Here is a 72,089-nt window from a genome sequence, read left to right as displayed (position 1 = left end):
GTATGAATTCACTTTTATGTAGATATTAGCTCTTAAGCCTTCAATAAACAAGCTGCAATCCATATAACCACAGAGGTTATGTATTGAGTAAGGAGATGAGGAAGCGGGATGGATCTTCCAATGGGAAATGGAACAGATGGATGGAGGTGGCAGGGAATTGTAACAGGAGGATCAAACAAGGAGGAAGAAGGGGAAGGGAAGATGAGGCAAGTAAATTAGGACAGAAAAGGACATCTAAAACTAAGGGTCATTTGAGGGTTGATTGAAACACTAATACAGTAGAAGTTTTCTAAAATATTACATGATGAAAGTAATCCAAATGAAATTGCCAATTACAGGGAGGTGGAGCCCAATATAAATATCTCTTGTCACCAAATGACCCTTCCAATTCTGAAAATGGTTTACATCAGATTGAGTTGTTAGCTAAAGGGGCCTCATTGGAACCCCAAAACAACCCATGGTATTGCTAAGTCTACTGGCCACTCTTCACAAACTGATAGTAATGCCAAGTCATTGAACAAAATACCTACACAACTCATTGAACACACAGAAATTGAATGAGTGCTTATATAGTGTCTTCACTCCTAGGAACTAGTTAGTGTTCGTGCTACTTGAAGTTACTCCGCATGCTACCAAAGGACCCAGCTACAAAGTCTTTGATCAACAATGGCTACTGCCTGCAAGATGCCCTACTGAAACAGTGGCACAAAGCTTGTGAGAGTAACCAACCAATATCTAATTGGATTTATGGCCCACTTTATTAAATGGACTCAATCTCTAACACTGTTCAGGTGTCCAAGAAGTAGTGATTAAATAGGCTAAAGATATAGTGGAAAACCAAATACCACTGTTCTGCTAAAGAAACATAGCCAAGAAAACAAATGAAACAACCCCCAAAGACATTCTGCTATACTCACATGTGGCAGAATATTTAATCCCAGTGTGGTCCCTGAGATTGTGAACTGTAAAAATCTGCCTTTGGTCCTATTGTGATCCTGAAGATTGTGACCTGTTATAGCCTGTCTTCTGTTTGCCATGGTTGAGTTCAAACATACACCTTTAATTCAAGGGCTATCTGTACACAGGATTTAATAAATCTAACCCTAGGTGAAGAAGCAGAGCAGGAACTCAGCTAACAGAGATCAAAGAGTAGGAGGGACTTTGAGTTGAGGGGTATTTAAGACAGGGTGTAGAAGTAGAAGGGCTCTTTGGCTGTCTTTAACTCTCTTTACCTTTTAACTCTTTGGCTCTTAGCTCTCTGACTCTTGAACTCCTCATCTCCTTGGCCTTTGGCTTCTGAGGCTTTGAGTTGTTAGCAAGCTTTGACTTTAAGTTGTTTTTTTGTTTTGTTTTGTTTTGTTTTGTTTTGTTTTGTTTGCCTTTTATTCCTGGGAAGTCAGGTGAACTAGTAAGGCTTTTGGGCCTTTTCCATCAGGATGTGAGCTGAGTAGGAAGGTTGTCTGGGTGCTTTCTCTGCCTTTCTGAGCTAGGAGGGTTTTCACCATAGCATCTGGGATTTTCAATTAAGACAACATTTTGGGGCTCCAATGAGAGGAACAATTAGAGAGATCACTCCAGATAAGGATAAATTGAGAAGCCATCAGATTTTGTAAGTCATCTTGGAAATCCTCAGGGAGAGTTAAGGATGAGAAGTAGCTGGAACTTAATAAAAGGCTTTAGAATCCTGTTTAGTGCTACTCCAGATGGTTTAAAAATAGAAGCATCAAATGAAAAGCTAAATAACTTAAATAAAATTGGCTCAATACTAATTATGATTATTATCATTTTGTTATTTTATGCTTTATTCTTAATAGTCATAACAGCTTTCTGTAGGCACACTAAGAAAAACTTTGTAGGGATACAGGAAAAAGAAAAATATAAAAAGTGGATACAAGCCTTAGAAAAATTAGAGAGACTTATAAATGGGAATAAAAATATGTAGATACAGACATGGGTATTTAGACAGGCCTTAGAAAGATTTATAAATGAGAATAAGAAAAATTCTCAGACATAGACAGAAGATTTTAAACAAGAGCCTACCATGCCGCCATGTAAAGAAACTAAAAAAGGGCGGTCTAAGGTTGCTAGAAACCCAGCTTTGGTATATCCAATTACTATACAAGACATACCAGGACATGATAGTCACATCCAAGGTTATAATAAATTTGAATGACATCCTATAGTCATATTATATTTGAGGAGATTTAAGGAAGTGATCATCTCCTACGGTATGCATTTATCCTATATTAAGCAGATGTTAAATTCATGGTCAATTCAGAACAGAATTATTCCCCAAGACTAAAAAGAGTTGATAACAGCAATATTGGAACCTATTCTTCCGTTACAATGACAGTCACGGTGGAAAGATGAAGCAAGGGCCATAGAGCAATGAGATCAAGCCAGAGGTATTGATATTTCCCAGAATCATTTGCTAGGTAAAGGTCAATATACTGGTTTACAAAGGTAGTTAGAGTTTGGTGACCATACCTTGGCATTATGTTGTCACACCTTGGCACTGTGTCATCTGGCAGCTTTAAGTGCTTGGAATAAGTTTGAAGAATCAGGAAAGAGACCTGGGTCATTTACTAAAATTATGCAAGGCTCAAAAGAAGCCTTTACTGGATTTCTACAAAGATTGACTTCAGCTATAGAGTAGTATCAAACAGTAGTCAAAAAGTACTAATTGAAACTTTGGCTTTTGAAAATACTAATTCAGAATGCAAAAAAGTAATCAGACCTTTAAAGGCAAGATCAGCACCAATGGAGGAATGGATTAGACATACAGCTGATACTGGATCTTAGGGTTATGATGCTAATCTGATAGAAGTAATTTCTAAAACATTTAGGAAAAATCAAACTGGCAAATGTTTTAATTGTGGTAAGCAAGGCTATTTGAAAAAGGGTTGCAGGCAAGACTTTCCTAGAAACAATGTTTTTTCTGGAGATAATCCAAAAAGAAGGCCCCTGCAGTATGCAGAAGGTGTGGCAAAGGCGAAGAGTGCAGATCAACAAGAGACAGGCAAGGTAACTCTGTGCCTTTGGGAAATGTCCAAGGGGGCCTCCTTCAGACACCAACAACCATTTTGATTCAATCATTTCCTGCCAGCATAGGAGAAACTCATCCACATAGCAATTAAAGGATTCAGTGCTGGTGTTAAGAAGAAAAACAAAACAACAAACAAACAAAAACCACTGCTCTGGATGTAATCAGGGACAGAACAGCTTCAATATATAAAACTAAAAACCCAAGAAAGACCACAAAACAAATATATTGGCAACCTACTATAAGTGATCAGAGATCTAAGCTAAAAATAAAGATAAATAGTATTGGAATTGAAGGTTTAGAAGACACAAGAGCAGAAGTAACAATTATTTCACTAAAATCTTGGCATCCGGATTGGTCTCTTCAGGAAGTAAATATCCATCTACGAGTTGGAATGTTATCTCAGGTAAAACAAAGTGCAAGATGGGTAGAGTGTGTTAGGCCAGAAGGATAAATAGAAAAAGTAAAGCCCTATGTGGCTGATATAGCCATGAATTTATGGGGACATGCTTGCTGCAGCAATAGAAAACACAGATTAACATTCCTCCAATCTCAGAAACAACCTATAAAATAAAAAAGGCTTCTGAGAAAAATATTAAAATTTAAAAATATTAAAATATTATCTAGAACAGTCACAGACTGTCCAGGTTGTCCATAAGCAGGACATGCCAGGTGTTAGTCTTTCAAAGGTACCAACTGCCCTACCTTTAAAGTGGCTAACTGACAAGCCTATAATTTTAGAAATAAGCATCATCTACCTTTCTGGGTATGTTTCCAGGTTTAAGTCTGAAGCAAGTAACTTAAAACAGTTTGTGTACCTCAGATTTACTTAATAGATTAAGGTCCTCAAACTTTTCTGTGATCTGCTGAATATGGCATTTAAAATGCTTATGTTTTCTATTACTCCTCACAGTAACATTTTAAGTTTCCAAGATGATGAGGGCCCTTCAACATTGAATCCACCTAGATTGTCTAACAACACCCACTGGGGAGGAAAACTGTTCCATGTTTCTTCTGATGCCTAGTTCCACACAAATAGTGGATATCTTTGGGTTGACTGGTATGTTCTGGCCTGTCAAATTGCCATTAAACTGACAAACACCACCCAAAGATCAGCTTTGGATAGCAGACTACTTAGGACATTCAAATTTCTGGCTTTATATGATGAACATTTTACAGAACTTTGAACTCAAAAATACTTAATCCTAAGATTTCCAAATAGACCCAAGCTGGACATTGTGGAAAGCCTAACAAAAATTACTTCATTATTGCAAATAATTTTACAGTTTTAGAGTTAAAAGTGTTCCTTTTTATTTAGGCAAAAGGGAGGGCATATAGAAATATATAGGAACAATAGCAAAAGAAGGGTAGATTATTAAATCTACTCTTAAAGCTCTTTGTATGTTGATACAAAATTAAGGTTGTAATTGGTTACATTGGTATAGGTCCTTTGTATTTCAAAACAAAGATATTATATTTTTAAGGTATTGTACCTATGTAATTCTTAAAATGTAATGTGAAGTTCTAGTCCTTTTGAAAGCTACTATCACAAACTGTTTAGGATAATTAAGAAATGTAAATTAATAGTTAATCAAACTTATGACTTTGGTAGGTATTAGTTTTCTAAGTTAACCAGTCAGTATTTAGCTAGAAATTAGTTACTCAGATATAGCAGAGACAGATGTCCTTCAAAAACATCAGAAATCTGTAGAATATGGCATTTAAAGATGTATTATTATTTTGAGAAATTTTTGACAATGAGGCATGTCAGCTTCTGGAAGCACCCCCTTTCAACTTCAAAAAAGATGATGAGCACCAAAAACTTCTCCTTCAGGTGATGGCTTCATGTGGCACCTAGCCACAGGACAAGAACTGGCCTTGCTTCTACTGCAGACAGAATACTGGGAAAACTGGATACAGGGGTGTAGACTGCCAAAGGTTTAGTTCTCTAGCTCTTCAGCTCCTCAGCTCCTGGACTTTTGACTTTTTGGGCTTTGAGCTAGCAAGCCTTTGGCTTTGAGGTTTTTTTGCCTTTTCTTCCTGGGAAGTAAAGTGAACTGGTAAGGCTTTGGGGCCTTTTCTGTTGGGACAACAGCTGAATAGGAAAGTCAGCTTGTGCTTTTTCTGCCTCTCTGAGGTAGCAGGTTTTTTCACCACAGCAACTGGCTCCTGAGTCTTTATTGGTATAACAGAATGATCTTGGATTTTCAATTAAAACAACACTCATAGATCATTGTTGTTCAGCTATCATCAGATAAGCTTCCTCCTACAGTACATAAGAAAAAATATAGAGACCTACACTCAAACAATGTGCAAAGAGTAAGAGCCCTCAAAACACTAATACCTAAATGAAATGTCTCCATCAAATGCCTCCCCTTGGGGCTCAGGGAAACCAGTGGTAGATGAGAAAGGCAAAAGGAAAAGAAAACACAGCAGGATGGAGACACATAGGAATTCATAGAGACTGCAGCAGCATGTACAGGTCCTGCATGTGTCAGGTCTGCGTGACCCTACCAGAGAAGGTTCCAGTGCTATGGATATAAGCCCTCAATCTGAACACAGAAACATGTCTGCTTGATAGCCATTTGCAAGTAACAAATCATTTCTCTCCAACAGGGTCTCCTTGAGGATAAAAACCACTCTTAAGAACAGGTCCATGTCCAACAGTAGATGGCCAATACAAAATAAACCAGATGGCATCTTTGGAGGTTCTTTGTCTCATAAGGTTGATAGGATACGTTTTTCTTATTTCATAGGTCCTTTTTTTAAAAAAAAACCTTTTGTTTAGGTATTAAGGTTTATAATTATGTGGTTTAGGGAATTCCTGTATGTATGAACATGCATATCTCTGTGTCTGCATGAATATCTCAGGGTTTTTCTTTGGTCCTTTTCTTCTGTTTGTTTGTTTTGTTCTATTCCAGTTTGTTTGTTTTTATGTTATCTTATTATTGTTCTTTGCATTCCTATTTGTTTTCTAATTAAAAAGAGTACGGGTACAGGTTCTGATGGAAGGGAAGGTGCTGTGAATCTCAGAGAAGTTGGGTAAAAGGAAAATATAATCAGAATAGTATGAAAAGCATCTATTTTAATAAGAAAAGAGGTGTGTGTGTGTGTGTGTGCGTGCGCGCGCGCACGTGCACATGTACCCACACCACAATTATGTGAGTCAAGGCCTCAGATGGTACTAAAGTTAACTGTATAAATTTAAAGAAAATTTAGTTTTCCAAAATGACAAACATGTGAGGAACAGTATACATAAACAACAGAGTGAAGTTGAAATCCCAGCAGAATTGACATTAGAGGCATACCCAATCTCTAGGCTTGGAGTCAGAGAGGCACCAGAGCTGAGTTAACATTAGAGAAGGAAGCTGTGGGCCTCACTCTTCCTTCTGATTTTCTGAGAAGACCTTCACTGACACTGCACACATGAAGTCAGAAAAATGGTGAAGAATGTGCATTTTTCTTTTTGCTGGGGGAAATATCATCTCTCTTGTCCATTTTAGTCACTTCTGTGCCTTTGAACTCATTTCCCTAAAGTACTGGCATTCAAGTACTCACCAATTGCTAACTAGCTGTTGCCAATTGCAGCTTCACAGGGAATGGCTTTTTTATTTAATTCAAGGTATTTGAGGGAGAACATCTTAGAGTTCATTAAGTGTGAGAAGAGTAAAAATTTTAGTCTTTCTCAGAACTGACAGAAAACAATGCCACCCCTGCTAGTTATTCTGTTCTCAGTGTATCAGCATTACAATGTCAGAGCATCAGGTCCCAGGTCAGGAAAACAGGTATTTTCTAGACCCTATATCTCACATCCCTACCAACAGAGAAAGCTTGAGGCATGTACTCCAGACTCCTTAAAAATTCCTTAGAAATGTTTTGGTTGATTCAGCTTAGATAAACTGGCTCTCTCTGAGCTGATTTAAAGTGCTTGTGTATAGAATAATATAACAACATTCTCCCAAACAAAAATGGAGATAGATTCTAGGAAAGAGAACGTTATCTTGAACAGGTAAAAGAATTGATTTCAGTCATATCTCTGAAATAAACATAAAAATAAACTCACAAGGAAAACATCAGCATTTGAGCAGAAAAAAAAATCACTGGAGATGAGTTAAGAACTTACTTTCAGGGATCCAAGATGGTGGCACTGAGTGTGCACAGTATCTGAACATCAGGACAGCAGTGAGAACATAGTGGCTGAAAGGCCGTGCTATGGACCCTAAAACCCCAGTGTCTGTGTTTCCTAGGTGAGAGGGAAACCCACCATGAGGGAAACCCTGGATCCAATCTCAGGTCACAGGGCTAAACCATGGAAAAATTTCTGGGCTGCCATTCGTGCCGCCTCAGTCTCAGGCCACACACCTGCTGCTAACATTTGTGTATACATTCCAGGTACCACCTCCAACCTCTTCCCTCTCAGGACCCACAGAAACAACCCCGACCACTGCTCCAAAGCTGAACTGGTCCTCTAAGGCCACAGGTACTCTAAAATGGCTGCATGCAGCAAGCACAGTATCTTAGCACACTGTCTGGGTAGCAGGAACTCATTAAACTTGGAGCAAGAAAACCAGTAGTAGGGCATCTCTCTGGGACTTCCCTTGTTAAAAGGAGGATCATACATCTGAGGAGATCCACAGTCAAAGTCCAATATCATTCCAACCAATCTGATGAAGGCTCCTACAGAAACATTCTGCCTAGAGGTCTTCTTGCACTCCACTCACCTTAGAACCCCAGAAACAGATCTACCAGCCAATGCCATAGACAACCAGATGGCTAAAGGCCAGCATAAATGCACAAAGGAAAAATTTGAGGCCCCAATTCAAGAAAATTTTAAATTTAAAAGTTCCTGACACAAAACATCCCAAGAAATCAATGATACCCTGAAAAGATAAAACCTAGTAAGAGGAATAGAAGAAAGAGAAGATTCCTGGCTCCAAGACCCAGAAAACATTTTAAAGAAAATTATATGACACTCAGAGGAAGGATAGCAGGCTACCAAGAAGAGACTTGATACCCTATGAGCATATACAGGGGGAGGAGGTCCCCCTCAGTCACAGTCATAGGGGAAGGTAGTAGGGGGAAAGTGGGAGGAAGGGAGGAATGGGAGGATACAAGGGATGGGATAACAATTGAGATGTAATATGAATAGATTAATAAAAAATAAAAATTAACTTATAGAAGAAAATTCCCCCAGTTAAAAGAAAGAGATATCTATAAGCATACAATAGGCCTACAGAACACCAATTAGATTATACCAGAAAAAAATACACACACACACGCGCTCACACACACACACACACACACACACACACACACACACACACACACACACACACGAGGAAAAGGCCAAGTAACATATTAAGGGCAAACCTATCAGAATCACACCTGACTTTTCATCAGAGACCATAAAAGCCAGAAAGGTCTGGGCAGACATCTTGCAAACCCTAAGAAACCACAGATGCCAGTCCAGACTACTATACCCAGCAAAACTTTCAATCATCGTAGATGGAGGGGAAAAAAAGACATTCCATGACAGAACCAAATTTAAACAATATCTATGCATACAGCCTGCCCTACAAAAGGTACTAGAAGGAAAACTCCCACCCAAGGAGGTTAACTACACCCTCCCCAAGATATTATAGATAACTTCACTACAGAAAAGCGAAAAGTAGGCAAGCAAACATACTTCCACAATCACCATGAAAATAAAAGGTTCTAATAGTCACTGGTTCTTAATATCTCTTAACACACTCAACTCTCCAACAAAAAGATAAAGCCTAAGAGAATGAATGTGTAAATAAGACTCATCATTCTTGCTGCACAAAAGAAACACACCTCAGCCACAAAACAGACATTACCTGAGAGTAAAGGACTAGTCGAAGGCCTTCTGAGCAAATGGACACAAGAATGAAGTAGCATCTCACTTCTGCCATCAGGGAGTATCATCTATGAAGCTAACTTAAATTTGAACAGAATCACAGAACAATAGTTAGAATTCCCAACCAAAAAGGGTCCTGAAAGACTAGCTCAAAGAAAATTAAAAAGTAGTCCAAGGAAAATGGAAAACAGAAGCCAGAAGCCCACCATACAACTTCTCAAGATCTGCCCTCCTGAACAGCAAATGTTTGTTTACCTCTCACTTTTTTTAATTTAAAATTTTTTCATTAAATATATTATATTTTCACCTTCTCAGTTGCTGAACGATTCTCCACCACCCACCTACTCAACTTCATGCTTTTACTATGTCTTAGCACACACACACACACACATGCACACACACGTCCATTTCCCCTCAAGAACATTTTCAAAACACAATATATGATGCACATATGAACGCATAGACACTGTGACACCATGCAAAATGATCTGCTGAAATTCAAACCAGATAAAATCCAAGTACAGATAATGGTAAGTGAACACAAAGTTCTACTTCTAAACAAAAACTTATTTACAATTGATAGCTGCTGAGAGAAGAGAAATCAGGTTTCTTCATTGGAGTGACACTGAGTATATCAACCACATTCTGTGGTAGACCTCATACTCAGGAGTAGTTGGCAATACAAAACAGACTCACTCCCAGTTCTTCTTTTTTAATATTGAAAAATATTGTCACTGGGCGTGGTGGTGCATGCCTTTAATCCCAGCACTCAGGAGGCAGAGGCAGGTGGATTGCTGTGAGTTTGAGGCCAGCCTGGTCTACAAAGTGAGTCTAGGACAGCCAAGGCTACACAGAGAAACTCTGTCACAAAAAACTAAAAAAAATTGTTTTCATATACCAGATCTTTCTCGCCTTCCTACACATTCTTTCCTTCTCTCACCCAACTCTCAAAAACAAAAAGAAACACCAATCAACAAAAGAAGAAATAAAAGAAAATTAGAAGACCAACTAAAACCAAAGTAAGGTAACAAGATAAATCGGTTACAACAAGATGTTGAGAAACAGGGAAGGCAAAAAGTCACATGTGACATAAAAGTGTATAGCTCATGTTCCTCATCAAAGCAACTTCTTGTTGAAGTAATAAGAGACTACTACAGAATTACACAAAACAGACAGCAACTGATCTTGGGATACTCCCACCCCAACTGATATACATGCGATACTTACACCTAAGGCTTAGGAAACATCAAAAAAGTAAGAGCATAAAGATTTTAAGAGTCAGAGAAACAGAAAATCTGTTCAGAAACAAGTGTCTTCTATATGTGACAGTAAAGCTGCATTCATGAAATCTCAACAACAGGGTTGCCTAAACAAAACCTGAACAATGACAACAACGATTGGCAGCCCAATATAGATTAGGGAAATCTCACAAGGCTTCACCTCTAGATGAAGAGCTAATGCAGTTAATGACTGCTGAGAAAGAGGAAATCAGTCTTCTCCATGGACATCTCCTCTAAGAGGTTATCCAAAGCCAAGTGCTCAGCCCTAAACACATGTACATATGAGCAACGCTAAACAGATTCAACAGGATATACACATATAGATAGATAGATAGATAGATACATAGATACATAGATACATAGATACATAGATACATAGATACATAGATATGTAGATATAGGCAGATGTATGCAATAATAATAATAATTAAAGAAAAAGCCATACATTTAAAATAGAGTATGCGACTTAACATGGGAGGAGTTGAGAGAGATGACAGAGACTAAATGGTGTAAATATACTACTCATACGTGAAAATCTCAAAAAATGTTAAAAAGAAATGTGTTCATAGGGCTTATGAAGTCATCAGTGACAGTCTGTCTTTTTCACTAGTAGCTTTTTGTAAAAAAAAAAAATCTCTCTCATAAATGTTATCATCTTATATCATTCTGTGGCCCAGACATGATATAAAACAAGGACACTCTGTGTTTGTCAGACACCCATGAGAGAACTACACATGTAGACACATTTTTGAGCCACTTTGTCCAACCAAAAGACTTTACTGGAAAATTTTTCATCTATTCAGAAAGCTTAATAACAAGTATGACAGCTGTAGTCTTTATTTGTTCCCTAAAAATGAGTTTTAAATAGCCTTTGACATTCATCCTGTTTTCACATGACTTCTTTCTTAGTCTGAGTATTTTTATTTACTTTTTTTAAAAATCAGTGTTTGTTTTTTGTTACTTTTTCTGCAGCATTTTTAGTCTGTTTCTCCTCTAACCCTTCATGTTCTACTCTTTCTGTTGATTTTATGCTTCATATATTCTTTTACTATTCAAATATAAAGTGAGATCATACTTGTCTTCAGTTTTACCTTTAACATTTACACTTGAATAGATTTCCTTTCTCCCTCCAAGCATATGAACTATAGATTTTGTTCTTTCTTATAAATAATCCAATTTTGTTCTAATCCTGTTGCAGTACTGCCAATCTGTAGCCTGTAACCACAGCAGTTACAAACATACAGCTGTGTTTGAGGCACAGTAAAGCCTGGCTAAAAGATAATAGCTAAATTCGGTGCTGACTTCCCAGATCAGGAAAATGTACATCCTGGAAATTCTCAAAATACCCCCAAAATAGTCCAGTACCAAATGGCGCTCTCACACCACAAATACACACTTCCTACCTTTTATAAAACTGATTGTCTTGCATTATTTTTATATCATTCTGTTGGCCTAATTGGAGCCCCTAGATACTGTAATCTTCCCATTATCTGAAAGTTTCAGCTTTACACTTCTTTCAGGCTTCTTTGTTCCATGATTATTATTCATTTCTATAAAGAACCTAATTCCTCTGACTTCTAGCCTCAAAGACTATTGAGTTTACACTCAAACTTTAGAATGTCCCTCTATATTTCTTGCAAAATGACAACTTGAAAACTCTTGCTTAGACTCAGTTCTAATGTGCTTACAAGTTGAATCAGGTATGTTTATCAAGTGATATATATGTCTCACTTTCCGTGTGTGTGTGTGTGTGTGTGTGTGTGTGTGTGTGTGTGTGTGTGTGTGTGTAGATAGGGCCAGAAGTGTGAATTTTCTATATCTGTGTCTGAATCTGTGTGTGTGGGTATAAGTGCATAAATGTGTGCAAGCCGGAAGTCAGTATCAGATGTCTTCCTATCTCTGTTTTCCTAGTATATGGGAATATAGTTCAGACTACTACACTTGGCTTTTTACATGGTCTTGGGAACTGAACTTAGATCTTCATGCTTGCATAGTAAGCACTTTACCAACAGATCCAACTTTCCTTCCTCTGATCGCCCAGGGAGGTGAGCAGCTTTTGATACCAAATATCTAGATCCTTTCATTTACTTGGACTTTTTAAAAGATAATACTTTAATTCTATCATTTATTTTTATTAACTGAGATAATATTTGGAGCAGAAATTTTCATTCATCTATATAATTTGACCATCTAGGATAGAGGCTAAGCCCAATATATAGCATGAATAATTGATAGTCTCTCATTGTATATCCCATGTATATAGATGATGTATAAGACAGAAAGGTAGATAGACAGACAGACAATAGATTCATAGTCATTATGAACTCATGAATGTAAATATACTCAATAAGTTTTAAGACATTGTGTTTTTATTTCTATTAAATCTTTAGCTCTTATGCCATTATTCACTATAACTTTCTGGCTTATCTCTTGCGTCCTTTTCACACAGACCTAGCAGTCATCCACAGCTCTCTTGCTATCTGGCACATCAAAAATGTTCCCATCTCATGTTGAATATTTCTTCATCCCAAGCCAAAACTTCAAGAATTCCCATATTTAAATTTGTAAATTGTCTTTAACACTACACCGTTATCTACAAATGCTTAGGAATGCTGGGCTCATCATTGTCTCCTCTTTTAATGTGCAGTGCTAAAAATCGTATGTGTGATTATGTACCTGCACACCCACATATCTACATATGTATTCCCTTTATTTCTATATCTTTCCTCTATGGTTTCACTTTATGAGGAACTACATTACTATTCCTTATTTCCCCTCTTGTAGTATGAGTTTTATCACAACATCTCTCTGCTCTTGTTGATGTGAGCTTCATCGCGTCATCCTGAGGTAACAATGGTTACCTGGATTTACCAGCTTCTCTTTGCACTCACAGACATCCCTCTTCTTTTGTGTTCAAGTAATGTTTAAAAAAATAGTAGCTCAAATCTTCCTTGAGATTAATTTTTCTGTACCTGTGTTGTTCATTTTGTATCATTATGATGAAATCTCAGATAAATTATTTAAGAGAAGAAATATTTATCTTAGTTTATGCTATGAGCAGCTTCAGCCCATGGTAAGATTAAATAACAACAACATAGCCCAAAGTGCTATGCCTCTCTATGTCCTATCTCAGGGCTACAGTGTACTAAATAAAATAATTAGATTATTAATGTTATTGCAAATGACAAATCCATATTATTGAGTAACTCTCCTCCTTAAAATATCATTGTTTTTTCCACATATTAGAAAGACAAAGAATCTTAAAACTCACAGAATTACAAAATATACCCCCAAACCCAAAGCAACCATGAACATAAGGAACGAAGCTGTAGGCATAAGAACATCTGATCACAAGGCATACGACAGGGCCTTCCTAACCAAGACAGCATTGTTCTGGTTTAAAAGCCAACACAAAGGTATTAAACAGATTAGAGATTCCAGAAACAAATCCATACGTATACAGTAAGGTGATTTTAAGTGAACACTCCAAAAATATACATTAGAGAATGGACAGCCTCTTCAATAAGTAGTTCATGGAAAATAGAATATAAAATTACACATTAAAATAAATTTAGAATCCATCCTTTCACTGTACACTAGGATAAACACTCTAAAAACCTAAACTAAATAAAAAGCATGAAACTACTAAAAAAAAAAAAACAGAGAAAAACACTTAAAAACACGAGCATAGACATACTTTGCAAAGGAAATAATCAACAGAGTGAAGAGACACACACAAATTATCAATAAGTATATGACAAAATGTCCAGTGTTACCCAATATCAAGGAAATGGAAATTAAGACCATAATAAACTATCATCTCACTCCTCTCATAATAGATGTTATCAAAGCCTCAATAAACATGCTGTGGAGATTGTAATACAATAACAGATAACATGTTCAAAAAAACTAAAAATTGAACCTTGATATAATCAGCTATCCTACTACTATGCATATTTTTAAAAAATGAATTCAGCATATGAAAGAAGCAGTGTAACTCCCACGTTCATTGTAACACTGTTAAGAATGTTCAAGGTGTCCATTTGCAAATGAATAGATAAGCAATGGGTTATAAAAATACTATGGAGTATTGCTAAACCACAAAAACAAGAGAATTCTGTTATAATGAGCAGAAATAGAAGGCAGTATATTAAGCGAAATAACCAGGGACCAAAAGATAAATATGGTGTCTTTTTACTTTCATGTGGAAGCTTCAAAAAGTTGATTCCAAGAAAGAAACTAAAATTGAGATACATTAGACAAGTAGAGGGTAAAAGAAAAGGATACTGAGTAGCAATTTACAGTTAGATAGTAGGAGAGAGTTCTAGCACTCTCCAGAAATATAGGATAAATGCAGCTTTCTACAGAACATGAAGGCATTTTCTGAAGAATATAAAGAGATGAGCATGAATACTATCAACATTATAAGTAGTAAATGTATAAGAAGTTGTCAGTGCTAATTACCTCGATTTTATCATTACATAGCATAAACATGTATTGTGTTATCACATTGTACAATTTCTATGGATCAATTAAAAAGAAAAAAGTTAAAGAGACCAAAAAGTAGTTATAATATTACTAACTTTTTTTTTCTTCCTACAGATTTTACTTTCATAAACTCTCAAGAAACCATTTTAAGTACAGGTAATGCCTGGTTGGGATGCAGGCACAGGAGGATTGAGAGTTTGTGGCCAATCTGGACAAAATAATGATATCTAATCTTAAAAAGTGAATATAGACAGAGTACTTACCTGGTATGTATATGTAAAGCTGTGGATTTAATGCACAACAACATTTTAGAAATTCCCTCTCTTCTGTCACCAAAGACTACTGATAATTGAACCTATAAAGCTTAACTAAAGAATTCATCATATAAAAGAAAATATTCCTCAGGCAACTCAATATCACTATTATCCTGATAAATGGATTTCTGAGTGCTTTTACTTCCAGACATTAAGAATAGAAAGCATAAGAAAGTAGATGATCATTAAGTCAAATATCCAACCAACCCAAATGAGGTTAATTTAAATCCTGAATGCATGACCATCTCATGGGGTAAGGATAAGTAAACCAATACGCATAAAAAAAGATATAGGAGTGTAGGAACCAGGCCCGACTGGGCTGCCTGCCTGTCTTGCTGTTTCATGTCCTGTTTCTAGCAGCTTCCATGTCTGTGTTTATCTTGGTTAGCTAGTCATGTTTACTGCTCTGAGAACGCGCCCCTCCCTTCCTCGAGACTTGTCTTCCTGTGTGCAATCACCTCTTGAGGGATTTCACCTGGGAGGAGGATTCCTGTTTTGCTGCCTATAAGAAGGCTCTTTGGAACTCTGGAGAGAAGATAATAAACCACTGCCGCACCTGCTGCTCTCTTAGCATGAAGGCCCCGCTGTGTCATTATGTGTGTGTGTGTGTGTGTGTGTGTGTGTGTGTGTGTGTGTGTGTGTGTGTGTGTGCATGAGTTAAATCTGCAGTCCCTCACCCTCGACTCGGTACCGCGGTGGCGCGGGCGCCACATAGGAGATGGGGAAATAGAAGGACCCAGAGGGTCCTAGAAACCTACAAGAAGAACATAGTGATGGGCAGATCAGGGCCCAGGGGGTTCTGCTCAAACTATTGCACTAACCAAGAACAATACAAGTAGTAAACATCAACCCCTCTACTCTGATCTACCCAATGGATAGGACATTCTCCACAGTTATGTGGAGAGTTGGGACTGAATCTGACATGAACTCTAGTGCCTCTTGTTTGACCACCCCGCTTGGTGGGGAGGCCTGGTGGCACTCAAAGAAAGAATATGCAGGCTACCAAGATGAGACTTGATAGCCTATGACCATATAGTGGGGGAGGAAGTCCCCCTCGGTCTTCGGCCTAGGAGAGGGGAATAAGGTGAAAGCAGGAGGGAGGGAGGAAAGGGAGGGTGCAAATGATGAGATAACAATTGAGTTGTAATCTGAATAAATTAATTAAATAAAAATAAATAAATAAATAAATAATATTTTTGTTGTGTGCTATGGGTTGTCAAGATTGGTCTTTGCTTTTTTTTTTTAACTGAAATTGTTGTGCTCACCAAGAAATACCACTGCCAAGAATATCATGTGTAGTTGTATAAGACACCCCCAACTTTTCCAGTTATAATATAGCTTGGAATATACTCACCATATAAGACTACGCCTCCTCCAGTGCACACCCTGTGCAGCAGACTCAGGCATGTGTCTATTTGCAGGCTGGGCACAGACAGCCAGGTGATTTATTAAATGCCAGAAGACAACCAGTGTCAGCCCACACTGCCCCTTTAGGGCACACTCCACACTCAAACCAAAGACATGCAGCCCCCCCTAGCTGAATGGGTGGGTTCTGGTGGAGAGTCGATCCACACTCATGTTCTCCTCCTTGAGGTACAGGATGATGTGTGCAGCTTGTTCCTCCCTGCTTCATACTCACACCCCAGAGAGTGAGGAATCAGCCTCAGCACCCCCCACTATATGTGCTGGAAATATGAAGCAAGGGAAAGCAAGCTACAGGTGAGTGCCTGACATATAAGATGACCCTGACTTTGGCACAGATTTTTTGGGAGTTAAAATGTCATCTTATATGCCAGAAAATACAGTACTACCTCAAGACCCACCTACACCACTTCTGGGCATATACTCAAAAGATGCTCCACCATACCACAATGACATTTGCTCAACTATGTTCATAGTGGCTTGTAATGGAAGTTTTGCTTTCTTTATTAACTCAGTTGTGTTATATAAGCATGTTTTTGTTTTAATCCTAAGTATGGAATTTTAATTTTTCCGCAATTGATAATTGCCTCATGTAGAGGAGTGGCCCTTGCCAGCTAGAGTTTGTTGAATTCTGAGGATTCTGAGGGATAAAAAAAAGAGAGAGAGAGAGAGAGCCTAAAGGGAGAGCAGTGGTAGTTTGGAAGAGACTGTAGAAAGACTGGCTACTGCATTTGCTGCTGACACCTGAGATTGGCATTGCCCCTGAAAGAACCCCAATGACCCTACCCAGACAAAAGAAGTAAAGAGGTCTTCATCATGTTTTCCTCCTTCTAACCTTCTTTCTCTCTTACCTAGGGTTGGGGGATTGGAAAGCAGGTAAAGGCATTTAAGAATCATAAATAAAGTCGATTTGTAAAAAATCTAAGATGAAAAACATAAAAATTTGAAAAATTTGTGAAAAATCTAAGCTGAAAAGAACATAAGGTGGTGCCTTAGATTGTATGCCAAAATGATGTTTTTAAAGAATGAAAATCAAATAATTCAATTTTACTAATAAAGTCTTAGGAGCCAGATGCTGGGGTAAAAACCTGATTGTTCAAAGAGGCAGAGAAAGCATCCAGCTGACATTCCTACCCACTTTACATCCCAGAGAAAAAGCCAAAAATCTCACTACCTAGGCTGACAGCACAGAAGGAAAAGCCAAAAAACTAAAAGCTAAAGAGTTTGCTATCTCAAGGCTCAAAATCCCCGTCTTCTTATCCACGATGCCTTAAATACCCTTCAAGTCAAAGTCCCTCCTACTCTTTAATTCCTGTCACCTGGTTTTGTGCTCTGCCTCTTGACCTAGGCTTTACTAAATCCTGTGTACAGAAAGCTCTTGTGTTCAAGGTGTATGCTAGGGCCAGCAGAGCCACACCATAGTCACTTGTTTATAATAAGCATAAAGTTCTTGGATTAAAGGTATGTGTTAGTGCTGAACCACAACAAACAAAAAACAGGTTTTTACATTTCACAACCTCAGGGTTCGCAATGGGACCAAATATCCTGCAACAGCAGCATTATTCATATTAGCCAGAAACTGGAAGTAACCTAAATGTCCCTCAACCAAAGTATGGATAAAGAAAATACAGTACGTTTATACAATGGAATACTACTCAGCTATTAAAAATAAGAAAATATTTAAATTTGCAGTGTATAGAACTAGAAAGAATCATCCCAAGTAAAGTAACCCAGACCCGGAAAGGCACACATAGTGTGTACTTACTTATAAGCAGATACTGGCCTTATATTAGAGGATAACCATATTACAAATCACAAAGCCAAAGAAGCTAAGTAACAAGGAGGGCTGAAAGGCGGCCCTCCTTGCATCTCACTCAGGTGGAGAAATAGGAAAACAGTGGAAGAAGTAGAGATGGAACTGGATAGGAGAGGGTGATGGAAGAGAAACAAGGAGGGGGATCAGATGTGGAAAGAGTAGGGAGGGGAAGTTTTATGACCTGGAGAGAAAAGGCAAACTGAAGGTGGGTGCATCACTGAGACAAGCTGCAGAACTGTAACAGAGTAAGCTACAGGGAGGAGAAGGGAGTGACTCCAGCTGAGCCTCCTAACAGTGGGGTACATGGAGACTGATGAGCCAGGCAGGAGCTACAGAGGTGGGAGAGGAACACCAATCTACCTACAAAACCAAAATTTACTCGGCACACAAGACGTATAGAAATAAGATAGAGACTGAAGGGGCTTCAGAATTTAGCTCAATGGTGGAGTGCTTGCCTAGCATGGGCAAGGCCCTGGGTTTGGTCCTCAGCTCTGAAAGAGAGAACAAGCGCAAGAGCTAGAGCGAGAGCGAGAGAGCAAGAAAGAGTGAGAGCGAGAGAGAGAGAGGGAGGGAGGGAGGGAGGGAGGGAGGGAGGGAGGGAGGGAGAGAGACTGACGAAATGACCAACCAGTGCCTGGCCCAATTTGAGACCCACCTCATAGAAGAGAGCCAGCCTATGACACCATTAAGAGTACTCTGCTATGTTTATAGACAGCAGCCTAACAACCATTTTCTGAGAGGCGCCATCCAGCAGCTGATTGAACCAGATGCTGAGATTCACAGCCAAGCATTAGTCAGAGTTTGGGGAGTTCTGTGGAAGAGTTGGAGGGAAGGACATAACGACCTGGATGGGACAAGAATGCCTCAAGAAGACCAATAGAGTCAACTAACATAGACCCATAGGAGCTTACAAAGATGGATGCACCAAGCAAAGAGTGGACTGGACCTAGGCCCCCTACACATATGTAACGGACAGGCAGTTTGATTTTCAAGTGGGTCCCTTAGTAAGATGAGTAGGTTATGCCAATGACATGGACTCTGTTACTTGCTTTTGATCACTTTGCCCTAACCAGGCTGTCTCATCTGGACTCAGTGGATGAGGAGGAGCTAAGCCCTGATGTGACTTGATATGTTGGGGTACGTTAGCAGCAGTGGGTAGGAGGACAAGGAGGAGAGAAGGGAGGGGCTATGATCTGGATGTAAAGTGAATGTATAGATTAAAAATATTTGTTTTAAAGCACACCTCAGATATCTCAACTAAGATACTGTGGTGACCATATTTGTGGTGGAAATGGCTACTACTGTTTTTCATAAATGGGTAATTTAACCTTCAAGAATGAAAATATCTAGAGAAATATCACTAAGCCTAAATAAGCCTACTTGACATAAATATGAGACATTATAAGGAATGATTCAATTTAAACAGATTTTATCATCTCAATGAACTCTCTAAATTAGAGAAACAGGAAGAAGATTCTTTACAAAAATGTCATTAAAATTTGGAAATTATCTATATTGAGGATAGGAAATTATGCTTATCATCTGTGACAAATCAAATTAAGTGGGAGTGGATGACTGTGTAGCCTGTGGAGAAGGTTTATTACAGTGCTATGTCCTCTTCAGCTAGGGAACAGTGAAGGCACTGAACTCTTAGAAAAATTAAGTTCTTCCCACTGTAGAAACAGAAGGCATCAGCTTAAGTGCAGGTAGATTTTGGGATTTAGACATGAAAAAATGGAGAAATTCCTAATTTATCATTACAATGTTCAAGTAAATAAGCAATTACTAAGAAGAGATGAACATTTAGGAAGGGTAATGAGAAGTGTATGGAGAAAGAAAACAGTATTAAAACAGCGAGAAAAATAGATACTAAGACAAAGTCAATTGAGGTGTTAGTCAGAGAAGAATGGCTCCATGGAGTTCTCTATAGTTTATTTAAAGGGAAGACAACCTTCCTGGCCATGTTTCTTTTCTGCTATAACATTCAGCTGTCTTAATGTAAGCATTGAGCATACAGTTAGATGGTTGAGTCATTGAGCTTTACAAGGGATAGAAAAGATAGAAATTAAGAACTTCAAGGGAATAATAGTAATTTAAAAATGTTCTCTGAGTTAGACAAAGAAGAAAGTTTCAATAACAGAGTCGGCTAGGCAAGAAGGCTATCTAAAAATTTTAAGTGGTGTTTAGAAGTTTTACGAATAGGATAATTTGAGCCTGTGGCCTATTTTGAATGGAAGTGCTCACCTAGTTGGGATAAGTGAAAGATTTTAAAGCCAATGCAACTTCTGCCTAAATCAAGTTTCTGGGAGGGTGTGAATATGACAGGAAGTGAAGGGGAAAGTTGCTAAAAATACCAATGAACAGAAAACCACAATTCCAGTTCCTTCAATGGGATGGGCACTGGGATGTTGATGTGACTGAAAGGAGTCAGCTGAAAAGAAGGCAAAGTTATGAGAAAGACACCGTCACTGAATGTGGAGAGAAGGCAAGAAGGAGTCCAGCAGACTATAGTAGTAAGATAAAGATACGACTATCCTGGACTGCATCCATGTGCCCATCAATCAACTCTGTCCCTTGTCTATGCCCTAAGTCTTCCAAATTACAGTTTTCAAGGATTCATCTAGAGTACAGTGTGGGTCTTGTGGACCATGCCTTCAGGGGAACTGGCATAGAACTGGAGAGATGATGCATGTTCAAAGCCCAGAAATCTCAAATTTGAGATTTAAAAATCTCATTCTGAGAATGGAAGGTGTGGGACAAAGCTCTCTCCCTGTGTTCGTGCTGCCTCTGAGTCCATGACACAACCCAAGGCGGTTACAAGTGGTCAGTCACTTATGCTTGTCACCTGTTATTTTTCCCTATGTAAATAGAGCATCCTAGTCGCAGCCAATTAAACACACCTTCCTCTAACCCCTCCCCACTGCCCAGTGTTTATAAAGGCCTTGTTCACATGAAATAAAGCGCACCATCTATTTCATCAAAGGTTGTCTCAGACAGCTGTTTATTCTGAACAATAACACTGGGGAAAGAAAAGTTCATCGTCAGACCCTTGGACTTGACTGCCAGTCAGGCTGTTCCCGCAGCACCCCTGCAACTGTTATAGCCAGCCACTGTGAGACCACTACAGCCACCATAGAAGCTCCTCTGGTTGCTGAAGGCATCTGCTGTTCATCAGCGACTCCGCTGAAGCCCTCTTTTAGCCGCTCAGCTCCAGGGTCACTGAAGTACTCATCCGTGGTATGGAGCTGTTGACTGTTCCTGAAACAGACATTCTGTTTTCCTGAATCATGTTAGGCTTCTGCCGCCTCGTTCAGAGCTTTGAACTTCAGCTGCCGTCTGGTGCCAGCAGTCCAACTAAAGGAACTTTAACACTCCTGTGTGGAGAAATCTTTTCCTCACATCTCTGCCCTATGGAAATCCTCATTCTGTGTTCCACTCTTCCCTGCCTGGACATTCCTGAGGGAAGTGGAACTCAGGACCTCGTGCTACATCCTTTCCAGCCCAGAGGCAGACAGCACTTGGACCTTCTGGGGGACAAGTATGCACTTCTGGTTCTGGTGTCCAGCAGCATCTGGGCATTCTGAGAAGTGGAGCTTTTGAGTAGACTGGCAGGACAAGGTCCTTCATATTTATCCCCAAACTGCTTCAAGTTGCTTTCCTTGGATGAAAATAACTGATTGTTTAAAGCAGCCTACACTATTCGGATACTCTTTTTATGGAATTTGCTAGTAATTCTCTAGTCTTTCCTCTGAGGAAAAGACCCATACTTCTCCACTATTTCTTAATGTCTGTCTGTATACTACTTACAACTTTGTAAATGATGTTTTAAAAATAGAACTTCAGGGTTTATGTTGTTTTGTTTTGTTTTGTTTTTTGGCTTTTGGATTTTGTTTTTTGTTTGTTTTTTTTGTTTGTTTGTTTGTTTGTTTTTTTAGAACTTCAGTTCTTACTACTTTGAGTATGCCATGCCTTTGCTTGCTGGGACTGACTGATAAAAATCAGACTCTGTGAAAATTCACAGAATTTTAATGATTCTGAAGTAAGGCAAGGAATAAGGACTTATTCTGCCACTTGGGTCTGAAGCCTGTGGTGCACAGAAGAAAAACAGTACCTTCAATTAAAGTATTTCAGGGGGACAAAGTTTCAAATAAAAGCCATAAATAGACTAGCCAAAAAATTGAAGATAAAAGGAAGATAAGAAAAATAAAAGCTGTCCAAATATTAAATCCTGCAGAACCAAAACACATATCCAGTGGCTGCTAATATACTATTCTTCAAGATATGAAAAGAACTACCAAGAAATACATTTTAAGGAAAGCAGAGGCCTGCTCCTCATTTTAAAGGACACCTGCTCCAAAAAATCTTCTCAGTTTCGATCCTAGCTACCCAGACTGTGGCCATCTGAAGTCTTGAAGGAACAACAGAGCTGAGGAGGCAGTGTAGCAGGCTCCAGTGAGTTTTGAGGCAGGACTAATGTCCCATCCAGCCCAGAAAGCAGAGCATCAAGCTGGAGAGAATTGTTCTCTAGGTTTGATGTGTAAACTTACTAGGTTTAGGATTTGTGTAGCACTAGTCACTCTACTTCATTGTGCATGAGTTACCTAGTTTAAAATAACTTTAAATCCAGAAAGATGGATTTTTCTTCAATATGGATTATACCCCAAGTGTTTCTTGTGTCTAGTTTTAATATTTAGATAAAATGATGGACTAAAGATTTAGGAGGGAGGGATATTTCTAAATGCAGAAAGTTAAGACTTCAAAGGATGTTGAGGCTGATGTGTAAGTCTTCCAGCAAGAATGACATAAATTCAGGGTGTATCCTAGGAAAATGTTATATATTGAGTTCTTGTGTACCCCTAAAATTTAAATGTTGAGCTGACAACCCAAATGGGATGCTATTTGGAGATTAGGTTTAGGTGAAGTCATGAGGATATGATTCTATGACTCCTATGATGAAATTAATGTCCCTATGCAAAGAAGATAAATGCCTTTCTATTATATAAAGACAGAGTAAAAAGAAGGCTATCAAAAGCCAGGAATAGAAACCACACCCAAATCTGACTCTATTAGTACCTCCACTTGGGCTTTCCATACTCTAGAACTGTGGGAAATAAATATTAGTAGTTTAAGCATACAGTGTCTTGAGTATATTTTTTATAGTAACCCAAGCTAATTAAGACAGAGAGGTACTAGACAATCACAAAGTAGGGATTCCAGAAAATATAGTGGCAAGGTTTGCAATTAAAAAACATATTAGGGTGCACAGAAAGAAAGATAGAAAAGATTTCCAATCACACTGAATGTCTGTAAAGGTTAAGAATTCTGAAGACAAGTCATCTTGATTTATTATTATTAATTTATTTAGATTACATCTCAATTGTTATCCTCTCACTTGTATCCTCCCATTCCTCCCTCCTTTCCTCTTTCGCCCTATTCCCCTCCCATAGGCCTGTGACAAGAGGGAGTCTTCTCCTCCACGATATGGTCACAGCCTATCAAGTCTCATCCTGGTAGCCTGCTTATCCTTTCTCTGGGTGCCACCAGGCTTCCCCACCAGGGGGAAGTGGTCAAATATGGGGCACCAGAGTTCATGTTAGAGTCAGTCCCCACTCTCCACTCATCTGTGGAGAATGTCCTGTCCATTGGCTATATCTGAATAGGCTTAATTTTGTCTTAAGTGCAAGCATTAAATTATGGTCTCAAATATTACCCCATCAGTCACTAAGAATTCAACATTCAAATTTTAGGAGGGCACAAGCATCCATTCTATAGCATTTTTCCTTGATTCACTCCAAATTTGTGTTAATATTTCTCCTGGCTACTTGTATCATAAGAAGTTCTTTTAGAAGCAACAGAGTAAGGTCACTTCTATAGGCTTTATTCAGTCATCTAGCTAAAAGATAGCCTTGTACAGCTATTACTTAGCAAGTGATAGAAATCTTTTTGTCTCTTTTTTTCTTTTATTATAATTTATTCACATTACTTCCTGATTGTAATCCCCTTGCTCTTATCTTCCTGCTCCCACCCTCCCTCCCTTGACTGCCCTATTCCCCTCCCCTAGACCTCTGATAGGTTGGGTCCTCCCCCCACCATCTGACCACAGCATATCAGGTCTCATCTGGATAGCCTGCATCCCCTTCCTCTGTGTTCCCACAGGGCCTGTCCACCAAGAGGAAGTGATCAAATTGCAAGCACCAGAGTTCTTGTCAGAAGCAGCTAGGTTCATTTAAAAGCTCATAACAAAGAGTTCAGAACAACACAGAAGATGAAAAAGACTGAATGGAGATCAGCAAAAACAAGATGCCATGGATGAATCTAGACTTAGATGAAACCCTAAATGTGAGTGAAGAGACTGGCCTTGTCCAACCTGACACAGTGAGACATTTTTCTAAGATGACACAGAGATCCGTTGATGACAACTGAATCTACATTTCATATTGATAATAGCTTATGGTCTATTACACATATTAATTACTCACAATGAGTTATTAATGAGGGCACAATTTCTGTGAAGGAAAGACTGTATTCTCTTCAGCATACCACTTACTCACTACTTGATCTGCCCCTGGGATGTCTTATTTCTTTCCTTTGGACTACTATGAATGTCACTGATTATTCTTAACTTGGAGCAGAAATGTACAAAACTGCACCATTTTCCAGGAATCTGGACACTCAAGTTGAAAATAAGTACAGATTTAGTCTAAGACTCTCATCTGTTCATGACGAGAAGTCTCAAAGCTATGGATGAGGGAGGGGCTTCAATGCCCCCACGTCTACTGAAGGAACTGTGGAAAGTTAATAGATGCTGAGGGAAGGAGAGTCATTCTTTTTTATGAATATGGGCACTGATATATTATTTATGTCCAAATGAATGGGCACACACCCCATGTGCATATTAGAAACATTAATTTGATTCAGGGACTTTTTAATAAATAAATAAAAAGAGGACATGAAGTTTGGAGGGAAGTGAGATGGAGAAATGAGAGAAAATTGTTGGGAGGTAAGAGTAGGTATATATGAACAATATATATATTACATAAATATATAAAACTTTCAAAGAATAAAAACAGCTATTTTAAGAAAGTCAGTGTTTACACTGTGATTATAAGCATCAAAAACTCCTGTGAACTGAAGGGCATGCAAATGATTGCACTTCAGATATTGTGGCATGTTTCTTACAGACTATATTAAATATCCACTGACACTACAAAATAGTAAAGCTACTAGTTATACTTGCCACAATAAAGTAGTATCCACAAAATACCAAGAAAATGATTGAAGAGTCAGAATCCAAGTAATATTATGATGAAAAATAAAATTCATGAAATGGTGTTTTATTTAATGGTCTATAAGCAGAGATCTAGTTCAAAGTAAAACTAGACAGGCCCCATGCCCAAATAGAAGCTCTGAGAAAGACATGGTTAAATCACCTCTTATAGACTGAACACCTCTCTAACATCCAGGACCAGGAAAAATTAATCTAATCAGATATAAAACATAAAGAAAACACAGAAGAATGGACCATAATAGGTAAAGAAAAACTCCCAAGGTGTTCAAGTGTGAGGGTTAGCTTTAATTGTCAAGTTAACACAATCTGGAATCACTTGAGAAAGAAATTCCGAATAAGGGATTGTCTTGATCAGGTAGGCTGCTGGCATGTTTTTGAGATGTAATCCTAGTTAGGTTAATTGGTATAAAAAATCTATCCTGACTATATCAGTTTTTGAGAGCTCCACCCTGGACTGTACACAGTAAGCTGAGTACTAGAAAGTGTAAATGTATTCATTTTCTCTTTGATCTTGGCTATGGTCATGACTAGCTGCTTCAAGTCCCTATACCTTGATTTAAAGTGGTAGATTACAACCTCGAATTGTAAGTCAAAGAAACTTTTTCTCCCTTTATATTGATTTTGTCAATATAAGGAGAAGTGAATCTTATCTGAACAGAGGCAGGTTTCCATGTGACCCCAGGAATCAGAAATAATGAACAGAAACTTTGAGACTGGTCCTATAGACTGATGAGCATGGCAGGCAGCTTATCCCTGAGTAAAGAATGTGTGCCTATGGGGAGTCCTAAACACTATTTCTCAACACCAGGGTGTAGCTGCACATGGCTTGAAGTCACCACAGTAAGATTAATCAGGCTTGACATCCAAATGACAGATGAACACAAAGGCCATTCTGTTTTTATTTTTTAATTATACTTGCTGTATAGAACAATGGGTTTCAATATCACAGTCTCTGTCTCTGTCTCTCTGTCTCTGTCTCTGTCTTTGTCTCTCTGTCTCTGTCTGTCTCTGTCTCTGTCTGTCTCTGTCTGTCTGTCTGTCTGTCTGTCTGTCTGTCTGTCTCTCTCTCTCTCTCTCTCTCTCTCTCTGTGTGTGTGTGTGTGTGTGTGTGTGTGTGTGTGTGTGTGTGTGTGTATCATTGTACTTTGCCTGTTTGCTCATAGTCACCCTACTATCCTCACCACTTCCTCTTCCTGTCTCTTGAGATTCCCTCTCACTCCTCAAATAGTACTCATTCTGCTTTCAGAAATGATTACAGACAGACATACAGATGATAGATAGATAAATAGATAGATGATAGATTGATAAATAGATAATACATACATACCTACATGCATACACACACACATACATACATACATACATACATACACACATACATACATACATACATCATTATATAGAGGATAGATAGATACATAAATGGAAACACAGATCCACATGATGGAAATTATTGCATATTTTCTCTTTACCTCCATTATCGTCTCTTTTTGCCCCAACCCTCTTTTGTTTGCTTCTCCTTTCCCTTTAGGTCTCTTTTCCATCCATATAGTTCCCCCTTCTATTCATATGTATACATATATACATACATACATACCAAAGATAGTAAAAGGCATATTTATTTCTTCAACTCTAGACAAAGCCTATTCTTAAGCCATTGGGGATTTTTTTTCCACACTCCCTTGGATACTTGGAGATTCTGGACATCTTCAATATCCCTAACGTTACTTTCTACAAATGTTCACTCCCAAGAAAGGAAGAGCTTTGGGTATCAGCCTCTATGGTTGCTATTGCTCCTCCTTACTCTGTTATTCCAACCTGCTTTTCCAATCTTAACAAAATAAAGTCATTGGCAGCTAAAACTTGGGTCCACCATGTCCTTCAGAACTGGTTCTGTCTACCTCTTCTACTGCAGAACACCTGTGCCTGGTTCACCACCTACAACACATCTTTGTATAACAACAGTTCCCTGAGCCTGGGCCACATCTGTATTGCACCAGAGTCCATAAATTTTTCTTCAATAATAAAAATCTTAACCTCCTTCCCATTTCCCTTCCTCCACTTACCCCATTCCCCACACATTTGATAATATCTGTAATGTTTGTTGCTGTTCTTTTCAACTCCTAAAAAATCAACCCCTCTAAAAGAAAACATGTTTTCCCAAGAGAATATTGAGGACTTCTGAGACACAAAGAAAAAAATTAGCAGCAAAAACAAACAACAAAACATAAAGGCTTTTAGACCCTTTCCAGAGTGGATAGGGGGTGGAAAGGAGTAAATTCTACCTCATGCCTTCTAGATTAGTAAACTAGCTCCCTTGCACACCCACCAGGAAAAATATTCTTTATGTCTGACAGAGTTAAAAATAGATTAAGCTATCTTTAGTGCAATGTGTTTTGCCCTCACTACTTGCCTAAACCCCAAGAAGCTGCACTGGCATCAAGTAGAGGTGAGCTCAGATCATCAGTGTGTTAACTCCTGGAGTCTGTGGGCTGTTAGCATACCTGAGACAGGTAGCTTGAGCACCTGTGTATCCTGTGTATGTGGGTCATGAGTGTTGGAGACTCTAATATAGATAGAAATGCCTGGTAGAGGAGCTACACAAGAAAGGAGGGCCAGCAGAGAGTGTAATGAGGGGATAGGGTAAAGGATTGAAGTCAAGATGCTCACACCCAATCCTCTGGACTAGAGACAACCTCAGGCAGCTAGTCAGCCTGTGTTTCAACAGTGACACCCTGTGGCAACAACAGTGAGACAAATAATAGCTTATGACATTCACTTCTGTTTGCAAGACTGGTGAAAGAAGGTACAACATCCTCACACATTGTATTGCTCATGCATGCGCATGAACATGTACATAATTTTCATGTAGATATGTGTGATTTCTGAAGATCAGAGTTGCTAAGAATAAGATGCCAGATACAAGTGAGAAAACCTTCAAATTTGTGAGAAGAGGAAGGTGCTGGAAGGTTGGTGCAGAGTGTAAAAGCACCTTACACAGGGCCTATCAACCTGGGTTTGATCCACAGAATATCTCTGTGTGCCATGGTACACACACACACACACACACACACACACACACACACACACACACACATAAATAAAATGTGTAGAAGGGTTTACAATGTTTAAGTTGAGTAGTGACAAAGACATAACTGTTTTATACTGCTGCTGAACCCAATCACACTAACTGTATCTTGGAGCCTGAATGGTGAAATACTTTTAAACCCGCAGCATATCCAGCTGCACCACTAGAAGAACTATTTCTTAAAATAGAAGTCAGAACAAGGAACACTCCACACAAGAAGCTTTGGTTCTAGATATGCTTTTCCCATTAACAGCCTGCATTTTTAATAGCTTGCTCTGCCATTCCATGACCACCAATAATGGTGGGATACAGAAATGATGTAATTACAGTCATTCAATATTACAGTCATTTTGAAAAATGTTTAGTTTATATTATTCTTGAAATAGGATGAGTTGATCCTCAGGTTATCAGCATAAGATTTTCCAGCTAGATCAGAACTGGTTACACATCTGACATGTTTGTATAGTGAAATTTTTGGAGAATGTTTCACTGTATGAAAATGATTAAATCAGAAGGATAAACTCATGTTAAGAAATACTATGCAAGCCAGGCATGGTGGTCCATGCCTTTAATCAAAGCACTAAGAGAGAAAGAGGCAAGTGAGTCACTGTGACTTAGAGGTCAGACTGGTCTATAAAACAAGTCCAGAATAGAAGCCAAGGCTACACAGAGAAACCCTGTATCAAAAGAAAGAAAGAAAGAAAGAAAGAAAGAAAGAAAGAAAGAAAGAGGAGGGGAGAGGATGAAGAAGACAAGGAGGAGGAAAGAGAGAAAGAAAGAGAAAATAAGGAAAAAATACTACATGAGCACACTCTTTCTCAACCTAATCATCCACCTTCTAAAGGAGGCCTGAAAAGGAGAAAGGAACAAGAACACCTAGCTTAGACTCCTTCCTGTCAATTGCTTGCCTTTCTGATTGACTTGGGGCACAGCCAACAGAGGTGAGCTATGCTCTATCTCCTGAGCTCAAAGTAAAGGGCTGGAAAAAGATTTTCCAAGAAAATGGTCCCAAGAAAAAAACAGGAGTAGCCATTCTAATATCTAATAAAATAGACTTTTAGCCAAAATTAATAAAAAGAGATGAGGAAGGACACTCCATACTTATCAAAGGGAAAAAATCTTCCAAGGTGACATCTCAATTCTAAACATAGATGCCCCAAATACAAGGGCACCCACATTTGTAAAAGAAACATTACTAATGTATAAATGACATATCAAAATCCACACATTAATAGTGGGAGACTTCAGCACTCCACTCCCACCAATGGACAGGTCATTGAGACAGAAACTAAACAAACAAACAAAAAAAACCATTTAAATTTACCAACATTACAAAGCAAATGGCTCTAACAGATATATACATACTATTCCACCCAAACACAAAAGATCGCACCTTCTTCTCAGCAACCCACAGAACCTTCTCCAAAACTGACCACATGTATTTTCACACCCAAGAGAAGTAGACAGCCAGAAGTAATAAAACTCAGGGCTAAAATCAATAAATTAACTCAAAAAAATCAGTAGCCCTCCTTTATACAAAAGTCAAACGGGCCAAGAAAGAAATTAAGGAAACAACACCCTTCACATTAGCCACAAAAAAATCCATACAGTATATTGGTATAACTCTAAGCAATCAAGTGAAATACTTATATGAAAAAAACTTCAAGTCTCTGAAGAAGGAAATTAAGGAAGATATCAGAAAATGGAAAGATCTCTCATGATCATGTATTGGTAGGATCAACATAGTAAAATTTGCATCTTACCAAAAGCAATCTACAGATTCAATGCAAATCCCATCAAAATGCCAACACAACTCTTTACAGACCTTCACCTTGAAAGAACAATTCTCAACTTCATTTCAAAAAACAAAACAAGCAACAACAATAAAACCCTAATAGCTAAGATAATCCAATACAATAAGAGATTTTTCTGGAGGTATCTCCATCCCTGATCTCAAGCTGTACTATAGAGCAACAGTAATAAAAAATCTGCATGGTGCTGGCATAGAAACACACAGGTGAATCGATGGAATTGAATAGAAGACCCAGAAATAAATCCACACACATATGCACACTTTACTTTTGACAAAGAAGCCAAAACCATACAATGGAAAAAAGATAGCATCTTCAACAAATGGTACTAGTCAAACTGGATGTCTATATGTAGAAAAATGAAAATAGATCCATATTTATCACCCTTCACAAAACTAAAGTCCAAGTGGATTAAAGATCTCAACATAAAACCAGACACACTAAACCTGTTAGAAAAAAGTGGGGAAGAGCCTAGAACTCATTGGCAGAGGAGACAACTTCTTGAACAGAACAACAATAGCTCAGGCTCTAAGATCAACAATTAATAAATAGGGCCTCGTGTAGCTTAAAAGTTTCTCTAAGGCAAAGGACGCTATCAACATAACAAAATGGCAGCATACAGATTGGAAAAAGATTTTCACAAACCTTGCATCTGACAAAGGCTAAAATAAAAAATATATAAAGAACTCAAGAAATTAAACACCAACAACTCAAATAATCCAATTTTTTAAAATGGGGTACAGAACTAAACAGAGAATTCTCAACAAAGGAACATCAAATGCCTGAGAACCACCCAAAGAAATGCTCAACATCCTTAGTCATCAGGAAAATATAAATCAAAATGACTCTGAGATTCCATCTTACACCTATTATAATGGTTAAGATAAAAATTTCAAGTGAAAGGACATGCTGGTGAGGATATAAACAAAGGAGAACACTCCTCCATTGCTGGTGGGAATGCAAATTTGTACAACTTTAGAAATCAATCTGGCTCTTTCTCAGAAAACTTGGAATAATGCTACCTTAAGACACAGCTATACCACTCCTGGGCATATACCCAAATGATACTCCACTATACTACAAGGACATCTACTCAACTACATCCATAGCAGCCTTATTTGTGATATCCAGAATCTGGAAACAACCTAGATGTCCCTGAACTGAAGAATGGATAAAGAAGGGTAAATAGAATAGACAGGGGTAGTGGTTGGAGAGAGGGAACAAGTTAGGAGAGGGATCTCAGAGAGATATGAGGTTAGAGATCATACCTGGGTATAGTGGGAGTGGGAGGACAGAAGTCCTATAGAGAAAAGAGAAACTGTGAGTGGGAAAATCTTTGGAAGAAGCTGGAAACGCAAGTCAGGGTAGGTTCCTAGGAGGATATAAGGGGGACTCTAGCAGAGACTCTTAGTAGCAGGGACCATAGAAACTAAAGAAGAAACCTTTTAACTAGACAAGACTTCTAGTAGAGGGATTGGAACACTAACCCACCCACAAAAACTTCAACGCAACATTTACCTTGCCTACAAGATGTGCAGGGATAAAGATATAGCAGATAGAGCAGAGACTGAAGGAATATCTAACCAATGCCTGGCCCAGCCCAAGACCCACCTCATGGGAGATACACAATCCCTGTCACTATTAACTATACTCTGCTATGCTTGCAGACAAGAGCCTAGCAGAGTTGTCCTCAAAGAGACTTTACCCAGTAGTAGTTCAAAGCAGATGCTGAGACTCACAGCCAAACATTGGGTGAAGCATAGGGATTCTTGTGAAAAAGTTGGGGGAAGGAAAAAGGACCTAGATGTGACATGAGTTCCACAGGAAGACCCACAAAACCAACTAGCCAGGTAGCAATGAGGCTTCTTGAGACTGAAGCACCAACCAAGGACCATGCATGGACTGGACCTAAGCCCCAGACACAGACATAGCAGATGGGTAACTCGGGCTTCTTGTAGCCCCATCTACTACTAAGTGGAGTTGAGACTTCTCTGCCATGGACTCTGTTGACAGCTTTTTTTTAATCATTTCCGTTGGTGGGACTGCCTTGCTGAGCAAAAGGGTAGGAGGAAGTGCTCAGTCTTTATGTGACTTGATGATCTAGGGTAGGTGGGTATGGTGGCTTCCCTTTTCTGAGGAATGGGGACAGGGAGGGGGAGAGGGTGGGAGGGAGGGTGGGATTGTGAGGCAAAGAGAGATGGGGCTATGACTAGGATGTAAATTGAATTTAAATTTTGTTGTACCATATGTAATTTAACCAGGATCCTACCTTAGATAAACTATGCATCTATCTAGTCTGTGGAATTATAACTAGTTTCTTTTTAGAGCATTATATGACTTCAGCCATTATCTTAAAAGATAAGGATGGCACATCTCCTGTTTCCATGCTTTTTAGATAATATACAGAAGATGTTAAATCAGTGGAGGGGAGAGAAGGCATGAGTCTAGCTGTGTCTAGTTGTGTTTGAGCAAATGCCAAACCAGGCTATGAAACTTATAGAGATTTCTATTCTTTTTATTTATTCATTTATTTATTTACTCACTAGAAACCATGAATGAAGCAGGGCTTAGACTTTTTGATTCATCCTTTCCCTTGGCAAGCAAACTGTTGTGTTAGAAACAGATCAATGCATGTTTGTGTAAATAGTAATCACTTGTTACCTTAAATAAATCTGGTCAGTCTTTTTCAAATTTCCCCTTATTGCTCCTAGATTAGCTTCCCTGAAACCTTCTGATAAGTATATGTTTCTATCTACCATGTTTTAAAAGTCTGTTCTGTTGCATGAAAGACTTATCAAGCCACATATTGTGTGTGTGTGTGTGTGTGTGTGTGTGTGTGTGTGTGTGTGTGTTGCTCTTTCCTTTGCACAAGGCATAACAATGAACAAAAAATCCAAGTAGTCTAAATTCACAAGGAAAATAGGTGCTTCAAAGAAGAACACCAGTAAAAGATGAAAAACCTTGGACTCTGGAATTATTTATGTACTGACATACATTTCATTAGTAGACTGACATTCTCAAGGGTGGAAATTCTGCCATAAAGTTATATATTGTCAACAGTGAACAACTATAGAATGAATGAATGTATAAATACTTAGATCTAGTTCAAGTAAACTCAAGGGACCTCACTGTCTCAGGCATTGATTGTTGAGGAATTAAGTATTATGCTTATTGCTGAATTTCAATGCTTTTGGCCATATTTCCTACATAGGATTCATCTATATGGGCTCATTCTTCATCCTGCTACTAGACTCACTTTTGTTTCTGCAGTTGTATTATCTAATTTAGAGATACCTGCTACCTGTCAGTCATTGTTCAGAATAAAAGTACATGAAACATTAGATAAAGGACTTAACTTTTCCCCACTGAAAATTCTGAGCATAGAGGGATTCCAAGATGGTGGCGCCTACCATGTACCATATCTGATCTACCGCATGGAGAACAGGGACCTGACAGAAAGCCACAGAGTGCAAGAACTGGAGAAGAGTAGGTGAGTGGGGTCCTGCGCAGTGCATACCACAGGTGGGCCTGGTCCTGAGTCAACCAACAGCCCACAGAGGACAGGAGACCAGTGCCCAGATGCTGGAATGGAACCCACCCACAAACTGCAGTCAGGCTTTATAGCCCAAACTCGGTTTATGGGACAGTAAAACACCAGAGCTCCAGGCCTGGAGAAATCTCAGACCCCCCACCATCCACCCAGAGAGAGTCCATAGAAAGCCCCAGGGCCCAAAGGGAAACCCAGGCAGCTGTGAACATGTTACCCATCCACAGCAGCATGGTCTGAATGCAACCAGACAGGAGCCCAGCTACCAGCCACAGTGGTCCATGCCTGTACAACCAGGCAGATGAAACCCAGCCTAGCCAGGCTCTACAGCCTGGCAGGGTCTCCCATGTTCTTGGGAGAGGCTGGACAACCCTGAGGAGTCAGGACAGAAAACTAAACAGCAGCCACAACTCAGAGGGACTGAAGCACCTCAGTAGTGTGATCTGAATGGGATCAGGCAAAAGCCTACCTCTGCTGAACTAGTAGGGAGCCTAAGGGGTAGAGCAAAATCTACTGGAGTGGAAACCAGGTCACCTGTCTGGTCCAGGGAAGAACTCCCTGATCCCCACAGGCAAAGGTATTTGACCTATAATCACACACCAACTATCCACTCTCAAAGACTAATGGAGGACACCAGAAGCTACCTTCCAACATCAAAGACAACAAGATGACTAAAGACCACCATAAGAATACAAACAACAAAAACCAAAGCAATTCAGCATCTCCAGATGCCAGCTATCCCAAAGAAAGCAACCCTGAGAACTCAAACACAATTGAAGTACAAGAAAATGACCTCCAATCCTTAGTAATGAAGATGATAATGGAAGAAACAAATAAAATACATAAACAAATGCAGAAAGATGCAGCCAAACAGGTTGAAGAAATAAAAGAGGCCTATAGAGAGGCCCTGGAAGAAATTCAGGAAAATACAATCAGATGAAAGAAATCAATAAAACAGTTCAAGATCTGAGATGAAAATAAAAACAATGATAAAGGGATAGAAAGAAGAAAGACAGGAATGAGAGACCTTAGAGAAGAAAGCAAGCAACACAGTGGTGAGCTTCTCTAATAGAATTGAAGAAAAGGAGGAAGGAATCTCAACACTGGAAGATAGAACTCGAAGCAACCATCAAAGAAAATGCTACATCTGAAAATTCCTGACTCAAAACATCAAAGAAACCAAAGACACCATGAAAAGACAAAACCTGAGGATAATAGGCATTGAGGAAAAAGAAGATGCCTGGCTCCATGTCCAGAAAATATCTTCAACAAAATCATCAAAGAAAAATTCCCTGATTTAAAGGAGATACATACAAACATACAAGAGGCCTACAGAACACTAAATTGACCAGAAAAGAAAATCTTCCCACCACATAATAATCAAAACACGAAATATACAGAACAAAGAAAAAATATTAAAAGTGGCAAGAGAAAAGGGTCAAGTAACATATAATGGCAAACCTATGAGAATTACACCCAAGTTCTCAGCAGAGACCATAAAAGCCAGAAGGGCTTGGACAGAGGTCCTGCCAACACTAAGAGACCACAGATGCCAAGCCAAACTACTACACACAGCAAAGCTATCAATAACCATTGATGAAGAAAACAAGATATTCCATGACAAAACCAATTTTAAACAGTATCTATCCACAAACCCAGCCTTACTAGAAGGAAATATCCAACCCAAAGTGACAAGCTACAACCAAATTACATGGGAAATAGATAACTACAGTTGCAAAAGCATAACCACACAAAACTCTACTGCAACCAACATCAAAGCCAAGAGGCTTAACAGTCACTGGCCATTAATGTCCCTCAACATCAATGGTCTCAATTCTCCAATAAAAAGGCACAGACTAACTGAATGGATGCATAAATAAGACCCAGCATTCCTCTGCATTCAAGAAACACATTTCAGCAATAAGAATAGACATTACCTCAGGATAAAAGGCTAGAAAAACTTATTCCAAGCAAACAGACACAAGAAGCAAGCTGGTGTAGCCATTTTAATATATAATAAAATAGACTTCCAACTAAAATTAATCAAAAGAGATGAAGATGGTCACTTCATACTCCTCAAAGGTAAAGTCAACCAAGATGACATCACAATTCCAAACATCTACACTCCCAATATAAGGGCACCAGATTTGTAAAAGAACTATTAATAAAGTTTAAACAACACATTGATCCCAACACATTAATAGTGGGAGACTTCAACACCCCACTTTCACCAAAGGATAGGTCATTGAAACAAAAACTAAACTGAGAAATAATGACACTGACCAATGTCATGAATCAAATGGATCTGACAGATATCTACAGAACTTTTCACCCAAACACAAAGGATTATACCTTCTTCTCACCACCCGATGGAACCTTCTCCAAAATTGATCACATAGTAGGTCACAAAGCAAGCCTCAACAGATTCAAGAAGTTTGAAATAATACCTTGTTTCCTATCAGATCGCCATGATCTAAAGCTGGACTTCAACAACATCAGAAATAACAAAAAGCCTATACACACATGGAAACTAAACAATTCTCTACTAAATGACACCTGGGTCAAGGAAGAAATAAAGAAACAAATTAAGGACTTCCTGAAATTCAACAAAAATGAAAGAACAGCATACCCAAATTTGTGCAACACATTGAAAGTGGTGCTAAGAGGAAAATTCATAGCACTAAGTGCCTTTATATAGAAATTGGAAACATCCCATATAAGTAACTTAATGACACATCTGGAAGCCCTAGGAAAAAAGAAGCAGAAACACCCAAGAGGAGTAGATGTCTGGAAATAATCAAACTCTATGCTGAAATAAATAATTTAGAAACTAAAAGAATAATTCAAAGAATCAACAAAACTAGGAGCTTCTTCTTTGAGAAAATCAACAAGATAGACAAACCATTAGCCAAAAAACTAAAAGGCAGAGAGGCGCTATCAAAATCAACAAAATCAGACATAAAAAGGGAGACATAACACCAGACACTGAAGAAATACAAAGAATCATAAGAGCCTACTTTAAAGGTGTATATGCCACAAATTTTGAAAATATAAGGGAAATGGACAATTTTTTGATTGATTCCACTTGCCAAAATTGAATCAAGATCTAATAAACAAATTAAGTAGTCCCATTTCTCCTATAGAAAGAAGCAATCATTGATAGTCTCCCAACCAAAAAAAGGCCAGGGCCAGATGGTTTTAGGGCAGAATTCTACCAAACCTTCACAGAAGAGCTAATACCAATACTCTTCAAGCTATTCCAAAAGATAGAAATGGATGGAACATTACCAAATTCATTCTATGAGGCCACAGTCACGTTGATACCTAAACCTCACAAAGATTCAACTAAGAAAGAGGATTTCAGATGAATTTCTCCTATGAACATTGATGCAGAAATACTCAATAAAATACTCACAAACTGAATATGAGAACATATCAAAGATATAATTCACTATGACCAGGTAGGCTTCATTCCAGGCATTCAGGGATGGTTAATATATGGAAATCCATCAATGTAATCCACCATATAAACAAACTGAAAGAAAAAAACCACATGGTTATCTCCTTAGATGAAGAAAAAGCTTTGACAAAATCCAACACCCATTAATGTTTACAGTTTTGGAGGGATCAGGGATACAAGGCACATACCTAAACATAATAAAGACTATATACAGCCAACCAATATCCAACATCAAAGTAAATTGAGAGATACTCAAGGAAATTCCTCTAAAATCGGGGACCAGGCAAGGATGCCCACTTTCTCCATATCTCTTCAACATAGTTCTTAAAGTTCTAGCCCGAGCAATAAGACATCAAAAGGAGATCAAGGGGATCCAAATGGAAAAGGAGGAAGTCAAATTATCCCTTTTTGCAGATGATATGATAGTGGCCCCCAAAATTCCACCAAAGAATTCTTTCAGCTGATAAACATCTTCAGCAAAACAGCTGGATACAAAATTAACTAAAAAAATGTCGGTAGCTTTCCTGTATTCAAATGGAATCATGCAGAGGAAGAAATTAGGGAAACTACACTCTTCACGATAGCCACAAACAATGTAAAATATCTAGGAGTAACTCTAACCAAGCAAGTTAACGACTGGTTTGAAAAAAAATTCAAATCTCTGAAGAAGGAGATTGAAGATGAAATCAGAAGATGTAATGATCTTCCTTGTTTATGAATTGGGAGAATTAACATAGTAAAAATGGCCATCGTACAAAATCAATATACAGATTCAATGCAATGGCTATCAAAATACCTACACAATTTTTAAAGACATTGAAAGATCAATTCTCAACTTCTTATGGAAAAACAAACAAAAAAACCTAGAAAGGCTAAAACAATACTGTACAATAAAAGACCCTCCAAAGGAATCTCCATACCTGATCTCAAGCTGTATTATAGAGCAACAGTAATTAAAACAGCATGGTATTGGCACAGCAATAGGCTGGTTGATCAATGAAATTGAATTGAAGAGCCAGAAATGAATACACACACATATGGTCACTTGATTTTTGACAAAGAAGCCAAATCTATTCAATGGAAAAAGGAGAGCATATTCAACAAATGGTACTGGTCTAACTGGCTGTCTATATGTAGAAAAATGCAATTAAACTCATATTTGTCACCATGCACAAAACTCAAGTCCCAGTGGATTAAAGACCTCAACATAAAGCCAGAGACAGTAAATCGGTTAGAAGAAAAATTGGGAAAGAGCCTGGGACACATTGGCACCTGAGACAACTTCCTGAACAGAACACCAACAGCCCAGGCCTTAAGGTCAACAATTAATAAATGGGACCTTATGAGGCAGAAAAGCTTCTGTAAGGCAGAGGACACTGTAAACAGAACAAAGTGACAGCCTACAGACTGGGAAAAGATCTTCACTAACCCTACATCTGACAATGTTCTAATATCCAAAATATATAAAGAACTCAAGAAATTAAACACTACCAAACCAAATAACCCAAGTGAGAAATGGTGCTCAGAATTAAACAGAGAATTCTCAACAGAGGAATATTGAATGGCTGAGAAACACTTAAAGAAATGCTCAACATCTTTAGTCATCAGAGAAATACAAATCAAAATGACTCTGAGATTCCATCTTACACCCATCAGAATGGCTAAGATCAATAATTCAAGTGACACCACATGCTGGCAAGGATGTGGAGAAAGGGGAACACTCTTTTATTGCTGGTGGGAATACAAACTAGTACAACCACTTTGGAAATCTATCTGGCACTTTCTCAGAAAACTGGGAATAGGGCTTCCTCAAGACCCAGCTACTCTACTCCTTGGAATATACCCAGAAAATTCTCCATCACACAACAAGGACATCTGCTCAACCATGTTCATAGCAGCCTTATTCATAATATCCAGAACCTGAAAACAGCCTAAATGTCCCTCAGCTGAAGAATGGATAAAGAAACTGTGGTACATTTACATTATGGAATACTACTCAGATATTAAAAACAAGGAAATCCCAAAACTTTTGGACAAAAGTATGGGACTAGAAATGATCATAATGAATAAGTTAAACCAGAAGGAGAAAGACTCACATGGTATATATTCATTTATAATTGGGTACTAGCCCAAAAGGTATATCCCACACAAGTCTTCACTTACCAGGAGATTAGGATAGATGTGAGGACATCCTACTGAGAAATATAGGATATGGGGAAATAGAAGGACCCAGAGGGCCCTAGAAACCTACAAGAACATTGAGATGGATGGATCAGGGCCTAGGGGGTCTGTTCAAAGTATTGCACTAGACAAGGACAATACAAGTAGTAAACATCAAACCCCTACTCTGATCTACCCAATGGACGGGACATTCTCCACAGTTATGTGGAGAGCAGGGACTGACTTTGACATGAACTTGGTGCTTCATATTTGACTACCTCCCCTTGGTGGGGAGGCCTGATGGCACTCAGGGAAAGAATAAGCAGGCTACCAAGATGAGACTTGATAGCCTATGACCACATAGTGGGGGTAGAGGGCCCCCTCAATCTTAGACATAGGGGAGGGAAATAGCCTGAAAGCAAGAGGGAGGGAGGAATGGGAGCATATAAGTGATAGGATAACAACTGTGTTGTAATCTGAATAAATTAATAAAATTTTAAAAATAAAAAAATAAAAAATAAACCAAGGAAATCTTGTAATTTGCTGGGAAATGTATGGAACTAGAAAAGACCATCCTTAGTGAGGTAATGCAGAATCACATAGACACTCATGGTATATACTCACTTATAAATGAATATTAGCCCCACATAGATGTCCTCTGAAGTACTCCACCCAGTGAGGATTGAGACAGATCCTGGGACTATCAACCAGGCTCTGGGCAAAATGGTGAGAGTTGTATGCAAAAGTACAAAAATGGAAGGACAAGTAGAGGCCAGGAGCTCCACAGGGAGAAAAGAACATCAAAGTCTGAGAATCTGGAGCCAGGGAGTCCTGCATAAACTGATGCATCACCCAAGGACAACACATGCAGAGAACTTAGATCCCATGTTTAGAAGAAGCCAATGTGAGGGAGATGGAGACTGCCTCTAACATAAGCTCTGGTGGTCACGATTTGATCACTTCCCACACCCTTGTGGGGCACACAGAGGAAGGAGATGCAGCCTATCTTGATGATACCTGATAGGCTTTGGTCAGATGATGAGGCAGGAGGGCTCCCATCAGATGTCTAGAGGAGGGAAATAGGTTGGAAGACCGAGGGAGGATGGGAATGGGAAGATATGAGCAAGGGGATAACAGTTGGGATGTAATGTGAATAAATTATAATAAATAAAAAAATCAGGGATCTCTCTCCTCTATAATAATAACAAAAATGAATGAATAATAATGAATAAATAATAATTTTTAATTTAAATAAAAAGTAAGATCTACTAGTCTTAAAATTTTTTACTTTGGTATGGATTATTGTTAAGTTAATAGAAAGTTAAAGTTGTTTTGTTTGACTACTGTTTAGTGATAGCAATTTGAGGTTGCCTTGTTTGACTATTGTTTGATATATTGTATATAAGCAACTTATTTAAAATGTGATGTAAAATTCTAGTTTTATGGTTCTCATAATTATTTCTGAGTGTAGTTGTTAATGTTAGAAAAAAAGACAATTAAAAAAGAAAAACCAAAAGGAGCATATTAAGTGGAAGTTTCTGGCTTCTTTGAAAACTCTGTTGTATCTTGTGAAAGGGGATGTGATATTTTGTTGAAATCAGACACCTGAGAGGGCACCTTCCTCTTACTTAGGTAAGAATCTTAGGAAAGAATATAAATAGAGACCCACAGACAGTTGGATGATGCTTTTGCATTGCAACACTGTGCAAGGCTTCAGTGGTCTTCACTGCTCTTTGTTGGTCTTTGCTGGTCTTCACTTTGCAGAAAGACATAGTCTAGAGAACTTCTCATGGCACTCTGGCTGATTATGGCCACTTCTACTGACTAGTACTGATTTGGCAGAGTCTTGCTGCTTCTGCTGGATTATACTACCTCTATGGATTCGTGTTGCAATTTGGTGTTTGCTATTGGACTGGACTGCTGGTACCCTGACAATGCAGAATGGAATTGGCACAAGGAACTATGTCTGAACAGGTCCACAACCCCTTTTTCCTATTAACATTTTTTCTCCCTTCCTCTGGTTGGTGGAATAGAAGTGAGGTTGAAGTGTTTAAAATATCTACATATTTTAAGGAATTGAAAGTAAGTAGGAATTCAGAAGTGAATGGCATAAACATAAGCTCTTTAAAGAAGTGAACACTAAGCAAATAGAAAGATAAATGTTTAGTAGCACTGTGCACTTTATCTCATGACCTCAATTTTTTAATTAAAAAAATGGCTCAGCAGCATTGAAATCTGTTGGTGGATTACTTTCATTCATCTAAGATATAAACCAATTAACAAGCAAGGAGACTTTACGAGATTGAAATTTCATACTTTTTGGCTCAAATGTGTGACATAGTTGGGAGAATAAATTTTTATCTTGCCAGTTTTCAGTCTTAACCTTGATCTAACAAATCTTGCCAAAAATTACTCATCTAAGTATCAGGAATACAATGGGATGGTTGACAGATACATACAGTACATATCAGCCTGAAACTGTGGGGGCTCATGCATAAAACAATATGCCCTCTTGTTTCACAGAAGCAATGCTTCCCTGACTAACAGCAGACTCATCACTTTTCTCAATACTTACATTTTCCTTGTAGTTAAAAAGCAAACAAATCACAGTCTTACAGCCCTGCAGATAAATGTTCTTCAAATAAAATTATTGCTAGGATTCTTGGTCCATGTGCCATGACATCCATGACAAAGAGTTGAAATTCACTAGACATCTTTACTTAACTGAACAACAAAAAATTGGAACATAAAGATAGAATTGTATTTTTGTTTATATATATTAGACAAGGTTTCTCTGTGTAGCTTTGGCTGTCCTGGACTTCCTTTTGTAGACTAGGCTGGCCTGAAACTCTGTCTGCCTTTGCCTCCTGAGTGCTGGGATTAAAGGTGGGTACCACCATGCCCAGCATTAGAGTTTTATTATCAAAAGTAGCCAAACAGAAACATCATGCTGCAGAGTAGAGTCGGGAATAGTGAATTAAAATTTTTTACTCTCTATTGTTGGCCTAGCACAAGATAACCAGAACCATCTATGGAATATGAAATTCTACTCAAAGTAATATAATAAAGAATACAAAAAAATTAAAAGGAATCCTGAATTTTGGGGGTATCAGGCTGCTATTTTTATTAGTGACATAGAAGAAAAACAGGGGTATAAGAAAGGGAAGGATGGCCAGAACTATAACTCTGCTGATGAAGATCATGCTGCCAAGGTTAACTACCAAATTTGGAGCCCCATGACCCACAAGACAGAGAGAATGGACAGATTCATGTAAATTGTTCTCAGACCTCCACATGTTTGTCATGGCTCATACTACCTCTTCTCTCCAAGAACCCAAAATAGACAAATAATATAATAATTTTTAAAAAAAGAGTGGAGAAGGAATAAAAGAGATTTTCAACAAAGGAGCTAGAAATGCAAAAGTTCCAATGTCAGATTTTTACCAGTATCTGAAGCACCAAGATCCACAAATGGAAGGGGCAGACGAGAAGTGATGGGGCACTTGATAGGATGCTGTGCTTGTCTGATAAGAATGCCCCCCATGGGCTCATAGATTTAAATGCTTACTTTAAATCAGGGAGTGGCACTGCTTGAGAGGAATTAGGAGGCTTGGCCTTGGTAGAGGAAGTGTGCGCTAGGGGTGTGCTCTGGGGTTTCAAAAGTTCAAGCTAGACACACTGTCTCTCTCTTTCTGCTGCATATGGATCCAGATATATAACTTTCAACTACTGAACTACCATGTCTGCCTTCATTCCACTATGATCCCCACCATGGTGATAATGGGCTCCCTAAAAGTGTAAACAAGTACAAACAAAATGCTTTTCTATATAAAAATTGCTGTGGTATGGGGTCTTTTCACAGCAATAGAACTAAGACTAAGACAGATGCTATTGATGTAGACACTACTGACAGAAAGTTTGTGCTGCTGACAGAAACAGGACACCCTGTATATATACATTATACCAATGAGACTGACACACTTAGAAGCTCATTGGAATCCTGAATTGGGGGGCATCCAAGGACAAACTGATATCTGGGTCCTGTCCCAGAGATGCTGGCTTTATTTGGATTTGGGAATCTGGATTTTAAAAAGGTTTCATAACTACAGAAATAAATTCTCTGTACAGCTTCAGAGTTATATATTATAATTCAGTTTTAATAGTGATACAAATAAGACCCTGGAGTTAAATTGTTGCAAATCATATAGAAATGAGATATTGAACTAACAACTTGAGCCCATAACCACTTAGCCATAGGGCCAGTAATCTGTGGGTCTGAATATATTAGAGGACAAGGCAAGGGGAGATAGGAGCCATGTCCTTGGGTAAATGAGAGCTGGCAAGATGACACTGAAATGTATTATTCATATTTGTATTAGAAAGGGGGTGTGTTTGTGGAGATAGGACTTTAGAAGCATAAAATGCTACTAGCATCTTATAGCCCATGTTCTTAAGTTAAACCAACCTGTGCTTTCAGACATTGAACTTGAGACCTTTTCTACTTCTTGACTGTAAAAAGGACAGGTTATATTGAAACTGCTTCAGCAACCTAAATCAGCTCACTTTTGTTTTATGAATGAATTGCAGTGAATATATTTAGCATTTTACAAGTTATCTTACCTCTTTATTATCTTTTTTCCTAGCTCACTTTTCAAGTGACAGAATGATTTATTGGCTGCCTTTTAAAAGTTCTGTTTCATTAAATAAATTGTGAATATAAAATTTGTCCATTGACTTAACACTGACTCAGATATTCAAAAGCTACATAGAATTAAAGAGAACTCATAAAAGTGGAAGCTAGTAAGTGGTAAAATCTAAGAAAAATGAGAAAATTCCAAGATTTGTCCTTTCAAAACTCACATGAAATAATTTGAATTACATTTATTTTGGAGAAACCAGTGATGGGTCTTGCTTTTGATTTTTATATTATATGTTATATTCTACATGTGTCTGTCTCACACTGACTCTGCAAACAAAGGAAACTAAACACAGCTATAGGATATTTGCTAACCTCCTTTAAAGTTCATCTTTACCAGACTAAACATGCACCCACATTTCAGGAAATACACAGAACAAAGTATTCTTTTATTCCCCTTGTCAAACCTAGAGGAGGTTATTTGCAGGAACATCTAATTGTGCAGCTCTAAGTCAAATGTTTAAAATCAATGTGATTTTAGAAACTATTTTATTATTTATCATCAAGGGAAGTCAAGGCATGAACTTGAGCAGGGACTTGAAGCAGACACCACGTAGGAGTTGGCTGGCTCACTCAGACTCATATTCAGCTACCTTTCTTTTATATCTGGGGACTACCTGCCCAGGAATGGTGTCATTCACAGTGGACTGGGCCCTCCTTCATCAATTAAGAATCAAGACAACCCCCAGTAGATATGGCTGCAGGCCAATCTGATCTGGGTAATCCATCAATTGATATTACCTTCTCAGATAACAGTAGGCTGTGTCAAACTGACAAAGCTAACATTTTAGTTAGAGCAGAGTAACATTCTATTTGCCTGGAAGAGCAGTCTGGAACAGAGTAGTTACAGGAAGCATAAAGAGTAGTATCTCAGGGTTACTATTCTGTGATGAAACATTATGACTGAAGGCAACCTGAGGAAGAAAAGTTTTATTTGGCTTAAATATCATGAATCACAATACACTGAGAGAAGCCTATGTAGAAATTTAAACCAGGTAAGAACTTGGAGGCAGGAGCTGATGCAGAAGCCATGAAAGGTTGCTCCATTTTGGCTTGGAACTCATGGCTTGCTCAGTCGGCTTATAAAATCCAGGGTCATCAGCTCACCAACCACAATGGGAAGTGTCCTTCCACATCAGTCACTAATTAAGAAAATGCACTGTAGTATTACTTACAGTCCAATAGTATAGAGGCATTTCTTTTTTCTTCATCTGAGGTTCCCTCCTCTCAGATAACTGTAGTTTGTGTCAAGTTAAGATATAACAAGCCAGAACAAGTGGCCTCATAAGGCAGGCGATGCCAAGAGCCTGATATGACAAAGAGGTCTTAAATGAAGAAAGTAAGCTGGGAAGTGAGGCTGGAGTCACACCCAGAGGAGGGACAGTGTAAAAGGGCCTGAATGTCTGAAAAGTTTCAAGGTTGGGATAGCCAAAGGCCAAGAAGCTTAGATGAAAGACTCATGACATCTACTTAAAATTTGTAGATCTGAACTGGCCTCTGTAAGAATACTCAGCCGAACTCACTCATTATGATAATTTCTAGGTCAATCCATTTGTCCACAAATTTCGGGAATTCCTCGTTTTTAATAGCTGAGTAATACTCCATAGTGTAAATGTACCATAGTTTCTTAGTCCATTCTTCTACTGAGGGACACTTAGGCTGTTTCCATGTTCTGGCTATTGTGTATAAAGCAGCTATGAACATGGTTGAGCATATGTCCCTGTTGTGTGTTCGAGCATTTTCTGGGTATATTCCAAGGAGTGGGATAGCTGGGTCTTGAGGAAGCCCTATTCCCATTTTTCTGAGAAAACGCCAGATAGCTTTCCAAAGTGGTTGTACTAGTTTGCATTCCCACCAGCAGTGAAGGAGTGTTCCTCTCTCTCCACATCCTCGCCAACATGTGGTGTCATTTGAGTTTTTGATCTTAGCCATTCTGACCCTAACCCTAGAAATTATCATAATGAGTGAGTTCACCCAGAAGCAAAAAGAGACAAACGGTATATACTCACTTATATCAAAACACTAGTCCAAGGGATACGTCCCATGAAAAACCTTACTTACCAAGAAAGTGGGTCAGAGGAGAGGACATCCTATTGAGACTTTAGGCGAGAGTAGCATGGAAGAATGGGGAAATAACAGGACCCACAGGGTCCTGGAAACCTACAAGAAGAACTTTATGACAGGCAGATCTGGGTCCTGGGGTCCTCCTCAAACTAAGGCACCAGCCAAGGAGAAATAGGCAGTAAACTTCGAACCCCTACCAAGACCTAGCCGACGAACACGATATTCTCCACTGTTGAGTGGAGAGTGAGATCTGATTCTCACGTGAACTCTGGTGCCCCTTTTCTGACCATGTCCCCTGGATGGGGAGGCCTGGTGGCACTCAGAAGAAGGATAGCAAGTTACCAAGAAGAGACTCAATAATCTTAGAGCATACATAGGGGGAAGAAGTCTCCCTCAATCACAGACATAGGGGAGGGGAGAAGGGGGGAAGTGGGAGGGAGGGAGGAATGGGAGGAAACAGGGGAAGGGCTAACAATCAAGATGTAATATGAATAAATTAATTAAAAAAAAAAAAGAAAAAAAAAAAAAAAAAAAGAATACTCAGCCGAACCTGTCTTTAGATGTATGAGATTAAAGACTTTGGGATGTGTCTATATCAATTTTCTGCCTTTTATAATGCAACTACAGGTATGCACTTACTTATTGGAAACACAGCCTGACAGGTGGTTTAAGAACCCATTTTCAAATGGCTCAGGGGACAAAAATGAGTATACTATCCTTTCTATCTTTCTGTTTTAGGCTGATTTAAATTTTTGGTGATCATTATTGGTGGTCTCAACTGCAAATTCCAGTGTTTAGTTTAATCTGTTGCTCTTGTTTTCCCTATTTAGGGAAATGTAGACTCCTTTCCTCTCTGAAGATCTTCCAGGCCCCAGGGGAGCAATTACTCTCAATCTGGTGTTCACTTCAGAAGGCCACATTTTTCTCATGCTGAGTCAGATTGCTGACCCAGTGAGTAGAAGTGGCATACCCAGGAGACACGTTATAAAAGCCATCTGCTCAGGTACAAATTTTAAGGTTTCTATTTCTGTTTTCTAAAATATAGTGATGTCAGATATAGGCGTGGGGGCATTCAGGGACATCCCAAAGCAAAATGATGCAGATGTACATCCCTGCAAGGTAAGCAGGCCCAAGCAGCCTCTTTTCTTACCCAGCTACTCAGTTTGGCACTTGGTTACCACATCCCATCCTCCAGCACTGGTCCCCATTGTCTGCCTTCCTTCCTTCATCTTCCCAGTGCAAACATCCTGCTCTTTGAGCAGCAAACACTACATGGATATCTTTGGGTGCTTATGTTTTAATTTTCTCAAGACATAATCTGAGCTGGATCTGACTTGAAAGCATCTTCCCTGATGACTAACTGTCACGGTACAAGAAAGTACAACGTAAATTTTCAAGAGTGGGAAGCAATGAATACTCCTACCCATATCTGAAGCCCATGACCCACAATAACCACTAGCATGGCACAGTAACCCCAATGATTCAGTAGTGGCAGTCATACCTTGTTGGTAACCAGCAGCTTTATAATTGAAAGGGTTTAAGGCCCTTTCAATAGGAGGGATATCAAGTCTGATACTAGAAACCCAGCCAATTCTCTGGGGATTATGACATCATAGATCTTGGAGGAGAAAGTGCATCTGCCAATTTACTAAACCGTCAAGTTTCCCAATTACATTCTGAATATTTATCAATATTAAAAATAATTTTCTTAGGATTCTAGTTTGCTGTTGTCCTTTAGCTGATAGGACAGAGCAAAGATGATATTATTGTTCTGATTTAATTCCCATCTGGAAATATTAGGAACAAGTAGATTCCTGTGGTGCTTGTGAGGACTTTAACAACCCTGCATGTATTGAATATTTGTCTGTGTGCATATGTGTGTGAGTATAGTAAATGAATGTGTCAATATGGAGGCCACAGCAGGACATTTGAAGTACTTTTTTGTCGATCTCCAACGTATTTCTTTGAGACATGGCCTCTCACAGAACCTTAAGCTCGCTTTTGTTTTGGGTAGGCTGTCCGGCCAAGGAGCTCCTAGAATAAACCTGTCTCTTCCCTCTGGTGCTTTTTGTGTAAGTATTCAGAATTTGAACTCAGGTCCTCCTGCTTACAAGGCGAGAACTTTTACCCACTGAGTAATTTTCCAAGACTTGTTTTGATTTTAAAATCTATACTATTAAATTTTCTAGTCTATGTTCTTTAATATTAAAAGTAAATTCTTTCTGTTAGAGGTTTAAAAATATTGAATTTAATATAAGCACATTCAGAGTTCATGGCTACCATATGAAAAGTTTTGTGTAGAGTCTTTGGTTTACACCCCCTTTAAATGCACTAGATGTACAATCACTGTTATCCTTACAAAGTTAGTCAGACTCATATTATTTACATTAGTGATGCTCAAAGATGTTAACTTTTAGCATACTGATGACATGAAAAAATACTTGCAATATGGAGAACTAATGAGAACTCATGCTTATTACTATAAATATTAGTGTAACGAGGATATTGTTAAATGTTATCAAGTTTTTCTTCAAACATCTTATGCTTGCTTACATCTAAAAGCAAGTCATTATATTGAGTTCATTTTGTTAGCACTTTTACTTCATTGTCTTCTTTTTTGTCTTGTCAAAAATTAATTGTATCATTTAATCGATACATTAATACTGCATATGAAGGCAAGACAGTTTGCAACTTAACAATAGTTTAAACATAACTTATGAAACACTGGGATACTTATACTTTATTTATAGAGATAAATAATTTCCATAGGGTTGATTGGCTGTTTGCAAAGCACCTTGAACTTGTGGTACCTTAGGTTCAATAAGTATTTATTGGGTGGTAAGTTCTATTTCTCTGTGAACATCGGTTTTTACATCTCTTCATTACTCGCATATTCATAATGGTAACACATAAAATAATTCTGAAGCTGAGGATGGGTGAACCACACCTGTAGTCCCAGAACTTTATAAATGGAGGCAGGGGATAAGCACAATGTTATTTTTAGCTACATAGTGTGTAGGCTCAGTTTTCTTAACAACTATATTTTATTATGAACTTATTAAATGAGCCTACCTCCCTTACAACCCAGCTAACCCAAATAACAGGAATAGGAGATTAACGAACACAATAATGAAACCTTAAGGATATTAGTTCTGAGGCACAGTTCTCCTGGCGTAGTCAGCAGGACCTCAGCAAACTGCAATCTCACCAAAGTTGATGCTAGAACCTGGAGCAACCGGACCTGAAGCCTCAGCTGGAGTCCAAAGCCTTGACGCTTTCCCTGGAGCAGTTCTCTCTTGGAGCATGTCTTGAAGTATTGATAAACAGCCAAAACATCCCAAGTCCTCTCTCTCTCCTCTTGTTTTGGAGATATATCCTCTCAAAGTCTCTACCAGGATGTTTTCAGATGGCAACATCCAATTTCCCGCACAAAGTAGTTCGACTTCTAAGGGGATAAACATCCTGCTCTCTCACTAATCTGTTACCAATCCCATACTTGGGATCAATACAAAAACATGTTTATCTCTCCTACAATAGTGTGTTTGAGGCAAGTTCATATTACATGAGACCTTGTCTTATCCACTGTCCTTTAAAAAAAAAATAACATCTAAAAACCATTTATCTCTAAGTTTCAGTAAAGTTTAATTGATGGGAGGCAGCCATTTTGTGTATTTCTGCTTTGAGGAGACAAACTCTCCACCAGATATGTCAGCAAAACTCTTACAGCTGGATATAAGGTCAAATAAAAGTCATTCAGATACTGACTGCAGATGTTGGCTTCCCAGGCTGTTACAAATAAAACAAATAATATAATCCTCATTTGCATTCATCTCTGTGAGTTAGTCCAAACTCAGAGACAACTGAAGAGCTTCATGTACACAAGAAATAATTTAATTTCTTTAAGTTCTTTACACACACACACACTTTTCAAGACAGGGTTTCTTTGTGTATCCTTGGTGTCCTGGATTTGCTTTGTAGACCAGGCTGACCTGGAACTCAAAGAGATATGCCTGCCTCTGCCTCCCTGAGAGCTGGGATTAAAGGCGTGCGCCATCATGCTCAGGTCTTTCTGGAGATATTTTAATAAAAACATTAGATTGCATTTCTGCCTGTCCTTCACATCTCTTGTCACTTGTCACTTGTTCATAACCTCTGTTAAGACTTTCCTTTTAGGAAGAGAATATCTACACAGAGATAGTCATTCATAAAGATTTTAGTGACAGGAACCCTGTTAGCTAACAGAGCTTCTCACAATGTGTACTTTGAATACAGCCATAGATCTTTGAGATGAGGCCATTTGTTAGTTTTGAAGTCCAGTTTTCAGTTTGTTGGTGAGGGGACTTATCACATGATGTCCTGTTGTTGGCAGTAACTGCAACAATAATATTCTCAGAATTTAGAAAGATGTCCAAGTCTTTTGTGTTTCATTATTTTTAGGAGTGTTCTGCTTTGGCATGCTCCATTTACCTCACAGGATGCTGACTCCTGAATCTGTGGTGAAATGGACTGGAGCCTTGACTGCTTGCTACTGAGAACCACAGAAAAATCACTATAGTTCATCAGGTTTCCGGGTAGATAAGTAGATTAACAAGCTGAATTAAAATATTTTGAAATGATATATTATCATCTAGACAATAATTTCAAATTTCCAAAGACACTTAGCTTTGATTATAATTGTGATTTTCCAAGATTTTGTGGGGGGAAAAAAAGTAGAATGATATACAGAATGCATTCCTAGAAGTCTAGGATTTTGCTTGGATAAGTTTTTATAACCACCCCCCCAAAAGGAAAAAAAGAGAGAGAAAATTTCTGATACACCACCACCTTCTATAAAACATGTTAATACATTTCATATGAATAGGAATTTACAGTATTGTGTGTATGTGAAGATAACACTTTCCATAACACGTCTACCATGAACATTTCAAGATCAAGCCAGGTCAGGCAGTCTATCAGTCTGATAAAAATCTATTTTATGCCCTATATTTGTCTTCAAGATAAAGCTATTTTTGCTGATTTTGAAAAATCATACACATTGCCTTAAATTTTTAAATATTGGGACTAGAGAGAGATGGTTCAGCAAGTGAGTGCTTGTTGTACTTTCAGAAAACTCAGTTTTTATTGGCAGCATCCATATTGGTCTGTATACAAAAATCTGAAACTGCAGATCCATGGGATCAGTTGGCACATCTCTGGCCTTCGTGGGTACCTATAGTTATGTGCACCATATCATACAGACATAAACACATACAAATTAATAAAAAATGAAATGTTTTAAAAATACTTAAGAGCTCTAGAGAGAGCACTTGATGCTTTTGTAAAAGACCTAAGTTTATTTTCCAGAACCTGCATGGTGGTTGACAGCAATCCAGAACTCCTGTTCCTGGGGAACCTGACATGCTCTTCCAAGCTTCTCCATGTGCATATACATACGTGCAGTTTGCGGTGGATTGAATGAGAATGGCCTGCATATATTTGAATACTTGGTTTAAGGACTGTTTGAATACAATTAGGAGGTTTAGGTTTTTTGTTTGTTTGTTTGTTTGTTTGTTTGTTTGTTTTGAGGAGTTGTATTACTGAGGATGGCTCAAGCCATTCTCACTTAACTCTCTCCACTTTGTGCCTGTTGATCAGAATGTAAGTTCTCCACTACTGCTCCAGTGCCATGCCTACCTGCTCCGTACCATGATTGTCACGAATTCTAGGCTTATGGGATCATACACCCTATAATTATTTCCTTTAATATGACACCACCTTGGTTTTAGTATCTTATCACAATAAAAGAAGCATAACTAAGACAGGAAAAATACTCAAGTACAAAACCAAACAAACAGACAAAAAATCTTTAAAGATTATTTAAAAAATAAAATTACTTAAAATATTTTGTACATTCCTCTTTTTCAGAGAGTATTTTCTGACCACTCATATAATAAGTAATGCTGATATGGACAGATGGCTCAGTGTTTGAGAATGCTGGCTGCTTTATGAGAGGACCCAGCTTCAATTTCCAGCATATACTCTATAACTCAAGTCCTAAGGGATCTGATATCCTCTTTTGGCATATTCTGGCATTAGTTATACATGTGGTGAAGAGACAAACATGCAGGAAAAAAACAGCCATACATACTTTAAAAAACAGTGCTACTAAAGCAATAATTTCAGAAACATTAAATGGAAATTAAGTCAGCTTGACTAAAGTTGTTTCAGTGAAAATACTCTTTTATCTGTGTCCTTAAGATTTTATTTAACTTAATTGTTAAGTGATTCAAATAGTAGAAGTTTATTAGCTTTCCAGATGGAGTAGACAGGATTTATAGGACAGATATTTATTCACAACTATAAATGTAAGTACAAGTCAAAGAAATATTTAAAGTGGCTTAAAGTGGCATGCTATGTTCTGATAAATTTTCTGAACTTGTGGAGGATTTGTACTCAGATATGTATGGTTTAGTGCATTCAACAACATACTTATATTCATTTTTCTTCCTAATTAGATCTTGTTTATCTTTCATATTTATTTTATAGGGAGTCCTTCCTTAATCCCATAAAATCATAGTTATTACAAATGCTTCCATAACATTCATGATATCCATCATAGGGTTATCATAATTGCACTATATTAATTATGCATGCATAGGTTTCATTTCTTCACATGTCATAGAGACAGGGGTCATAACTTTGATGACCACTAATAGCATCACATAATGTCTAGTACTTACTGCATACTCAATTACTCCTGGTTGTATAAAGAACAAATAAAGAATGACTGGATAAAAAGTAAAATTTAATCCATGCACACCATAGAAGGCATCCAGTCATATATAATACCACCTCAACTCATAGTGTTATAGAAATATAATTATATTGGCATCTCAGTGTTTTTGAATTTTTAAACATTATTTACATATAGATAGCCATCTTTATTAAACTTCTTTTGACCCAGCTGGAACCCTTGTTTCTTCTTGATCTTTTCAACTATTGTTTCAACATACACACATAGGAATTTGATGTAAATTGAGGTAACTCTTCTACATAATAATGTCACTTCCTTCATGTTTAATTCTCTAGCTGGAAATGTTTATTTAGAAACTCTGAAATCTTGCATTAAAAAGTAAAAGACTGAATATATGTATTATTGCAAAAAGGCATTTTTTATAAACACTCTGTCACATTGCACTTGCAAATACCTTGTATTGATGAAGTTAATCAAAGGCCAAGTATTTTGGGGGGAGAATCTGCTGTAACGTGATGCTGACAGAACAAAGAGCAGATCTCTGTCATTGGATCTCTTTGTTGGCACAAGAAAAATGTAAAATCAGGTCTATGAAAACTTCCTTTATTCTCTGCACACCATTTTTTAGACTAATATTACAGTCTTGAGTATAAACCAAGTGACTTTTTTTTATTGTGCACCTACACAAATTATACATGACCCTTCACCAAAAAGAAGTAGGCTTTTTGCTATGCTCCCAACATGGGAGGGAATGGCTATGCCAATTGCCATGAATTTTAGGACTGGGGTCAAATGTTGAAGGTATGAAACTATGCAAAAAATTGCATTTGTTGTCCTGTCTCTGATGTTTTCTGTCATTCCAAAATTTTGCTGATGTCCTCTGGTTAGACTCTAAAAGGAGTTTGCAGAATAGTACTAAAGTTCAGTAGTTGAACATGTGCTTAGCATGAACAAGGCTCTAAGTCTCATTACTATCAGTTTAGAAATTCTCAAACTCATTCACTCAACTTCATTTGTTCATTCATGTTATGTATTTATCTAACAATAATTATCTATTTATCCGTATATCATTTATCTATACACAGAGAGGGAGAGAGAAGCTTTGTGTGTAGTATGTTTTAATTAGGCAAGCACTCTACCACTCACCTGCCTGTCTTGGCTCTTTTAAGTGATATTATCCAAACCCAAGCATTGTGGGTAAGAATAATCAGTTATCAAACATGAATGAAATGTAAATTTATGTGATGAAGAATGAGCCGCAGGGCTCTCACTAATTTAAAGATGTGTCATAGAGTTCAGACAACATGGAGGGAGTCATACAGAGGTTTGTGGTTGAGTCTCAGTGGAAACAGGAATCCAGGCAATGCTTCTGTTCATATATGCTATTCAGAAACCTCGAGGAAAACGAAAGATGGCTCATTCCAGCCAGAAATGTATTTTGTTCTCTCCTAAACAGCATTGTTTCCGCTTTTGAGTTGGCAGTAAATTCAAGCATATATGATTACTTGCATTGGAATAGTCCATAGAACAAAGTGATAAGATCTTCCTTGTCTTCATCTGGATATGGGTGTAGAACAATGTGTATATATGCATATAATGTCTTATTTGTTTTAAGGCATTCATACATCACTAATACCATCTTATATTTATTTTCTTCTCTGAAGAGTCTGAGAAACAGGATATGAAGGTAACACCTTTGTCAAAGTGGATCTAGAATATTCCCATCTAATGGTAATAATTAGACTAGCAAGATGTGAGTCTGGGGAGAATTAACAGCAACTTTAATGTTGAAAGGACAGTATTATCACTGCTTTTAGTAGGAGAAACTCTTTCACAGTAGCTGCCTGAGGGACTAAGCCAGAATCTATTTCCCCATTTTGTTGACTCCACAATCTGAGTTGTTTTCATTAAGGCCAGTTGCTTCTCAATAAGTGTGTCTTAAATTATGAAGTATTAAATGGGCTGTTAGACAAACACAATGCAATTAGTGGTCTCTCATTCATGAGTGTGCACGTATTTATATACGAATACATAACTGAAGTGAGGACTGTGTAATTTTTGGTTTGCACTTTAATTTTTGTTTTATCAAAAATTTAAAGACAAATTTGAAGAATAACACAATATAAATCTGTATGTAGGGGGCTGTGGAGATGGCTCAGCGGTTAAGAGCACTAACTACTCTTCCAGAGGTCCTGAGTTCAATTCCAGCAACCACAGGGTGACACACAACCATCTATAATGTAATCTAAATGCCTGCAGATATACATAAATAAATATCTTTTTTAAAAATCTGTATGTAAAAATTTAATAGACCAATCATACTATTCTATTATATTTCTTTCACTTGTATTTAGGTATGTATAGAATGTTTCTGAACTTTTGAAAATATAATACTAATCAGTATAGCCATTCTCTTCCATGTTGGGAGCCTAACAAAAGCCTTCACCTCCAAACCACTGAATAGGATTTGATTAGAACGAGACATTTTTCACAAATAAATACAGTATTACTATTGTTGTTATTGTATCAAAGTTTCTTTTTGTTGCTGTAATAAAGTGTTCTGGCACAAGCAACTTTAGAGAGAAAGGGTTTATTCAATTTCTAGTTCAAGAGTAAAGGCTATCATGTCTGGGAAGTCAAGGCAACAAGAGCTTAACGTATCTGGACATATCACATTCATAACTGGAAAATACTTAATGCTGCTTGAGTTCCTTTCTCCATGTCATGTGGTCCAGGATCCCAGCCAGAAAGTGGTGTGTGGGTCTTCTCATTTCCATACAATCAATATAATTCCTCAAAGACATAGCCAGAGGCCTGTCTCCCAGGTTATTCTGCATTATGTCAGGTTGACAATTAACACATGCCATTAGGTCCTATAATGCTAGAATCAATTTAATGACATGATTTAATATAGATGTTATATGTAATATAGATGCTATCTATACTCAGACTTTTTTTTTCAGCTCTATACTCCATAAAGCTGTGGCTTTATCTGCCCAATTGTCCAGGCCTGGTCTGCCATGGTCCACAGACAGGTTCCTGCCCAGATCTGTCTAGAGAGCAGACCAGTCTAGATTGCGCACCTTTGGCGGCTCCGTCCCACAGAACCGCAATTGCAACTCTGACTCCCCTCCAGACACCCAAGGTCAGTCCAGCTTCTCCCACAAGCATGGGGAGTCCCTGCCGGGCTGGTGGGACTGCGGCTTTATCTGCCCAATTGTCCATGCCCGGTCCGCCATGGTCCACAGACAGGTTCCTGCCCGGATCAGTCTAGAGAGCGGACCAGTCTAGATTGCACACCTTTGGCGGCTCCGTCCCACAGAGCCGCAATTGCAACTCTGACTCTCCTCCAGACACCCAAATGCTGATGCCGCTCCCGTCCAGCAGGAAAGACACCAACACCAGGAATTCTTCTTGCAACAGTTTTTATTCAGGATCCTGGAGTGACCCTGGGAAAAGCTCACACAGAACCTTTTATAGTGTGCCTGTCCTATCAGAAACTGCCACGTCGCCACTCCTGGTTGGTGCATTCAGATCACACCACCTCACGCCATGCCTTGTCAGATCACACCACCTGACGGTATGGCTTGTTTGAATCACGCCACCTCACGCCATGCCTTCAGGCATGCACATAAGGGGCTTGCTCACTGCGCATGCGCATAGGGATTACTCACTGCGCATGCGCAAAAGGCTTTCTCACTGCGCATGCGCAAAAGGGGGCGCATTGCGCCGGTGAAGCAGCAGGGGGCGCTGCTATCTGTGGCTCTCCACACCCAAGGTCAGTCCAGCTTCTCCCACAAGCATGGGGAGTCCCTGCCGGGCTGGTGGGACTGTGGCTTTATCTGCTCAGTTGTCCAGGCCCGGTCCGCCATGGTCCACAGACAGGTTCCTGCCCGGATCAGTCTAGAGAGCGGTCCAGTCTAGATTGCGCACCTTTGGCGGCTCCGTCCCACAGAGCTGCAATTGCAACTCTGACTCTCCTCCAGACACCCAAGGTCAGTCCAGCTTCTCCCACAAGCATGGGAGTCCCTGCCTGGCTGGGTTCTATCAACCCAATTTTGCAGCCTCAGTCCGCTGACGCTGGCTGCCTGGCTCCTGACGGACCCACCCAGACCATGCACGCTGTTTCTGGGCCTCTTGGGCTTCACTGTGGTCTCCAGGGCTCCCTGTGGACTGGGGTTGGGTGGATACAGTTGTCTGAGGACAGATTCTCTTGTTTCCCTAGGCCAGGAGCTCTGTTGTTCCACCGTCCCACACACTGCACCTGGGCTCTAGAGGCCGGCTGAAGTCCACAGGTGGGTCCATTCCAAAGTGTGGAGAGTGGGTTCAGGTCCTCTGTGGGCTGTTGTTTGGCCCGGGCCTAATCTTGCCTGTGGTCTGCACTGTGCAGGACCCCACTCACCTAGTGCTGTCCAGTTCCTGCAGTCTGTGGCTCCCAATCCAGTTCCTGGTCTCCATGCAGTAGATCAGATACAGTGAGTGATAGGTGCTGCCATCTTGGAACTCGATTTCCTTGTTTTTAATAGCTCAGTACATCCCACTGTGTACATGTACCACAATTTCTTTATCCGTTCTTCGATGGAGGGACATCCAGGTTGTTTCCAGAGTCTAGATATTACAAATAAAGCTACTGTGAACATAGTTGTGCAAATGTCCTTGTATGGTGGGGCATCTTTGGGTATATGCCCAGGAATGCTATAGCTGGTTTAGTCTTGAGCTAACATTATTCCCAGATTTCTAGGAATGCACCAAATTGATTTCTAAAGTGATTGTACAAGTTTGCACTCCCACCAGCAATGTCCTTGCCAGAATACGCTGTCACTTTGATCATAGCCATTCTGACAGGTGTAAGATGGAATCTCAGAGTTGTTTTGATTTGCATTTCCCTGATTAGTAAGAACATTGGGTATTTCTTTACATGTTTCTCAACAATTTGATATTCCTTTGTTGAGAATTCTCTGTTTAGCTCTATACCCCATTTTTAAATTGGACTATTTGGTTTTTGGTTGTTTAATTTCTTGAATTTTTTATATATTTTGGATATTAGACCTTTGTCAAAGATAGGGTTGGTGAAGATATTTTCCCAGTCTGCAGGTTCTCATTTTGCCTGTTACCAGTGTCCTTTGCATAACAGAAGCTTTTCAGTTTCATGAAGTATCATTCATTAATTGTTGATCTTAGAGCCTGAGATATTAGTGTTCTGTTCAGGAAGTTGTCTCCTGTTTCAAAGAATGAATATTCTTCCCCATTTTTTCTTCTTACAGATTTAGTGTGCCTGGTTTAATGTTGAGGTCTTTAGTCCACTTGGAATTTAGTTTTGTGCAGAGTAATAAATATTGGTCTATTTAATTTTTCTACATATAGACATCCAGTTAAACCAGCACCATTTGTTGAGGTTGGTTTTTTCCATTGTGTGATTTTGGCTTCTTTGTCAAAAATCAAGTGTGCATAGGTGGGTGGGCTTATTTCTGAGATTTCTATTTGATTCCATTGATCAGCCAGCCTATTTCTATGCAAGTACCATGGTGTTTTTATTACTGTTGCTCTATAGTACACCTTGAGATCAGGGATGGATATTCTTCTGGATGATATTTTATTGTACAGGATTGTTTTAACTATTCTGGTTTTGTTGTTGTTTTTTCAAGTGTAATTAAGAATTGATCTTTCAAGGTCTGTGAAGAATTGTATAGGTATTTTCATAGGGATTACATTGAACCTGGAGATTGTTTTTGGTAAAATGGCCATTTTTACAATGTTGATCCTCTCTATCCATGACCGTGGGAGCTCTTTCCATTTTCTGAATATCTAATGATTCTTTGGGTTTCCTCAGTGTCTGTTGTTATTTCTCCATTTTTATTTCTTATTTTGTTGACTTGGATAGTGTCTCTCTGCCTTTTAGTTAGTTTGGCTAAGGGTTTGTTTATCTTGTTGATTTTCTAAAAAGAACCAGCTCTTGGTTTCATTAATTATTTGAATTGTTTTCTTTGTCCCTAATTTATTGAGTTCAGCCCTCAGTTTGATTATTTCCAGCCATCTGCTCTTTGTGGATGTGTTTGCTTCTTTTTTTCCCTAGGGCTCCAAGATGTGCCATTAAGTTGCTTGTATGAGATGTTTCCAATCTCTTTATGAAGGTACATAGTGTTATGAACTTTCCTCTTGGTACTGCTTTCATTGTGTTGGGTATCTTGTACCTTCATTTTCATTTAATTTTAGGAAGTCCCTATTTTCATTCTTTTTCTCTTCTCTGACCCAGTTATCTTTGAGTAGAGAGTTGTACAGAGTCTAACTGTGTGTAGGCTTTTTGTTATTTCTGTTGTTGTTGTTGAGGCCCAGGTTTAGTCCAGTGTTCTGATAGGATACAAGGTATTATTTCAATCTTCTTGTATTTCTTGAGGTTTGCACTGTGACCTATTATATGGTCAATTTTGGAGAAGGTTCTGAGAAGAAGATATAATATTTTGTGTTTTGGTTAAATTTTCTGTCAATATCTGTTAGGTCCATTTGTGTCATTATTTCTCAGTTTAGCTTCTGTTTCATTGACCTATCCTTTGGTGAAACAGGGGGAGTTGAAAGTCTTCAATTATTAATGTGTGGGTATCAATGTGTGCTTTAAACTTTATTAAAGTTTCTTTTAGAAATATGAACGCCCTTGTATTTGGGCCATATATGTTCAGAATTGCAATGCCATCTTGGTTGAATTTTCATTTGATGGGTATGAAGTGTCCTTCATTATCTTGTTTAGTTAATTTTGGCAGAAAGTCTATTTTATTAGCTATTAGAATAGCTACCCCAGCTTTGCAATGGAAACCAAAATCACACCATGAAAGAGGCCCACCTGAGAGGTTTTATTGGTGAAGGAAGTTACAGAGACTGTCTCTCTGGTGACAGAAGGAGAGGGGAAGCAGGAGGGGGAGACCTAGCACATGCCCAGAAAGAGTGCAGGTACATAGGGAACCATTGCATCTTGGATGCCTGTGATGACACGTTCCGCTGTGACTGAGTTTCTGGGGTGGCCTCAGAGATGCCTCGACAGAGATTGACTTGAGAAGGCTCTTCCATTTAGGCAATATCCCTAAGCAAATGGGCTTGGTCTGGGATAATAGAGCTAGCTGAGCATGAGATAGTGACCATGCAAGAGAGCAAGCCAGGAAACAATGTTAGTCCATGGTTTTTTCCTTCATTTTCTAGCTTGAGTTTTTATCCTAAGCTCCCAAAATGATGAACAGTGATCTGACAGAACCATCCAAAACTCCTATTTACTACCTGAGATGCCTTTGATTAGAGGATTTAACCACAGCAGCAGACAAGCAAATTAAAACAAAAAATGGTATGCAAAAAAAAAAGTGATGTCGCTGGTGGGCAGACCCTGGGAAGTTCTCTTTTGGAGTAATGTGGAAAGTATCAGCAATTGAGATGGTAAAAAGCACAGAAAGCTGTACACAGAGCTTAATTGGCTGTTCCTATAGGACCTGGAAGATGGGAGTGTGGGTATTAATGCAGACAGAGGAGGGTGAGGGCATCGAATTTCAGCAAAAAACAGACCCCATGAGGTCATTTGTGTGGTATTTTCCAAAATCTTTCTTATTCTGCCCATGCACTGATTAATTGTGTAAGGCAGAATTAAAAAATAGTAAGCTGATTTCTTAGATGGAATATTAACTATATTGGATGGTTATTACCAGTGACTCATTCAGGACTACAGTCAAAAAAAGCAACAAGTGTGGCAGAAATAAATGCAAAGTCTGTGGTTTGTAGAGAAAAGCAGCACTAGGCAGTTTCAGATGGCATCAAATGCTGAAACAGAGGTAGGAATTTCCAAGGAGAGAAGAGAGGGCCCTTGCTCTGGGTTGGAAGCCTAATAAGGTGCCTAAGGGTAGCACTTCATCTTTCTAAGCCTTAAATGAATGGAAGGAGTAGGCAAAGTGATTCCTAGTGCCAGGAAGAAATTTCATATACAACCTGCTGCAACTGTGGTCCAAATGTGGCAGTGTCCATGCCAACTTAGAAGCCGAACTTGACAGGATCACCTTATTTTGCTGGTTCTGGAAACAAGAAAGATGCAAAATTCAAAGATTCTTCCTCTGTGGTTTCAGTTCAGCACGGTTCCAGCCATCTATGTTTGGCAAGGTCAGAGCCCCAGTGAGGAGACTGTGAGAGTTCATTGCACTGAAGCTGTGAGGATGAAGCCTGAGTTGCACTTTGAGACCACAAACAAGATGTTGAGACACCTAAGCCATTGAGAAATCTGCCATGGAGAGATGCAGATAGGGAGTGGAAGTAGCCAAACTGAGGGATGTATAAAGGGTTTTAGGAATGGGGCCATTAAAGCCCTGAGTTGAGTGGAGAGTGGGGACTGACTTTCACACGAACTCTGGTGCCTCATATTTGACCATGTTCCCTGGAGGGGAAGACCTGGTGGCACTCAGAGGAAGGATAGCAGGCTACCAAGAGGAGACTTGATACCCTATGAGCATATACAGGGGAGGAAATCCCCCTCAGTCACAGTCATAGGGGAGGGGAATAAGGGGAAAATGGGAGGGAGGGAAGAATGGGAAGATACAAGGGATGGGATAACCATTGAGATGTAACAAGAATAAATTAATAAAAAATAAAAAATAAAATAAAGCCCTTTGAAACCGAAGCCTCATGTATCTGAGATAGAACTACAGATACATTGTTTGCTCTGCTGGATTTCTTGCCTTGGTGTAATCTCCTGTCACTATGTACACATTCCTATTTATATGAATGAGAAGGGGTGGTCTGTGCCATTTTATGTTGGAAAGAAGAAACTTATTTAATGGTTTTATAAGATATGGCACTCAAGAGATTGTCATCATCGTCAGAAGCTACTTTGGACATTTGAACAGTGTACATGCTGTTGCAGGTTATTAGGGTCATTAAAGCGAAGCATTTGCATCACAGGATGACCATAAGCCTATAGTTGCCAGGGTCAGAATGCAGTTGATTGAATCTAACAGTTTACCGTTGTTCATTCAAATGCTGATTTATCTACCCCATTATCTGGTTTCAATGTGGACATTGCATTGTGATGTTAATTTTAAGTATCTCCTGCCTCAAGTTTGTATAAACATGTCATTTGTTCCCTGTATTGTCAATAAAAGCCAACTAGCCAGTGCTGAGAAATAACAAAGAATAGGGTGGGACATCATGGTCCAGTGAGGGGAGGAGAAAGATTAGGAAGGAAGCATGTGGTGAGTACCAGGAAACACCAGAGGAATGAACTGGACCTGGCAGATGAGTAAAAAGCAAGTATAATGTGGGAAATCTGATTGGAAGGAAACTATAGCTTGGAGGTTTATGACAGAGTAACTATTGCTGGTGTTGTGCTCTAGGCTAATTACATGTCCTTGTCTCTGTGTGGTTATTTGGGTATATAGCTGGTTTAGGAGTAACTGCTGATTATACAAAAGTTATAAATCAATATTAAATATTAATAATCAATCATAAGATTCCTTATTGAGGATGGAATTTGAGTGTATATAGACTCAACCCCTTTCCACAAAGGTCTTTGTGTCTATTGTGCTGTGTTTGAAACTGATCAGTCAGCTTCCTTCTGCTGTCATGCCTTCACCACTATAGACTGTCCCTAAATCACATAAGATTCAGTAGAAGAAATTGCTATTCATTGCTAAGCTATCTTGCTAGTCTGGTGTTTTTATATTTTTAATTTTGTTGTTTTTTCTTTTTTCTTTTGAAGACAAAGTTTCTCTGTATAGTTCTGGCTGTCTTGAAAGTAACTATGTGGACCAGAGAGGCCTCATACTTAGAGATCCATCTGACTCTGATTCTAGTGTTCTGGGATTAGATATGGGCCAACATGCCTGACTTATTTTGTTTTTATACAATTAGTGGATGTTCTTGGAATGTAGGTTTCTGTAAGCAAGCATATGCTATTGTGCTGATCTTCATCCCCATCTTGAATTTTGAAATTTGTCAGAGTATATTCTTTTTCTCAGGATGGCATATACTCATGACATTAATATGACCTAAGTCATTGGGTTGCAGGTGTGTGACAGTCTTCCTACCTATTGTGTTTGTTCTGAAATTTTTGAGCGGATATGAGTATTTTTCCTATATTCATGAATAAGTATATCATGTACACCTCCTCATCACTGTTGTCAGGAGATGGCCTCAGAACCCCTGAACTTATAATAATGGTTAGTTGTGAGCCCCATGTAAATACTGGCACTTTACCTCAATTATTTTCAAGAAAAGCAAGAGCTTTTTAACTGGTAAGCCATCTCTTCTGCCCTACTTTGCATATTTACAATCAATATTTATATTGATAATATTTTCATCTGTTCAGTTGTAACTTTAAATGTTCATTCCCTTTCAGTAAAATCTTATTAATGTTACAGTGTAAACTGGGTTACCTCAGGTTTCTGGAAGATGAATACAGAACTGGAGTGAACATATCATTCTTTGTAGAAACTTCAGTAAACACCTTTGAGTTATTTCTATTTTTCTTTTTTATTGATTTTTTTTTTCAAGGAAATCAGTGTCTTAATATGTACCACTAGCTGTCCTGGAACTTGTTGCATAGACTAGGCCAGCATCCAAATCAATGAGATACACCTGCTTCTGCCTCCTGAGTGCTGGGACTAAAGTCATGAGCAAATACATGCAGCTTTTCCATCATTTTCATAGTTAATTATTGTTCATACAATTTCTCTGATGTATGCCCTGTGCTGTTGATGTATTGGCTCATCTCTATTTCTGTTGACTGGCAGTTCTCATGCAAGGTTATAACCTATTTAAAGGTGCAGAATTAACAGATGCCAAAAGCTGTGCAGGATTGGCAACAGCAAGCAAATGTGCCTCCTGGAGACAACCCACTTGTTTTTGCATGTCTGATGAATGGGTGCATCGCTGGTTCAAGGAAAGCCCCAGGGATTTTGCCTCAACCTGCTTATTGTTCCTATACTGTCTTTCCATGCTTCTCTCATGTGTATGGCACAATGCATTAGCTGGATTTCCTACACAGTCTTAGGAAGATGATTTTATAGTTTCTGATAGTGATTACTGAATTGACAAAATTAATTCTAGCCCTCCTGAAAAATAGCAAAAAAACTGCTGGGACTTCTGTGAACCACATGAACTACATCAGGAAGAAAAACAAGATTGAAATAAATTAATGATCAAGGAAATACATTAATTCTAGGTTTAGTACAGGTTGAGGTCAAGTGTTCACCACAATAAGGAAGTACATATGAATACAAATAAAATAAAATAAAATAAATGGTTAGCTATACAAGACAAGACAGACTCCTGCTTTTTGGTACAACCTTGACACAGAAATCTTTTGCTTTGAACACATAATGTACATACAAAATAAGAAAAAGATAAAAATTTCTTCTCTGAACACATAATGAGAATATAGATAAAACCACTGCTTTATACTTTAATGCACAAAGATGTCTAGTTAGACATAGTTCTAATGAAATAACTTAAAATCTATAGTCCTATGGTAACTCCCTTTTTTGTAACAATTGTATGTATTTTTGAATTGGATATATTTTTGTTACATGAGAACCTTTGTATTAGGAGGGATAAAAACCTAGGACAAGAATAAAAGAGAGGAGTTTGCCTGCCAGAGGCTACTCTATTCAGTGTGTGTGTGTGTGTGTGTGTGTGTGTGTGTGTGTGTGTGTGTGAAGTTGGGAACTCCCTTGTATGTATAGATGTCTACCTGTCTGCATGTCTCATTGTTTGTGTATATGTATAAATGCTTATATGTGAGTAGATATGTGTATGTATGTTTAAATGTCTACATGTTTTTATTGTGTGCATGTGTGAAGTTGAGAACTCCTTGTGTGTATGAATGTGTACACACATGTGAGACACTGCATGTCTCATTGTCTATGTATATACATGAGCTGATATAATGGAAGAACCACAGCAGCTGGCCAGGCATGGGATTCCCCTAAGGATGACCTGGATTTGCTGCATTCTTTGCATAAGAAATGCTAGCTGAAATCAATGCCATCACCACAGGGAAGCTTGTGGAAATCTGATCAAAGCCCATGTTTATTTTACTTGTATGTATGTATGTATGTATGTATGTATGTATGTATGTGTGTGTGTGTGTGTAAAGTTTCTTTTTTTTCTTTTCTCTCTCTTTTTTTCTAGCTGGCCACAAGATAAACAATCTGAAGTTTTTCTCTAGCCTGTTTCAGGTCTCTAGTCTCCAGCAAGCCACTGTTGAATGCCCAAGTCAGCCACTAAGCTTAAAAGCAAACTAAGGTTTTTCTTTTACAACCTGTTGTTTACAGCGGGGAACTGTCACAGCCACCTGCTGTTAAACAATAGACTCCTTAGCTAAGGAGTGGCTTTGGCAGCAGAAGAGCAAGAAAAACCAAATAGCTCTTTTGAATTTGCCAACACTGTGTCCCATCCAAATACTAACCGTGTGTGTCAAGGGTTACAATGGAGATGAACCTCATTACTCAGTTTCCTTCTAAAATGACTTGGTGGTTACAGTAGAACTTTTGTGTCTGGAAATGAGTGGAGGAAGCACCAGAGTTATATGACTAGATTGTCAATGACGCAGACATGTACAGTGATGTCAGTGTCCTGCTTTCTGTGTGCACATGTACAGCATACTTTAGGATGCAGTGACCTATGATGATGAGCATGTGAACTTCACTCGTGAAGAGTGGGCTTTGCTGGATCCTGCACAGAAGAGTCTCTACTAGGATGTGATGCTGGAAATCTACAGGAACCAATTATCTTTTGCTTTTTATAGTCAGGAGAGAAATGTTTCTCTGTTACTGATGTTCTTCTGTAATTTCAATTAAGAATGAGGTGAATAAATCAGACATGATCCTCAGAGACTCTTAATATAACTTCAATTTTTCATAATTTCCAATAATATATATTTTCTGGTGCTAGATTTCAGGCTACAATTTGGAAGACTATAATATTGAAGAACATTGTCAAGGTCTAGAAGACATGGAAGGTAATTTTCATGTGCAAGCTGATAAATGTCCTGCAGAAGAAATTTTAATGTGCCCTGCAAGTTTTAAAGAAAAGCAACATTTAGAAAGAAAAAAAAAAACCAACACCCCCACCCCACCCCCCACCCCCGCCACATACCCTGTCTCTCTGGGTCAGGGAGCTGTAGTACAGGGGTGGATCCAAGGGAGGTTGGTAGGTTGTAGCGACCGCCCCCCTTCCTGGGAATTGGCGGTGGGAGGAGTTTGAACGCCAGAAAGGGTAGGGATGCCCCGGGTTTTTCCCTGGACCTTTAGGCAGTTGGAGCTGAGAAGGGGCCAGTTAGGGGTCAGGGGCTGTGGAGAGAGGTGGGGGTGAGGTGCTAAGACTTGTACCTGGGACTGAGTGGGGCCCAGGCAGAAGCTGAGCACCCTGTGCCCAAGGAGACCCCATTGGCCCTCAGGGCAGCTGGTGGGAGGACCTTGCCTCTGGCGCTCCCCACCTCCACTCACTGCTGTCCCAGCCTCCTCTGGAGGGAAGGGCTCAGCGCCTTCAAGGGAGGGGGCTTTGGACCCTGGCATTCTGAGATTTCTCACCCCACACAGCCCCTGTCAGGAGCTGCCGAGAAGGGAGAGATGGCTCACAGGACATGTGTGAGCCCTCGGTGTTGCTGTCACCCCCAATGTTGTGCCTGCTGCTAGGCCTGTGTGCAAACTGAGTGCAGGGACTATCATTTCCACGGAGACATGAAGCCTGGGGGGATGGCAGGCTTATGAAGCAGTCCTGCCTGCTTCAGTAGTGCACTGCACCCGTGCTCCCACACGCAGCTGTGTGCCTTCTGTGTGGGGAAGCTGGGAAGGAGGATAAGGTGGATGGAGAGGAAGAGAAGTTTGGTTTGAGCCTCATGGAGTGTACAGTCTGCAACGAGATCTTCCACTCTTGCTGCCTGAAGATGGGAAAGGCTGAGGGTGCTATCAATTCAGAGATCCCCAACTGCTGGGAGTGCCCCCAAGGTACCCAGGAAGGACAGACAAGGATGCATGTGAGGGTCCAGGGCACCATAGGGTTGACAGTGGTGAGGGGGTGGATGGAATCTGACAGTGGAGCCACCACCTCCACCTGTGCCCAGAAGAAAGGGACCCTTACCTGCTGGCCCTCCCCCTGACAATGTGTCTGGGGCCCCCAAATGGAAGAAGTGGGAGGTGGGGAATGAGACCCCCACCCCAAGGAAAAAAGTGAAAGGAGGCCAAGAGAGGCACTTGAAGAAGGTGGGTAGAGGTGCCTGCCTCCTCCAAGGAGCAGTCCCAGGCAGCCCTGGCCTTTTGCCCCCAGAGTTCTGAATCTGAGCCTGACATTCTCATCCTGCTATCCTGGCCTCCCTCCCAAGAACTGGTAGAAACACAAGCCATCTATGGCTTCTGCTGAGGGCCCAGCAGTGCTGTCCCCATCACCACAGAGGGAGAAACTCAAATGTTTCAAGTGTATGTGCCAGCTACTGGAGCGGTGCCTGATACCTCTTTTTCCTACTTGGACTCAGTCTCAGCGGGCACATCACTTAGTGAGGACAAAGCTCCTGGTGAGGCCTGGAATGGCCTTCGGTCAGCCAGGGCATGCTGAAGGAGAACTGTGGGGCATGGGGGGCTATACTCCCTCGCAGTGGGGACCACTGCTCAATTGGGCCCTGGGCCCTGGAGTGGCATCTGGTACCGCCCCCCTCTCCTTGAGCACCAAGCCTGATACTGCCTTTGGCTGCTGCCTCGGGGTGCTTGCTTGACTCCATGTCTTTCAGCACCTTGGACCCCAAGAGCTATGTGTCTGCATGCTAGTCTGCTAGACTTGGAGCTGCTGGTTCTACAAAAAGCTTCTGTGGCCTTGGATGGACCTAAGGCCGAGGAAGTCACTGACCTCACCCATACTTAATGTGGTGGTTCACCACCAGCCATGTGCTCTGGACCTCAGCTGGACAGGTTTCTCCAAAAAAAGCAGCTCATGTGGCTTCTGAACCAACTGCAAGGCTTGCAGGACTTGGTGCTTTCTGGGTGGTCCTGGCTCTCCGTTTCTTCCCTGGGCTCACCCCACTGCCCGCACTGTGACTCTTGGGCCTCCTCTGGATTGAAGATGTTAAAGATTCCCAGCTTTGTGAGCTGTTGCTGCCTCCACCAGACACCAAATCAGGGCAAACCGAGAGCTGAGGCTGACTGTAGTGGATGGCAGAACTTCTCCCGGTAGGTCTGGAGCTCACTGATGCCTCCCTGAGTCTCCTATTGCACTGTGCTGCCCAGCTCAGTGCCCTTAATTTGAGTAACTGCACCCATAATGGAGACCCCAGTGTCCACTTCATTACAGTGCCCATACCCCCTCTCCAGGAGGTGCTGATGCATTTCGATCTCTCTGGATGCCACTGCCTCATGGACCACTGCCTTCCACTGTTTTGTCACTGCCCAGGTCTTTGCCACCTGGACCTACGCTCCTGCTGCCAGCTCTCACCCAAAGCTTGTTCCATTTGGCAGCTGCTGGGCCTCCTGGCCCCTTCCATTGCCCAGAATAGAAACTACTTCTCAAGGACAGCTAGTTGTGCTGGGTCCCGCTCCCCAGGACTCAGCAAGAGCCACGGTGCTGTGTGAGATGATGGATGGATGTGGGGTGGGGGCAGAGATCAGACCAACAAGGGTTAAGGGAACAAAGACCAGTTGGGTGGGATGGGGAAACCAGAGGAGCAGTTGCAGATCCAGGTGTCAGGTGGCTCTACAAGCCAGGAAATGCCAGGACTGGGGGCTGGGAGAGGAGCAGATGTGGGGCTCATTCCCGCTCTCTGGCGTTACCCTTCTCCCTTCCCTCTGCCCAGATTTCAGTTCTTTCCTGACCCTGACTCCTTGAACGTCACTGAAAATGGCAGCTATTACAAGGAGTGGGGGCTGTGAGTCAACCTGCTGTTCAGCTTGTGGCCCAGGGGAATGGTGAGGGGTAGCCCAGACCCCTGCCTGGCTCTCTACACAGTACTTGAACATTCATCTGTACTGAACCAGGGGAATCTGGGACCTGGGGGACTGTGATGTGAGGGGACCAGCTCGACCTAAACTGGGCTAGTGGGCACCCCATTTGGTCTGTCCCACCCCCAGCTCTCTTGCATTACTGCCTCTAACAGCTCCACCCGTCTGACCTGGTGGGGGATGTCAGCTTAAAGATGGGCAAGATGGGACTCCTCCAGCTTGGCTCATCCCATTCTTTCATTGTCATGGAAATGTGTGTCCCATTTGCCCAGGGAACTGCCATTCTTGGTTGTCATGGAAATAGCAACCAAAGGACACCTCTAGGAACTTGGTTAAGACTCTTGGCACCTCCCCTTTCCCCATCCCTTTCCTTGTTCCAGTGTGGGGGTGGGGTCTCAAGAGCCTGAGGGAGGAGGCCAGGTCACACTCAATTTATGCCAGGGGCAACTGGATTGTATCACATGGGAGTGGGAGAGGGGAATCTATCCACATACCTCAAGTAACAGGAAAGTGCTCGAGTTGGGGGTGGGGGCTGGGCAGACCAAAGGCAGATGGGAGGAGGGGGCCTGAGGTTGGAGAAAGGCTTGACCATGAGGCTGCTTGAGGGAGGGAAGAAAGCACCCCAGCAAGGGGCAAGTGGGGCACCCAGCCGGTCTGAATCCCTAAACCCCCAAGTCTGTACAATATGATTTGCTATAAAACTGAGAATCTTCAAAAACAAAACCAAAAACAAATGAACAAAGCACCTGAAAAAAACCAAAACCCTACTGCTTTAAGTTCAGTCATGATTATTACATTCTCACAAAACCACGCACCTCAATGTCAGGAATCTGAGTTGTGTTCTTTTTTCTCTCTCTCTTGGGTTTATTTATTTATTATTATGCATACAGTGGTTTTGTCTGCATGTACATCTGCACACCAGAAGAGGGCACCAGATCTCATTATAGACAGTTGTGAGCCACCATGTGGTTGCTGGGAATTGAACTCAGGACCTCTGGAAGAGCAGTCAGTGCTCTTAACCTCTGAGCCATCTCTCCATCCCTGATTTGTGTTCTTAAGGCATTCATCTAAGAACTGAAGCAAGGAAACAGTAACTTAACAGATGACACTATTTGAATCATAGCCCGATTAGATAGTGCTTTAGAACTGCCAGTTGGTTTAGTTTCATACCACTTAGATATTGCAAAAGGAATACACATTGAACATGTGACAGGTATATGTCCAAAACCTTCTATAATCAAAAAGTCCACAGCATTGCCAGTGTTACATATAGACTTGTACTAATGTTGCTAAGATCTCTGAGAGGGCAGTTTATGATAATCATGAATGTTGTTGTGGAGAAGCCTTAATCTCATACCATGTCTGTGAGAAACAAGAATCAAACTGAAAACAATGTGGAAACCTTTCATTTTTTATTCTTAATGGGTGCATCCTATGTCACAATGGATACAAGCCATGTGAGCATAGGGATATTGAAAGAAGCAACATACCTCTCTCCAGAACAATGAAAAGATATGTAGGAGTTCCTACTTTGATTATGCTTTATGAATGTGATACAAGTTTACAGTTAATTGGTTTTCCAATGTAATTATGAACATCCACAAACTCACACTGCAGAAAATCTCTATGAGTACTAAGAATGTGAAAATTCTTCTATTTGTCCTGGTTCACTTTTCAAATGTGGTATGATTCACACTATAGAAAAATTTGTGAATGCAGTCAGTATGGTAAAGCTCTGAGTTCTTCCAGTTCTCTTCAAATATATGAAAAACGTCATATAGAAAAGCGATGCTGTATTACATGTGAGCCATGTAATAAATGCTCTCACTACCATAGGTATCTTCAGAGACTCAACACATAAAGAAGGGGAACACCATGAACGTAAACAAAGTGATAAAACCTTAAGATCTGGTTCCTCCTTGCCATTAGACCCAATTGTAAAATTTATTCACAGAGAAAAATTAATTCAGTGTAATGAATGTGGGAAAGATTTCACATGTTCTAATTATCTTTGCAGGCATGAAAGTCACATGGGAGAGGAACACTCTGAGTATACTCAACGTGGTAAAGCCTTCGCACATCAGAGCCATCCTCAAAGGTATGAAATAATTCACTGTGGAGAGGTATTTAATATGGTGAAACCTTTGCACATCAAAGTAGTTTCCAATATCATAAAAGAACACATAGAGAGAAACCTATGAATTTAACGAATATAGTAAAGCCTTCACATGTCCCAGGCATCTTCGAAGGCATGAAAAAGTTCATACTGGAGAGAAACCCTGTGAGTGTATTTAATATGGTGAAGCGTTTGTATATTTCTGCTGAAGGCTAGCTTGAACACTACAGGGTAAACTGAGGCAGGACATAGAGTTGGTGACTGATCACTCACCAGACTTTTCTCTGAGGGAATCTGGCTTGATGTACTGGAGCCTTTGCCCATCATCTGTGGGCCAGTACTGCTTGTCACTAGCAAAGAAGAAAAATAAAAAGGAGGGAATACACACACACACACACACACACACACACACACACACACACACACGGTAGATGAAGCAAGGCAAGCTCCAACAACTATATTTTTTCTTATAGCTTACATATCCCAACAAATAACTTCCAAGCATTATAAAAATTATAATGTGATTACATTATGTTTTTCTTTTAGTAAATGGCCATGTAAAAACAGTACATACTCCAATATTTTTACAGGAAAAACTTTTTACACATTACAGGTGAGGAAAACAAAATTTTTCCAAGAATCCACATACATTCACAACTAAGCAATGTGTTATATAGATCAACAAAGTGAAAGCAAGCAAGGTAATTTTTCAGCCAGTTGCTTCTTTTCACTGACAAACTGCAACTTACGATTACAAAGAAAGGATCAATTATTTTAAAAAGTAATCTTTTTAGTAACTCATTTATTTTTAATTCAATGTGCATTGCTGTTTTGCTTGCATATGTCTGTGTGAGGGTGTCAGATCTTGGAGTTACAGACAGCTGTGAGCTGCCATGTGGTTGCTAGGAATTGAACCAGGGTCCTCTAGAAGAGCAATCAGT

General features: G+C 39.4%; 2 pseudogenes across 2 annotated transcripts; both read left to right on the top strand.

Annotated features, from left to right (window-relative positions):
- Nucleotides 1-13,508: 13,508 nt before the first annotated feature.
- On the top strand, nucleotides 13,509-67,659 carry LOC311589574 (F-box/LRR-repeat protein 19-like; annotated as a pseudogene). Its single transcript has 5 exons — nucleotides 13,509-13,617; nucleotides 14,804-14,845; nucleotides 21,225-21,478; nucleotides 66,744-67,310; nucleotides 67,439-67,659. The product of its transcript is annotated as an F-box/LRR-repeat protein 19-like (transcript).
- Nucleotides 67,660-67,825: 166 nt separating this feature from the next.
- On the top strand, nucleotides 67,826-68,614 carry LOC311589573 (F-box/LRR-repeat protein 19-like; annotated as a pseudogene). The gene has a single exon. The product of its transcript is annotated as an F-box/LRR-repeat protein 19-like (transcript).
- Nucleotides 68,615-72,089: the final 3,475 nt, after the last annotated feature.

The sequence above is a fragment of the Acomys minous genome, assembly GCF_964271855.1.
Source record: "Acomys minous genome assembly, chromosome: 18".
Lineage (NCBI taxonomy): Eukaryota > Metazoa > Chordata > Mammalia > Rodentia > Muridae > Acomys > Acomys minous.
Note: the sequence above shows the minus strand (reverse complement) of the source record. Positions and strands in the feature narration are given on the sequence as shown.